The following is a 72,089-nucleotide window of genomic DNA, read 5'->3' on the forward strand; positions in this document are numbered from 1 at the left end:
TTTGTTTTGTTTTGTTTTGAGACAGAGTCTCACTGTGTCACCCAGGCTGGAGGGCAGTGGCACAATCTCGGCTCAGTGCAACCTTCGCATCCCAGGTTCAAGTGATTCTCGTGTCTCAGACTCCTGAGTAGCTGGGACTACAGGCATGCAACACAATGCCTGGCTAATTTTTGTATTTTTTAGTAGAGACGGGGTTTTCGCCATGTTGGCCAGGCTGGTTTTGAACTCCTGACCTCAAGTGATCTGCCTGCCTCAGCCTCCCAAAGTATTGAGATTACCGGTGTGAGCCACCATGCCTGCTTTGGATGGGTTTTTGTCGGTACTTTTTTGTTGTTGATGCTGTTGTTGTTGCTTTCTGTTTGTTTGATTTTCTTTCAGTGGTCAGGTCCGTCTTCTATAGGGCTGCTGCAGTTTGATGGGGGGGTCACTTTAGGCCCTATTCAGGACGACAGGCTCACTCCTGTTCCTGGAGATGTCAATCAAGGAGGTTGAAGAATAGCAAAGAAGAGTGTCTGCTCCTTCCTCTGGAATCTCTGACCTCAAGAGGCGCCAACCTGATGCCAGTAGGATTGCTCCTGTATAGGGTGTCTGACAACCCCTGTTGAAGGGTTTCATCCAGTTGGGTGGCATGGGGAGGAGAACCCATTTAATGAAGCACTTTGTTTCTTGGTAGAGGGGGGTGTTTCACTGGAGGGAAACCCACTCATCTGGGCTGCCTGCATTTTTCAGAACTAGCAGGAGGAAAGGCTAAGTCTGTTGGTTCGCAGAGACTGCAGCCACCCCTCCCCTTAGGCGCTCGGGCCCAGGGACATCAGAGTTATGTCCCTGAGCCACTGGCTGGAGTTGTTGGAGTTCCTGCAGGGAGGCCCTGCCCAGTGAGGAGGGATGAATCAGGGTCAGGCCTAAAGAGACACTTTGGCGCAGTCTGCCACAGCCATTGTGTTGGGCTGTGGGGGACACCTCTTGAGACCAAGTTGTCTAGCCTCCCTGGCTCTAGCAGGGAAAAAAATGCAGCCAGGAGCTCTAGAAATTGCTGCTGCCCTTCCCGTGCCCAGGGAGCTTAGCCTTTTAGGCAATTGGGAGTCTCAGTGCTGGCTGCTGTCCCTCCTCCAAGGAGCCCAAAAGACTTAGACAGCAGGCCGCCACAGCCATGGTGCCGGTCGCCCCTCCCCGGGGAACTCAGCAGGCTTAAGCAGACTCTAGCTGAGAGGATGTTAAGAATCTGTTCAACTCCCGGGTTGGAATCTGAGGCTCCAGTAGCGTGGCTTCAGGAGTGGAATCTTCTGATCAGTGGATTGCACAGTTTCACGGAAAAAGCACAGTTTCCCAGGCTGGGTAGCCTGCTCAGTCACCGCCTCCCTTGGCTGGGAAATGGCTGTGGCGGGACTCAGGCCTCCCACAGTCAACTCCAAAATCTGCTCCCTGAGTTTTTCTTGCCCAGCTCGGCCTCTGTCCCCTTCAGCCATAACATGTTGGCTACGCTGACGGTCGGGCCTCGGCCGTCCTGTCTCTTCGCTGCGCGGTGACTGTGCCCTGGCCTGGAGCCCTCTCTGGGCAGCTCTGCACCCGCAGCGCCGCGTCTCTCCCAGATTGTGCAGGGACCAGGGGAGGGTCGACAGGGGGAGATTCTTGACTCGGGCTGCGGATTCATGAATGGAAAGAGCTTTGGTCCGTGGGGTTCACAGTTTTTCTTTTCTCCTATTAAAAATGTATGGGGCCGGGCGAGTTCGCTCATGCCTGTAATCCCAGCACTTTGGAAGGCGGAGGTGGGCGAATCACTTGAGGTCAGGAGTTGAAGACCAGCCTGGCCAAAATGAGGAAACCCCATCTCTACTAAAAATACAAAAATTAGCTGGGTGTGATGGCGAATGTCTGTAGTCGCGGCTACTCCGGGGACAGACGAGAGAGAATCTCTTGAACCTGGGAGGCGGAGGTGGCAGTGAGGTGAGATCGCGCCACGGCACTCCGGCCGGGGCGACAGAGCAAGACTCTGTCAAAAAAAAGAAAAGAAAAGAAAAAAAATCCCAGCACTTTGAGAGGCCGAGGCGGGCGGATCATGAGGTCAGGAGATCGAAACCATCCTGGCTAACACGGTGAAACCCCGCCTCTACAAAAATACAAAAAATTAGCCGAGCGTGGTGGCGGGCGCCTGTAGTCCAGCGACTGGGCAGGCTGAGACAGGAGAATGGCGTGAACCCGGGAGGCGGAGCTTGCAGTCAGCCGAGATCAGGCCACTGCACTCCAGCCTGGGCGACAGAGCAAGACTCCGCCTCAAAAAAAAAAAAAAAAAAAAACACCAAAACAAAACAAAACAAAAACCATATGGGAGTCACTGCAACAATATCAAGTAATTTAATGAAAGAATTATAGAAGAATTGTAGAGCACCCAGCTATAGTTTGTAGTTTGAGGTCCATGGGAGGGGCTTGAAGAAAACACATTTATAAGATGCATGATGAAGAAAACCATATTCAGTAATGGGTCAGATATAGTTAGGTAGTGTCTTAATTTCTACAATCAAGGTGGAAATTTCCTGATTATGTAATCAGAGTTTAATTGGCACTTTATAGTTGTTTAAGCTTGAATTGTGTTTCCCCTAATGTAGTGATTTACCAAAAAATGCACTTGAGTTTAGATTTTTTTTCTTAGAAGTAGGAATCCGGGGACGAGAGCCTCTTCAGTCTCTCAGACTCCTAAAGTCTAACTGCCTGCCACTTAATTATTTTCACACCCCACAAGGGACTGATTTTCTCTGGCATTTTTCACATGTGTCCCAAGCAGGGCCTCAAGTGTACCCCATGTTCCTCAATTAATCATTTTTTAAAAAGCCTTGCATAACACTATTAAATAAATTTGTTTTCTGTTTGTAAATATTTCCCCTGAGAAGAAAGCAAAGACTAATCCCCTGACACTGTATTGTAAAAATATCTGTGCCTGTTTTTCTTCTATTTTTCCAGAGAACTTACCAGAATGTTTTTAGGTTAAGATTACTGTTTGGAAATTTTATAGGGTGATGTGTCCTCAGCTATCCTTCAGTTTTTTTTTTTTTTTTTTTTTTTTTTTTTTTTTTCCTGGGCCTGGGTTTTAGTACTTTCTGGCGATAAACCAAGATACCCACCATGACTATCTCTGCTAGAGTGTCTAGTGACTATTAGCTCTTTGGTCATTTTCTCCAATAGGACCACTTGAAGTATGGAGTGTAGCCTCTCGAGGGAGCAGGTGGCAGCCTTGGGGCTGAAAGGCATCTCCCGGTGCACTATTTTATTTTTTCTTTTTGAAAAGCTAACCCTTTGAGACATGAAGATTGTCTTCACCCAACCTAGCTTCCATTTGTTGGATACGCATTGCTGGGCAGCCAATCAGATGGTGGTATTGAGGGGAAAACAGATAATTTCTGCCCCCTGGATTCTCTTGAGTGGGGCAGGAGAATAGTGAAGAAAAAATAGTGAAAATTTTGAAAAAAAAGAGAACACTCCAAGAGACAAAAAAACTGACCCCAGTGTGATGGCATAAAAACTTACGAAGTAAAATGCACCTGGGGCTCTCACTGGGGCATAGCGCACTATCTCCTGGGAGGGTGGTTACTGAGCATGTAAGTGAACAGGATGGGATAGGTAATTGGATGTGTACCTTGAAAAGATTTGTTCACTTATTTTGACCTTTGGTATTTATTTATTTATTAGACAGTCTCCCTCTGTTGCACAGGCTGTAATTCAATGGCTCGATCTCAGATCACTGCAGCCTCCGCCTCCTGGGTTCAAGTGATTCTCATGCCTCAGCCTCCCAAGTAGCTAGTTCTATAGGTGAGCACCATTGCACCTGGCTAGTTTTTGTATTTTTAGTAGAGATGGACCAGGCTGATCCCAAACTTAGGGTCTTAAGTGATCCACCTGACTTGGCCACCCAAAGTGCTGGGATTACAGGCATGAGCCACTGCACCCAGCTGCATCAATTGTTTTTTTTACTGTTATTTGCATTTTATTAGTAGGGCTTAAAAGGTAAGAAAATATTTACAAAGGACATAAAAGAGATGAGTTTCAAAAAATTGGTATTTAATAATATATTCCATTTGTTAATAATTCTCATTTGCCTTTTTCTTTCCCAGAGTACGCTTAAGAATTTTTTCAGGTGTGTTTTTTATGGTTGAGTTATTTCAAACAAAATTCCTTAAAGCCTTACCTTTAAGAATGTTAGCTACTGACTGAGCGTGGTGTCTCATGCCTGTAATCCCAGCACTTTGGGAGGATGAGGCGAGCAGATCACGAGGTCAGCAGTTCAAGACCAGCCTGTCCGAGATGGTGAAACCCTGTCTCTACTAAAAATACAAAAATTAGCCAGGCGTGGTGGCAGGCGCCTGTAATCCCATCTACTCTGGAGCCTGAGGCAGAGAATTGCTTGAACCTGGGAGGCAGAGGTTGCAGTGAGCCAAGATCATGCCACTGCACTCCAGCCTGGGTGACAGAGCAAGACTCCATCCTCCATCTCAAAAAAAAAAAAAAAGAATGCTAGCTACCAAAAAAAGAAAAAAGAAAAAAAATTTAGAGAAAATCTCTCTTTCATTTTGACCGTGGACAATAAACATATTTCCATAGGAAAATGTGGTAGATCATTTATGGGTTACATCAGAACATCAGTTCCTCTTTTTGCAGGGTAAATTTGTGGCAGTGAATATCTTGGTTCTATATCATGTTGTCTTGATTTCTTAGTTTAATGCTAAATTATATGTGATGAAACTTATGTACCTTCTACAAGTGTTCCCATATGACTAATTTTTTACTACATTATTTTTAATAGAAATAATAAAATAATACATATATTTTCTGAAAGAAGTAGACATATTTGCTTTTCTTATGGAGATACAAAATGCAAGCACCTTAGCCATTTTCAGTGGCTCATGCCTACAATCCCGGCACTTTGGGAGGCCAAGGCAGGTTGATCACTTGAGGTCAGGAGTTTGAGACCAGGCTGCCCAACATGGAGAAACCCCGTCTCTACTAGAAATGCAAAAATTAGCCGGGTGCTGTGGCACATGCCTGTAGTCCCAGCTATTTGGGAGGCTGAGGGAGGAGAATGGCTAGAACCTGGGTGGCAGAGGTTGCAGTGAGCTGAGATTGTGCCATTGCACTCCAGCCTGGGTGACAGACTCCATCTCAAAAAAATAAAATAAAATAAAATAAATGTAAGCACCTTAAAATTCCCTTCCCTTATGTAAACACTTTGAGTCATTTCACTGGATTTTTCAAGCAGTTAGTTTCAAAATCAAGTGAGGAACTCTGACATGGAAATTAAAGCTTTAACCTAGTGACTTGAACTTAAGGCTAATATTAAGCCTGCAACAGAAGGTTATTAAAGGCAGAGTTAGATTTTTTTTTTTTTTTTTTTTTTGAGACGGAGTCTCACACAGTTGCCTAGGCTGGAGTGCACTGCCAGGATCTTGGCTCACTGCAACCTCCGCCTCCTGGGTTCAAGAGATTATCCTGCCTCAGCCTTTCGAGTAGCTGGGATTACAGGTCCCCGCTACCATGCCTGGCTAATTTTTAGTAGAGACAGGGTTTCACTATGTTACAGGCCAGGCTGGTTGCAAATGCCTGACAACGTGATTCACCCGCCTCGACCTCCCAAAGTGTTGGGATTACAGTCGTGAGCCACTGCGCCAGGCCAAAGGCCCAGTTACTTTTTTCTGGAAAGAATCCCCTGAAGATGTTTCAGCCTGCTCACCCCAGCCATTGAAGGAGCCGTTATTCTGAGAGAAGCTACAGAGCCCTGGAAAGCTGGGGTCCCACAGGCAGATGTGGTTGAGGCTAAGATGAAGGGAAACTGGGAGAGTCTTACTGATCATGAAGTTGTTATTGTTTTGAGGCACTTTCTAGATTTTGTAAAATAAAAAAGGTTATATTTATGTAAGAAAAATAAATTCCAAAAAATTACTGCAACAGGAGAAAGCAACAACCAACTATAAGATGTTTATGGCTTGCAAAAATGTAGGCAGAAAAGGACTTTTTTCCCTATGGAGGAGCACACAAGATTAGAAAGGAGGTGGGAGGGGAATGGCAAATGGAGGGTGAAAAAGTCAGATTTTAGATCGGAGAATGTCTTACCCTGAAATCAGCATGTTCTTAGGAGGGATGTAAAATAAGTTTCTATGTTGACTCAGGCTGAGGGTAGCTCAAAGTTCAGGAGCCTGAGGGAGTGAGAATACCCTAAGTAAAGTTTGATTTAAAAATATTTTTTTTTAAGCCGGGTGTGGTGGTTCACACCTGTAATCCCACCACTTTGGGTGGCCGAGGCAGGCGGATCACCTGAGGTCAGGAGTTTGAGACCAGCCTGGCCAACATGGTGAAAACCTGTGTCTACTAAAAATACAAAAATTAGCCAGGCATCCTGGTGGGCACCCGTAATTCCAGCTACTTGGGAGGCTAAGGCAGGAAAATTGCTTCAACCTGGGAGAAGGATGTTGCAGTGAGCCGAGACTGTGCCACTGCACTCCAGCCTGGATGACAGAGCGAGACTCCATCTCAAAAAATATATATATTTTGACCAGTGAAGACAAATTCAACTGATTTTTCTTAATGAGAAAATGGAGAAACTGTGCAGACTGTGTGTCTGGCTGTGTGATATGTAAGAAAAAGTCATAACAGAAAGAGTGTTTCTTTCCATAAACTGTTCCTGGAGCACACAAAGGATGGAGAATTTTATTAATCACAAATACTTTCCAGGATTATCTATGTGTTTCATCTTTCCCCATCTCTTTTCTTTGTTTTACACATTTCTTCCATTTGGCTTTTCCTGGGCTGCCTCTTATATATGAAACTGGTAAACATAACTACAGTGTTTGCTCAGTTCTGTGAGTAGCTCTACGAAATTATTGAACTTCAGGGAGGTTATGAAAGTCCCCAATTTTTAAACAGTAGCTCAGAAGCATAGATGGGCCCATGGGGTTTGTGACTGGCATCTGCAGTGAGAACAATGTTGTGGGACTGAGTCATGAATCACGGTCTGTGCTGACTTTGGGTGCTGTCAGAATTCAAATGTTTCACACTGAGTTGGTGTTGGAGAATTGTTTGATGTTCAGAAAACTCTACAGATTTGGTGTCAGAAAAAAAAATATCATGAAGGCCTGGCCTGGAATAAAACTCTGGGTATTTGGGAATGGGAGGCTCTGCTCTCCTGTACACAGGCTGTCACACTGCCCATTGTCTTGTGATTCCAGGTCTTCTCCCAGGGTGACAGAAGACTGAAAACTTAGAGGAAAGAGCTCTGATGACAGACCCCCTTTTCTTGCAGCTGCCACCACAGGATTCCCACCTGCTCCCAAACACACACACTAGACATTGACGTGTCCACACTCCTCCCAGGACTAGGCACCATTCTCAGAAACTTCACCACGGCATTTTTGATCCAAGTGTTTCTTGCCAAAAAGCCACAAGTGTCTACAGGTCTCCTTGCATATCCCCATCCCTGGACACCGAATCTGCAGCAGCAACCTGTTTACTCCACCAGCCTAGGGTTCTGGCCCTCCTGTTCATAATCTCATCTGCCTGCATGCACACAGAAATGAATCAGAGTACAGCCCCATCTGGGCTACTATCTGTAGCAAAAAATTATTCCTTTCACCGACATTGCACTCTCTCCCATCCAGGGATTTTTTTTTTCTTTTAGCTTTTATTTTTTGTTCACGGTACACATGTGGGCTTGTTACACAGCTAAAATTATGTCCTGGGGGTTTGGTGAGCAGATTATTTTGTCACTGAGTTACTAAGCATAGCACCAAACAGGTATATTTTCTGATCCTCTGAGTCCTCCCACCCTATTGCAGGATCTGGCCAGCAGTCCACAATGCAACGGGGCTCTCTCTTTGCTCCCAGGTGGATCTGCAGGCCGAGAAATAATAGACACGCACAAGATAGTGAAAACGGCATCCAGGGGGGTCACCGCCTTCTGATCCCGCGGTGCCAGCAATGCACTGGATATGCCAGCATTTATTATTAAGTTTAGTGAGGGCGGGGGCAGGTTAGTGAGGGATTTAGGGCCATTTGATTATGAGGTGAGATGGTCACATGGGAATGAAGTAATTCTTTAACATAACTTCTGTATGCAGAAGTACAGTATACAGAGATAAGAAATGACAATATAGTGTGCGCATCAGTAATTGCTAACAGAGCTTTAAAAGAGGAACACAGTCTTTCCATAACCTATGATTAGCAAGATATTAATCAGCAGTAACAGTTGCAGCAAAAGCTGGTTACAAACAATTCATAGAAACAGGACGTGAAGTTAGACAACTGGTTAGACCAGAAATTCTCAGAAGGGAGTATGCCTTAACCCTAAAGAGGCCTAGAAGAGCCGCGGCAAGATGAGGGTGTTTATAGCCCTATCTTGTCCATATGGACAGGCGCCCCCCATGCATCCGTTTATAGGTTTTCCACAAGGGTCGTGTTCCATTCCCAGAGCTATGAACATCTGCTCTTCTGGGATAGGAATCTTGGTGATGTGAAACCTCCCTGACTGCACGTCCATTCATAGGCTCTCTGCAGGGGGAAGCACATCACACGCTGTTGGCTCATTCTGGCAGTCCAACCTGGCATTGTCTTTACACAGTCCTGCATGCAATTTTGTATTTACAATAATCAGGAGCATTTCATCTTTTATTCCATAGCCATAGTTTCAGGAGGTCTCCCTACGCCACCCTCCACCCTCAACTAGGCACCTGTCGTTCTCCTCTTTGTGTTCACGTGTTCTTATAACTTAGCTCTTACTTAAAAATAATAACATGCATTTGGTTTTGTTTCTGCAGTAGTTTTCTTTTTTTGTTGTTTTTTTGTTTTGCTTTGTTTTGTTTTTGAGTAGGAGTTTTGCTCTCGTTGCCCAGGCTGGAGTGCAATGGTATGATCTCGGTTCACTGCTACCTTAGTGTTCTGCGTTCAGGCTAGTCCACTGCCTCAACCTCCCAAGTAGCTGGGATTACAGGTGGGCGACACCGTGTGTGGCTAATTTTGTATCTTTAGTAGAGACGGGGTTTCTCCATGTTGATCAGGCTGGTCTCAAACTCCCAACCTCAGGTGATCCACCAACCTCGGCCTCCCAAATTGCTGGGATTACAGGCATTGAGCCACAGCGCCCGGCCTCTGCATTAGTTTTCTAAGCATAATGGTCTCCAGCTTCATCCATATTATTGCAAAGGACATGATCATTTTTTTTTTAATGGCCACAGAGTATTCCATGATGTTTATGTACCACATTTTGTTTTTATTAAATCTTTTATTCTACTTTATTTTTGGAGACAGGCTTATTGCCCAGGCTAGAGTGCTATGGCATGACATTCGCTTACTTTAGTCTCAACTTCCCAGGCTCAAGCAATTCCGTCGTCCTCATCCTTCCAAGTAACTGGGACTACATGTGTGCATTACCATGCCTGGCCAATTTTTCTTTATGTATTTTTCATGGAGACAGAGTTTGCCATGTTGCCCAGGCTGGTCTCAAACTTCTAAGCTCAGGCAATCCACCTGCCTCGGCCTCCCAAAGTGCTGAGATTACAAGCATGAGCCACCGCATCTGACCATACCATATTTTCTTTATCCAGTCTACCATTGATAGGCATTTAGGGCCTGTCCATGTCTTTGCTATTGTGAATAGTGCTGCAATGAACATGCATGTGGATGTGTCTCTATAATATAATAATTTATATTTCTTTGGCTATATACCCAATTATGAGGTTCCGGGTCAAATGATAATTCTGTTTTTAGTTCTTTGAGGAATCACCACACTGCTTTTTATAGTTGTTGAACTAATTTACACTCCCACCAGCAGACTATAAGCATTCCCTTATCTCTGCAAATTTGCCAGGATCTGTTATTTTTTGACTTTTAAAAAATAGCCATCCTGATGGGTATGTAGTGTTCTCACAAGTGTGATGTGACATTTCATTGTGGTTTCCCTTTTAATTTCTCTAATGATTAGCGATGAGCATTTTTTTTAATATGCTTATTAGGCACATGTATGTCTTCTTTTGAAGAGCATCTGTTCATATTTTTTCCCTCTTTTTAATGAGATTTTTTTTTCTTGTAAACTTGTTTAAGTTCTTAATAAATTTTGATTATTAGACCTTTGTCAGAGCCAAAGTTTGCAAACATTTTCTTTTATTCTGTAGGATGTTTACTCTGTTGATAGTTTCCTTTGCTGTAAAGAAGCTCTTTAGTTTAAATAGGTCCCATTTGTCAATTTTTGCTTTTGTGGCAATTACTTTTGGTATCTTCATCATGAAGTCTTTGCCAGTTTCTATGTTTAGACTGGTATTTCCTAGGTTATCTTGTGGGGTTTCTTATAATTTTAAGTTTTTCATTTAAGTCTTTAATTTATCTTGAGTTGATTTGTGTATATGGTTTAATGAAGGGGTCCAGTTTCTGTCTTCTACATAATGCTAAGTAGTTCTTCCAGCCCCACTTATTGAAGAGAGAATTCTTCCCACATTCCTCTTGTCAGCTTTGTCAAAAATCTGATGGGTGTAGGAGGGCGGCATTATTTCTGGGCTCTCTATTCTGTTGCGTTGGTCTTGGGCACTTGTGGATTTTTTATAACATCTTTGTCTCTTCTTTAAACATTCTTTCAAGTGCATATAGTGTGCAAAATTCAGATGTTCAAGAGTTCAAAAACTCTTTAAAAAGTTCCAAAATTTTTTTTGCTATTCCCTCTTTTCTTAAGGGAATTAGATTATTTGTAGATGTTTTTCTCTGCTTTTTTGAAATACGTGTAAATCATATTAACAGCTGAATAAGCCTTTTGTCATTTTCTCTGACTCCAGATTATGTTTATCTAGTACTTCAGATTTATTGCTTTGTTTTTACTTCCCAAAAATTTATTTTTTTTCATTTTTAGTCCTCTAAAGTAGACACAGATTTGTTTAGATAAAAGCTAATTTTAAGAGCACGCAGAAGCTTAGCACAAAAATAGGAATAAATTTAGCAATATAGAATAATAAAGACTAAAAGACACTAAGTATCTTTGACAGAAACCTGATGATCCAAAGCAATTATGCAGTATTTGCAGGCTGAAGTACTTACACTGCAAAAGCAAGAACAGTTCAGTGTATAAACTGAACAGTGGAGTCTGTAGTTATACCTTGCTTTAATGTTTTTTATTAATAAATAAAAGACTTTATGTGTCTATGCAGAATATTCTCACTCTGAATGAAAATATTAGTAATTGGAAAATAAATTACCCTGTCTCCACCAAAAATACAAAAATTAGCTTGCTACAACCCAAGACCCAGTCTGCATTATTTTCCTTATTAGGGAATAGGTTACTTTCCTAGTTCCCCCATAATGGACCTCTGGTCTCTCTCTCTCTTACATCCCTTACGAGACTCCCTTTTCTAAAAAATTTGAAGTATTTAGCCAATCGGGACTAGTTTAGACTGTGTGGTCCAACCCTAACCAATAGGGGAAAGACACAGAAGTAGAAGCTGCATCAGAGAAAATAAAAACTCCAGCTTCCTTTGTTCTGTGTGCCCTTGCCATTGCTTAATATATGAGACGCAACCTTTTATAGAAGTAAATTTGCCTTGCTGAGTGCTATTTCTTGTGCAGTACCAAAAATCTGTTTGTAACATGTGTTTGAGACTCATAGTCTGGACCAGTGCCTCCAAGATTTTTATTCTGTACAAGTGGCCAATGAGCACATGAAAAGATGCACAACATCTTTACTCATCAGAAAGATGCAAGTCAAAACCACAATGATATATCACTTCATACCTACTGATGCAGGTATATTTCAGAAGACAGATCAGTGTGGGTGAAGATGTGGAAAAATTGAAACCCTCATAGAGTGCTGGTGGAATGGTAGAATTAGGCAGCAGTTTTGGAAAACATTTTGGCAGGTCCTCCTGAGGTTAATATAGAGTTACCACATGTCTTAGCAATTCCACTTCTGAGTATATATTCAACTGAAATCAAAATAGGTCCACACAAAAACATGTATATGCATATCCGTAGAAACATTATTCGTTATAGCCAAAAAGTGAAACCAGTGCAAATGCCTATCCATGGAGGACTAGATAGACAAATGGGATATAGTATACAAGGCAATAGTATACTTCAGCCAGAAAGAGGAATGATGTACTAATATGGGACACAATATGGATACGTATTAAAGACATTATGCTTGATGGAAAAAGCTATACAAAAAGGGTCATGTACTTTATGAATCCATTTGTATAAAATTCCCAAAATAGGCAAATCCTTTGAAACAGAAAGTGGATTAATGGTTGCCAGAGGCTGGTGGGGAAAATAGAAAGTGGCCGCTTGATGGGTGTGGAGTTTCTTTTTTGGGTAATTATACTGTTCTAAAATTACCTAGTGGTAATGATTGTAAAGCATTGAGAATACACAAAAAGATACTGAAGTGCAAACCTGAAGATAATTAATACGTTGCATTTGATGTTATGTGAATTTTACCTCGATAAACATAATTTTATAAGCAAACTTCAAGCCACTGTTGCCAATGATAAAGACTAGATAATATGCTATAAATGCAGCAGAAAAACATAGAAACACTAAGTTAGCTGAAAGGAAAATTGAAAATAAAATGAAAACAGAGTCAACAAAGTTCTGCTGAAGCTTTAGTCAACTAGATATTAAAAAAAAACACACTCAAGTTCAACTGTGTAATCCTCTGTCATAGAAGTTTGGATGCTTTTGATAGATAAATCCACTGGGCATATCAGTGTGACATAAAAAGTGCTTAAAACATAATTTTTAAAAAAATTATAAATTTGTGACACTTATAAAGACAGGAACACATATTAAAATATGTATTTAACATCTGAGGAATCCACCAATATGATAACCAGTACAAAAAAGAGTCAAATGGCCAGGCGCGGTGGCTCACGCCTGTAATCCCAAAACTTTGGGAGGCCAAGGTGGGCAGATCACGAGGTCAGGAGTTCGAGACCACCCTGACCAATGTGGTGAAACCCGGTCTCTACTAAAAATACAAAAATTAGCTGAGCGTGGTGGTGCACGCCTGTAATCCCAGCTACGCAGGAGACTGAGCCAGGAGAATCACTTGAAGTCAGGAGGCAAAAGTTGGAGTGAGCTGAGCTTGTGCCACATCACTCCAGTCTGGGTGACAGAGTGAGACTCTGTCTAAAAACACACAAACAAAGCAAAAAAAAAAAAAAAAAAAAAAAAGCCTGTAGCAGTGACTCACACCTGTAATCTCAACACTCTGGGAGGCCAAGGGAGGCCGAGGCTGGTGGATCACCTGAGGTTTGGAGTTCGAGACCAGCCTACCCAGTTACTTGGGCAGCTAAGGCAGGAGAATCGGTTGAACCTGGGAGGTGGATGTTGTGGTAAGGCGAGATCATGCCATTGCACTCCAGCCGGGGCAGCAAGAGTGAATTAAAAAAAAAAAAACAAAAAGAGGCCAGGGGGGTGGCTCATGTCTCTAATCCAAACACTTGGGAGGCTGAGGCGGATGGGTCACCAGGTCAGGATATTGAGACCAGCCTGGCCAACATGGTGAAACCCCGTCTATACTAAAAATACAAAAAAATTAGCTGGGCGTGGTGGTGCACGCTTGTAGTCCCAGCTGCTTGGGAGGCTTAGGCAGGAGAATCACTAGAACCCGAGAGATGGAGCCAAGATAGCGCCACTGCACTCCAGCCTGGGCAACAGAGCGAGACTGCTTCTAAAAAAAAAAGCAGATTTCACCTTCTTAGCAAGAGCAGAGCTGCAGTTCTGCATGATATGTTTGGACACCTCTTGTGGGGGATCTGCTGTGCCCAGTGTCTGGACTCTTCCATGGTTATGTTTCTTGCTGCCACTCTTGAGTACCTGATACCCCATATTCTGGAACTGGTGAGCAATGAAGCTCGTAATAGCCACAGAAGGTACCATCTATATATTATTACCATCTATATTACATATGATTACACATGTATGTATTTTATATATACATATATTCTATATATTATATAAAATGTATATATATGTTTTGGACAAAGATGTATTCAAACAACAGTTAATAGTTTTTAAATATTCAGAATCAAAATTCTTTATAAATATATTTTATTACAAACACAATATTCATCTTATTTATAGCCAAAACACCTGATCTGTCTAATAAGCACATATTTCACAGAGCTACATAGAGTTATCAATGGCTAAATACATTTTTTAGGGAAAAGTATACTCTATAGAAATTCTGCCTTAATTGATGAACTCAAAGCCCCAAATGTTATAAGCACTTTTTCTGGCTCCATTAAGTTAAAAGTAAGTGTTCCATCAAGTGTTGGGCCAATCTAACTCCTTCCTCCTGAGTATCAACATTTGAAGTTTTCACCTATTCGCCAAAGGCTCACATGGCACCCTCTGGTATCTCTGGACTTTTCATAGACAGATGGTAAGAAGCTGCCCAGCTCATTTGAAGTTCAGGGTCAGATGGTTTGTTCTAGAAGTTCCAGTTTACCATGTACCAACCATGTGATTCTGTATATTCATTTATTCTCTCTAAGCAGTAGTCTCCACCTGTGCGAAATCAGGATGATGAGTTTCTCTATCTTTGGGTTATCCCAAAGAATAAGCCAATTTGAGCTTAAGTTCAAGCTTAATGCAATGTTTGGCACCACAGGGCATGGCACAGGATGCTAAATTGGGCACGTGTATTTTAGAAAACTATAAAACTTTGAGTTTCTTCCCTCTCCTGCATTTTCACATGTATTTACTTTAATCTCTAAAACTGTTCAAGTTGAATAGATGTGTAGACAGGGATTGAGATTAATAATCTCATTTACAAAAGCATCAAAGAGAAGAAAATACATAGAAATAAATTTATTCAAAGAGGTAAAATATCTATACACTAAAAACTCTAAAACATTAATTAAATAAATTGAAGGCACTAAAAAATTGAAAGATACACCATGCTTATGAATTGAAAGAATTAACATTGTGAAAATGTCCATACTACCCAAAGTGATCTACAGATTTAATGCAATCCTTATAAAAATTCCAAATATATTTTTCTCAGAACTTAAAAAGTAATTATCAAATCTTTATCAATTCATGAAAGACCCAGAATAGCCTAAGCAATATTGAGGAAAAACAACAAAGCTGGAGGCATCATACTACCTGGTTTCTGAATATATTACAAAGCTACAACAAGGCCAGGTGCAGCGGCTCACACCTGTGATCCCAGCACTTTGAGAGGCCAGGGTGGGTTGCTTGAGCCCAGGAGTTCTAGATCAGCCTGGGCAAGATAGCAAAACACCATCTCTACAAAAAATACAAAAATTAGCACGGTGTAATAGCACAAACCCATAGTCTCAGCTACTTGAGATGCGGAGGTAGAAGGATTCCTAGATCCTGTGAAGTTGAGGCTACAGTGTGAGTCACGATGAAGCCGCTGCACTCCACCCTGGGCAACAGACTGAAACCTGTCTCAAAAAAAAAAAAAGCTACAGTAAGCAAATAGCATGGTACTGGATAAAAATGAACACACACTAATGAAGCATAATAGCAAGTCAAGAAATAAATGTATCTACTTCATTTCTGTTAATGAATGAACAACGTTTTCACCAGTAGGCTGCACCTTTCAGTGTTCTATCAATGAATATTTATTGGTAGATTATTTTTAATCTAACTTCAAGCATTCTGTAGAAGGCCAAGTGACGGCAGGTCAGATGAATATTAACATGAAATTTTTGTGGATTTATAGTTAATCAGTAACCATTTATGAAAGACTTACCTTATATTTCTGCAGTTGATTTTTTCCAATTGGTCTGGTGGTGAGCACAGGCAATAAGAAACAGATAAATAAATAAATGTATAATGAGAAATTAAATCAGTTGCCTGAAGAAAAAGTAGAGTTCCATTTAAAACAATAAAGAAAGAGTGAGAATGCTTACTGATCTTTTTTTAAAATCTGTGATGAAGAATCAATCAATATTTCTCTCAGAAGGAAAAAAAAAAAAAAAACGGTGGCTAGGAGACAGGATTAACTTGTATCTCCCACTTGGATGGATAGAACAGCATGTGGAGACTCTCATCTCGAACTTTTGCTCATCTCATCTCGAACTACCATAGGAACATACCAGGAAAACCAAAAGAATACACAGACTCTTTGAAAGAAGTGACTTGCCACTGCAACCTCTGCGAGACTATGGAAAAATAGCAAGTGTCAAAAGTGTAAGAGAAGGAACATTCACCTCTAAACACACATACTCAAAGCCTGAAAATCCAGATCACCAGGGAAGGATTTAGCCTTACCTAGGGCTGAAATGAACTTAGAGAGCCAAGCAAAATATAAAAGCAGAAGAGGCCGGGCGCGGTGGCTCAAGCCTGTAATCCCAGAACTTTGGGAGGCCGAGGCAGGTGGATCACGAGGTCAGGAGATCGAGACTATCCTGGCTAACATGGTGAAACCCCGTCTCTACTAAAAATACAAAAAACTAGCCGGGCGTGGTGGCGGGCGCCTGTAGTCTCAGCTACTTGGGAGGCTGAGGCGGGAGAATGGCGTGAACCCGGGAGGCGGAGCTTGCAGTGAGCCGAGATCGCGCCACTGCACTCCAGCCTGGGAGACACAGCGAGACTCCGTCTCAAAAAAAAAAAAAAAAAAAAAAAAAGCAGAAGAAGCAGTGGGAAGAGCCCCACAGGCATTCTTGGTTCTCAGGGAAGCCATTTCTGACTTTATCTCACAGGCGTCCTTGGGAAGGTCTGTCAGTGGAACTGGGGAAGGGCCACAGGGAGAAGGAAACTTCCGGCTAAACTCTGTAATAATTTTGACCTAGTACGAATGTTCCTTGGCAGAATCGGTGAGGGGACAGTGAATGAGAAGCACAGATATGGGCACAGAAGCCATGGCGGGTGGTGAGGGGTGGGGCCTGAAAGCCCAGGTTGCTTTCTCAATGGGGAGGTTTATAGCCTGGGGCAAGATCTCAGTACTGCTCACTGATTGGATATAAACTTGGTGCCGTTGGTGGGGTACGAGTGAGTGAAACTGGCCTTGCTGGCTTCATGGGAGCTGAGTGAGGCCTGTCACTGCTGGCTTTCCTTCACTTCCTTCCTGACCTGTATGATATGAGCCATAATCTCCCTGGGAACATAACTCCATCAACCTGAGAACCATACTCCCAACCCCACAGCAGCTGCAGCAAGCCCCACCCAAGGAGGGTCTGAGCTCAGACATGTCTAACCCTGCACTCACCTGATGGCCTTACTCTACCCATGCTGGTAGCTGAAGACAAAAGACATACTCTCTTGGGAGCTCTATGTTCCCACCCATTGCCTGAGAAACCTGAATACTTATCCACGTGACCCGATGGCAAGCTTGCATACCCCCTGTACTACCACAGCTGATGCTCTATTGAAAATCCTACCTTCAGGTTGGAGGTCAACCAACTCAAGCCATTACATCAACTCATCAAAGAACAACCCCAGCCAGGTGGTGTGGCTAACACCTGTAATCCCAGCATTTTGGGAGGCTGAGGCAGGTGGATCACCTGGAGTCAGGAGTTCCAGACCCCCCTAACCAACACAGAGAAACCACATCCAGTTTCTACTAAAAATACAAAATTAGCCAGGCGTGGTGGTGCACGCCTGAAATCCCAGCTACTTGGGAGGTTGAGGCAGGAGAATCCCTTGAACCTGGGAGGCAGAGGTTGCGGTGAGCCGAGATCACACCATTGCACTCCAGCCTGGACAACAAGAGCAAAACTCTGTCTCAAAAACAAACAAACAAACAAACAAATTAAAAAAAAAAAAACCCACTCCAATAAAGGAGAAAACAACAGCTAATTCCATCACCTGTAACATCCTGGCTAACCAGAAATCCTGTCTTTCATGTGACAACTTCACTGCTAGAACAACCAGCATTCAAAACAAAAACAAAAACAAAAACAAAAAAAAAGTGCACTAAACAGAACTACAACCAACCACCTTCACAGAGTCTACTTTACTCCCCTGCTACCTCTACCAGAGCAGGTGGTAGTATCCATGGCTGAGAAACCTGAAGACAGATCACGTCACAGGACTCTTTGCAGACACTCCCCAGTACCAGCCCAGAGCCAAGTAGCTCCACTGGGTGGTTAAACCCAGAAAAGCAATAACAATCCCTGCAGTCTGGCTCTCAGAAAGCCCCATCCCAAGGGAAAAGGGGAGACCATCACGTCAAGGGATCACCCCATGAAACAAAATAATCTGAACAGCAGCCTAGAGCCTCAGCTCTTTCCTCTGACATAGAAAACCCAAATGAGAAGGAACCAAAAAAACAATTCTGGTAACATAACAAAGGAAAAATTGTTTAACACCTTTGAAAGACTACACTAGCTCCCTAGCAATCCCTAGCAATGGATGCAAACCAAGAAGAAGTCTCTGAAATGCCAGAAAAAGAATTCATAAGGTCCAACATCAAGCCACTTACAGAGGCACCAGACAAAGATAAATACTCACTAAAAGAATTTTTTTTTTTTTTTTTTTTTTTTTTGAGACGGAGTCTCACGATGTTGCCCAGGCTGGAGTGCAGTGGCGCGATCTCGGCTCACTGCAAGCTCCGCCTCCCGGGTTCCCGCCATTCTCCTGCCTCAGCCTCCTGAGTAGCTGGGACTACAGGCGCCCGCCACCGCGCCCGGCTAATTTTTTGTATTTTTAGTAGAGACGGGGTTTCACTGTGGTCTCGATCTCCTGACCTTGTGATCCGCCCGCCTCGGCCTCCCAAAGTGCTGGGATTACAGGCTTGAGCCACCGCGCCCGGCCTAAAAGAATTTTTTAAAAAAATACAGGATATGGATGAAAAAAATTACCAGAGAAATAGATAGCATAAATAAAAAAAAAAATCACAACTTCTGCAAATGAAAGGCACACTTAGAGAATGCAAAATACAGTGGAAAATTACAACCATAGATCCAAACAAGTAAAAGAAAGAACTCCAGAGCTGAAAGACAGGCTTTTGAATTAACCCAATCTAACAAAGACAAATAAAAAAGAATTTTAAAAATGAACCAAACCTCCAAGAAGCTTGGAATTACATAAACAACCAAACTTAAGAATAACTGGTGTCCTCAGGGAAGAAGTGAAATCTAAAAGTTTGGAAAACTTATTTGAGGAAATAATTGAGAAAACCTTTCCTGGCCTTGCTAGAGATCTAGACATCCAAATACAAAAACCTCCAAGAACACCAAGGAAATTCATCACAAGAAGATCATCACCCAGGCACATAGTCATCAGATTATCTGAAGTCAATATAAAGGAAAGATTTTTAAGAACTGTGAGACAAAAGCATCAAGTAACCTATAAAGAAAAACGTATCCGATTACCAGCAGATTTCTCAACAGAAACTCTACAAGCTAGAAGGGATTGGGGTCCTATGTTTAGCCTCCTTAAACAAAACAAGTGTCAGCCCAAATTTTGTATCCAGTGAAACTAAGCTTCATAAATGAAGGAAAGATACAGTCTTTTCCAGACCAACAAATGCTTAGAGAATTCACCACTACCAAGCCACCACTACAAGAACGGCTAAAAAGTGTTCCAAATCTTGAAACAAAACCTCAAAATACACTGAAATAGAACCTCCTTAAGGCATAAACCTCACAAGGCCTATAAAACAATAACACAGTATAAAAGGTATTCAGGAAACTACTGGCACAATGAATAAAATAGTCCTTCACACTTCAATACTAACGTTGAATGTAAATGGCCTAAATGCTCCACTTAAAACATATACAATAGCAGAATGGGTAAGAGTTTACCAATAAAATATCTGCTGTCTTCAAGAGACTTACCCAACACTTAAGGACTAACATAAACTTAAGGTAAAGGGTTGGAAAAATATATTCCATGCAAGTGTACCCCAAAAGCAAGCAGTAGTAGCCATTCTTACCTCAGAAAAAACAGGCTTTAAAGCAAAAACAGGTAAAACATAAAAAACACAAAGAGGGACATTATATAATGATAAAAGGACTAGTCCAACAGGAAAATATCATAATCCTAAATATGTATGCACCTAACATTGGCACTCCCAAATTCATAAAACAATCACTACTAGACCTAAGAAACGAGATAAATGGCAACACAATAATAATGGGGAATTTCAATACTACTGACAGCACTAGACAAGTCATCAAGATAGAAAGTCAACAATAACAACAAAAAACACAATGGATTTAAACTATATCCTAGAACAAATGGACTTGACAAATACTTACAGAACATTCTACCCAACAACTGCAGAATATACATTTTATTCATCAGCACATGGAACAGTCTCCAAGATAGACATATGATAGGCCACAAAACAAGTTGCAATAAATTTAAGACAGTCAAAATTATATCAACTACTCTCTCAGACTGCAGTGGAATAAAATTGAAAATTAACTCTAAATGAACCACGAAAACCATGCAAATACATGGAAATTAAATAAATTTTAGAAATTAAATAAATACATGGAAATTAAATAAATTTAAGATCAACCTGGTTCTGAATGCTAGTTGGATGAAATAAGATTGAAATTTAAAAATTCTTTGAACTGAACAATAATAATGGCACAACCTATCAAAACGTCTGGGATACAGCAGATGTGATGCTAAAAGGAAAGTTCATAGCATCAAGTTCCTCTATCAAAATGTCTGAAAGAGCATAAGTTGACAGTGTAAGATAACAACTCAAGGAACTAGAGAAACAAGAACAAGCCAAACCCAAACCCAGCAGAGGAAAAGAAATAACAAAGATCAGAGCAGAATTAAATGAAACAAACAACAACAACCAAAAAATCCAAACGATAAATGAAATGAAAACCTGGCTCTTAGAAAAGATAAACAAAATTGATAGACCATTAACAGCATTAACCAAGAAGAGAGAAGATCCAAATAAGCTCAATTAGAAATGAAACGGAAGATATTGTAACCCATGCCACAGAAATACAAAAGATCATTCAGGGTGACTGTGAACACCTCCATGTGCACAAATTAGAAAACCTAAAGGAGATGAATAAATTCCTGAAAATGTACAACCCTCCTAGATTAAAAAACAATAACTCTTAACAGACTAATAACAAGAAGTGAGATTGAAATAATAATTTTTAAAAATTGCCGGCCGGGCGCGGTGGCTCAAGCCTGTAATCCCAGCACTTTGGGAGGCCGAGACGGGCGGATCACGAGGTCAGGAGATCGAGACCATCCTGGCTAACACGGTGAAACCCCGTCTCTACTAAAAAATACAAAAAACTAGCCGGGCGAGGTGGCGGGCGCCTGTAGTCCCAGCTACTCGGGAGGCTGAGGCAGGAGAATGGTCTAAACCTGGGAGGCGGAGCTTGCAGTGAGCTGAGATCCGGCCACTGCACCCCAGCCTGGGCGACAGAGCAAGACTCTGTCTCAAAAAAAAAAAAAAAAATTGCCAACCAAAACAAAAATGTTCAGAACCATGTGGATTCACAGCTGAATTCTGTTAGACTTTCAAATAAAAATTGGTGGGGGCAAGGACAAGATTGCTGATGAGAAGCAGCGTCCCATAAAAAAGAACAATAATAGTGTGTGTATCCTGCACCACAACCTGAGGTATCCAGGTTCTCTCATCAGAACTGACTAGGTGGCTGGTGTGACCCATGAAGAGGAAGGAAGAGCAGTGTGGTGCCACAGCCCACCTGACACCCACATGGGCCTGGGGAGCCCCCACCCCCACCCAGCTATCAATTATACCACCATACATTGTAATGCCTCTCATTGCAAGGCTTAAACATACTGTAATCCATTTACCCGCATTCAAGATCGCAGTTATGTTGGAAATTTCTGCCTGTTGATCTTCCTGCTGATTAAATAGTCTGTTAAGAGAAAGCAGAAATGTGTGAGCATCAGCATGGAAAACAGGGTCAGGCACAGTGGCTCATGCCTGTAATCCCAGCACTTTGGGAGGCTGAGGTGGGCAGATCACGAAGTCAAGAGAATGGGACCATCCTGGCCAACATGGTGAAACCCGGTCTCTAAAATTAAAAAATTAACTGAGCGCGGTGGCTCACGCCTCCAATCCCAGCACTTTGGGAGGCTGTGGCGTGCTGATCACGAGGTCAAGAGATGGAGATCATCCTGTCCAACATGGTGAAACCTCATCTCTACAAAAAGTACAAAAATTAGCTGGGCATCGTGGTGTGTGCCTTACATAGTTCCAGCTACTCGGAAGGCTAAGGCAGGAGAATTGCTTGAACCTGGGGCATGGAGGTTGTGGTGAGCCTAGATTGTGCCACTGCACTCCAGCCTAATGGAAGAGTGAAACTATACCTAAAATAAATACATAAAAATAAAAAATATATATAAAATGAGCTGGGTGTGGCTGACCGTGCCTGTAATCCCAGCTACTTGGGAGGCAGAGGCAGGAGAATCACTTGAACCCTGGAAGCGGAGGTTGCAGTGAGCAGAGATTGTACCGCTACACTTCAGTTTGGTGACAGGGCTAGATTCCATCTCAAAAACAAACAACAACAACAAAAAATACATGGAACACAGTGATGATGGTAGTGTGCACCAGGATTCAGATACCTTACCAGTACAGTTTTCCCCAAACCTCTTTATTCCCCTTTAACCATTTGTTTCATTGCCATTGGGGCACCCAGGTGGTAAGACCATTTGCTACTGACAAAGAGTTCGTATAAAAGTGACAAATTCCTCTGGCCTCCTCCTGAACATCGCAGAGGAACGACTACTAGTTCAGCTAACTGGCTGCCCCCACCCCTTCCTTCATCAGAAATGTTTATGTTTTTAACAGGATTATAAGCCACGGCCTTCCAGCATTGGGTCCCACCAATGTATTTCATGGATCCACCAGTAAACCAAGCATGTTTCTGATCCTCTGGGCTTAGTTATTTAAAGGATTTGTCCCATTTGGTGTGTGGGGGAGGTTTCCTTCCCTATCTGCAGGACTCACTTGGTGGTTTCCTGAGCTAGCAAGTTTTGCACATCCTCATGTAAAAGTGGTACCCCCTTTGGTTTTGGCTTAGCCTGGTTTTGTATGTACCATTTCCATTTTATGATGCTACTTTCTGGGGCGTGCCCTACCTGGTGGGTTTTGGGGGAACTCATGACCCAAGTCATAATAGAAATTTCAGGCCTCGGCCGGGCGCGGTGGCTCAAGCCTGTAATCCCAGCACTTTGGGAGGCCGAGACGGGCGGATCACGAGGTCAGGAGATCGAGACCATCCTGGCTAACACGGTGAAACCCCGTCTCTACTAAAAAATACAAAAAACTAGCCGGGCGAGGTGGCGGACGCCTGTAGTCCCAGCTACTCGGGAGGCTGAGGCAGGAGAATGGCGTAAACCCGGGAGGCGGAGCTTGCAGTGAGCTGAGATCCGGCCACTGCACTCCAGCCTGGGCGATAGAGCCAGACTCTGTCTCAAAAAAAAAAAAAAAAAAAAAAGAAATTTCAGGCCTCATAAAGACATCATGGTTGAAGCAGAAGTATTCCATTTCCAGCAAAGCCCAATAGCAAGCTAACAATTGCTTCTTGAAAGGGGTATAAGCTTTTCCAGCCTCTGGCAGCTTCTGGGTCCAAAACATAAAAAGTACCCTCTTCCCATCTTGTTTCTGCCTCAGGCTCCAATTAGCATGTTGATCTAGGACTGTTACTCACAGTTTGTCTGGCCTATCCCATATGGACCATAGATCCAGGGCCAGTTGCACTGCTTGTTTAGCTTGTTCAAAAGCCATGCTCTCTTTCTCTTCCCATTGAAAGTCATACCTATTTCTAGTGACTGCATGCAAAGGTTGTAAAATGTTACCCAAGTAAGGAATATGATGTATTCAGAATCTAAACAAGACAATACGTTTCTGGGCCTCCTTCTTAGTAATGGGGGTTGCAAATTATAGTATTTTAGCCTTAGCCTTTGGTAAAGTGGACTATTTCTTTGCATTCCATAGGATGCCAAATAATTTTACATTTTTGTGCAGGTCCTTGAATTTTACTAGGGTTAATTTCCCATTTTTGAGATAGGAGCTGGGTTTTTATCTGCTCCAAGCCCCGACTGACTAGTTCTTCAGTTTTACCCTGACCAGGTCACCTGGACAGCTGCTTTTTTCAGCAATAGGCTGATAGCTTTGAGCCTGATCAGTCAAGACATTGACTGGCATTGGGCCAGGGCCAGTCTGGAAGTCAGATGAGCATTTTCCTTTTCCAGCTTACATTTCTCTTGTAGCAACCAGCCCCTATCTTGATACATTAACTTATAAGCAGCAATTAAACACCATCCACTTTGAGAGATCCCTCAGCATCTCCTTTGGTGACCGGAATCCCCTGCAGCACTTCACACACAGTCAACGGTTTAAATTGTACTAATTTAGATTCCCAATTCCCTCAAAGGCCAGTTCCCCTGGACCATTCAATCACAAAGAGGGAGAACTGGGAGAGATCTCATCCCAGGATATGGGAAGTCTCGGAGCCTCCAGCCCTGTCCTTCTGGTCAAAAAGGGGCACAGTTTTGTTTTCGAATCCTGTTTGTGACGCCAAAAATGTTCTGTGTGGGAAATGTGAGAGGGGAGAAGAAAAGACAGACACACAAAACCTTTAAGGGTGAACAACCTTTAGCCCACATCAATAGCAATGCAGACATAATAAACTAATGATATAATAACCAAATGGTATAATAAGCAAATAAATATCATAAGCAGATTGATATAATAAGCAAACTGCAGTAAGAAGAGGAGACGGGAAAAGATATATATATACACATACATATATATATATATATATGTGTGTGTGTGTATATATATATTTACCCTCATCAGACTATGGAGGATTACCAACTGAGTGGGAAGCAACAGTCTGGGCTCCAGAGTTGGCCAGACAAGGTGAAGTCTCACGAAGCTTCAGGGTGGTCTGGGACCCTAGCTCTTTTGTAAGAGTTGTTTTGTGAGAGTTGTGTGGCATAAGGCCCAGTGAAGAGGGCCATTCGTGACTTGCCTCAAGGAACACAAAAAGGTGAACTTGTTTTTGTGATTGTCTATTGCTTTTCAACAAATAATGTATAGGAATAGATTGAAATAGATATTTCTTTGATACAGGGCTGGATGAACACCTCAGGGGCTCACGGGACCTGTTCTGGGACTTGGTGGCAATTGTTTGTGTCCACGTTCAATTGAGTTCAAGTTTAACATTTAACTTTTCCTCCACAAATTTCCCTGTCTTGCTGAATCGGCTCTGTCTAGGCAAAGGGCAAAATGAACCCCTTGGGCCATTACACAACCTCCGCCTCATGGGTTCAAGTGATTCTCCTGCCTCAGCCTTCAGAGTAGCTGGGACTACAGATGTGCACCACCACACCCAGCTAACTTTTTATATTATGAGTAGAGATGGGGTTTCACCATATTGGCCAGGCTGGTCTTGAACTCCTGACCTCAAGTGATCTTAGCCTCCCAAAGTGTTGAGATTACTGGCATGAGCTACCTGTGCCTGCCCCTAAATGATTTCTTTCTACCTCCTATAGCAGTTTGAAATTACTTAAAGGTTGTTTCAAATGGAAAAAATAAAAAGAATGTGGATAAAAATAAAATATAAATAGATTAAAAAATTACAAGGATTACAAAATATATATGTAAATCTGGAGTGGTCAAAAATGACATATTTGATTTATTTATAAGATTTTATTAAAATTAGCTTTAATAGTTAATACACTATTACCAAAGTAAAAGTTGATTTTTTCTTGAACAAAAATTTTATATATTATTAATATGATAGCAAAAATACTTCTGTTCATCTTTGAATACATTCAACGAGAGAGGGTAAAGAAGAGATAGGATTTTCCCATACTCTGGGGTGAGCCTGGCTCAGCTCAGGAGGGAAGCCCTGCCTGAAAAGGCTGCAGCTTAGACTGTCACTCTTTCTTCACTCCGCCCAGCATCTGATCACATCTTCTGTCACTCAGGGCCTGAGGGGGCGGGGCCTTAAGCATTATCCAATCAGGGACGCTGGGCTGGAAACCGACCAATAGGGCACGCAGCTGGAATAAACAGGACGGCTTCCGGATTTGGCGGGGTCCTTGTCTCTTGCTGCAGCTGGAGCTCCAGGTCTGGTCTTCACTGCTCTGTGTCCTCTGCTCCTAGAGGCCCAGCTTGTGTGGCCCTGTATCCTGCAGGTATTGGGAGATCCACAGCTAAGACGCCGGGACCCCCTGGAAGCCTAGAAATGGTGAGAGTGCCGGTCCAGCGTCCGGATAGAGGGGAAGAGGCTATTGGCGGTACTCAGGCCTCCCCGCAGTCAGCTCCACAATCTGCACCCCGAATTCTTCTTACCCAGCTCCACCTCAGTCCCGTTCAGCCATAAGATGGCGGTACGCTGACAACCTGGCCCCGGGCGTCATGTCGCTTCCCCGCGCAGTGATTGTGCCCCTGGCCTGGAGCGCTCTGTGGGCAGCTCTGCACCCGCAGTGCTGCGTCTCTCCCGGATTGTGCAAGGACCACCGGAGGGTGTCAGGGAAGAATCCTGACTCTCGGTGCGGGTTCGTGAATGGGAAGAACTTTGATCTGTGGGGTTCACAGTTTCTCTTTTCTGCTTACAATTGTATGGGGCCGGGCTTGGTCAAAGTGCGGCCGAGGCGGGCGGATCAGTTGAGGTCAGGAGTTGAAGACCAAGACTGACCCAAAATGGGGAAACCCCTTGTCCACTGAAAGTACAGAAATCAGTTGGGTGTGATGGCGAATGTCTGTAGTCCCAGCTTCTCGGGAGGCAGAAGTGAGAGAATCGCTTGAACCTGGGAGGCGGAGGTTGCAGTGAGCTGTGATTTCTTTCACTCCAGCCTGGGCGACGGAGCAAGACTCTGTCTAAAATAAAAAAAAAATTATGGGAGTCACTGCAAAAATATCAAACAATTTAATCAGAGTGAGTCAAGAATTGTAGAGCACCCAGCTACAGTTTGTAGTTTGTAGTCCATGGAGGGGCTTGAAGAAGAGACATTTGTGAAATGCATGAGGAAGAAAACCAAATTCAGTAATTTATTAGGTTTAGTAATGTAGTTTCTTAAGTTGTACAATCAAGGTGGAAATTTCCTGGTTATGTAATTGAGCTTAACTGGCAGTTTATAGTTGCTTAAGCTTGAATTTTGTTTCCCCTAATGTAGTAATTTACCAAAAAATGCACTTGAGCTTAGTTTTTTTTTTTTTTTTTTTAAGAAATAGAAATCCGAGGACTAGGGCCTCTTCAGTCTAATTGCCTGCCACTCAATTATTTTCACATCCCACAGGGGACTGATTTTCCCTGGCACTTTTCACATGTGTCCCAAGCAGGGCCTCAGGTGTACCCCATGTTCCTCAATTAATTATTATTATTATTTTTTTTTAAGACAGAGTCTTGCTCTGTCGCCAGGTTAGAGTGCAGTGTCAGATCTCGGCTCACTGCAACCTCCACCTCTTGGGTTCAAGCCATTCCCCTGCTTCAACCTCTGGAGTTGTTGGGACTACAGGCACGCGCCACCACTCCCAGCTAATTTTTGTATTTTTAGTAGAGATGAGGTTTCACCATGTTTCCCAGGAATCCTAGTTACCAAGGAAAAAAATAGGGAAAATCTCTCTTCCATTTTGGCTGTGGACAATGAATGTATTTCCACAGGAAAATGTGGTAGATAGTTGATGAGTTACATAGATTCATCAACACATTAGTTCCTCTTTTTGCAGGGTAAATTTGTGACAGTGAATATCTCAGTTCTATATCCTTTTTTCTTGAGTTCTGAGTTAAATGCTAAATTATAAGTGATGAAACATGGTACCTTCTAGAAGTGTTCCCATATGACTAATTTTTTACTACATTATTTTATTTATTTACTTATTTTTTTGAAACAGAATCTCACTCTGTCACCAGGTTGGAGTGCAGTGGCGTGATCTCGGCTCACACAATCTCTGCCTCCCAGGTTCAAGCAGTTCTCCTGCCTCAGCCTCCCAAGTAGCTGGGATTACAGGTGTGCACCACCACACCCATGCAATTTTTTTGTATTTTTAGTAAAGACAGGGTTTCACCATGTTGGCCAAAATGTTCTCAATCTTCTGACCTTGTGATCCACCCACCTTGGCCTTCCAAAGTGTTGGGATTACAGGCATGAGCCACCGTGCCCGGCCTACTTCATTATTTTTAAGATAAATAATAAAATAATACATATATTGTCTGAAAGAAGTAGATATATATGTTTTTCTTATGGAGGTATAAAATGCAAGCATCTTAGCCAAGTGCAGTGGCTCATGCCTGTAATCTCAGCACTTTGGGAGGCCTAGGCAGGTTCATTACTTGAGGTCAGGAGTTTGAGACCAGCCTGCCAACATGGTGAAACCCCATCTCTACTAAATACAAAAATTAGCCAGGTATGGTGGCGTATGCCTGTATTTCCAGCTACTTGGGAGGCTGAGGCACAAGAATGTCTTGAACCCAGGAGATGGAGGTTGCAGTGAGCTGAGATCTTTCTAGCCTGGGCCACGGAGCAAGACTGTATCTCAAAAAAAAAAAAAAAAAGAACGTAAGAACCTTAAAATTTCCTTCCCTTATGTAAACCCTGCGTTTGAGTAATTTCCCTGGATTTTTCAAACACTTAGTTTCAAAAACCAAGTGACTAATTCTGATATGGAAATTAAAGCTTGAACCTAGTGACTCCAAGCTAAGGCTAATACTAAGCCTGCAACTGGATGTTATTACATACTCAGTTTTTTTCTGGGGAGCCTCCCCTGCAGATGTCCCAGCCTAATCACTCCAGCCATAGAAGGAGCCTTTATCCTGAGAGAAGCTATAGAGCCCTGGAAAGCTGGGGATCCAAAGGCAGATGCATTTGAGGTTAAGATGAAAGGAAACTGAGAGGGTCTTAGTGATGATGAAGTCGTTACGTTTTGCGGCACTTTCTATACTTTGTAAAATAAAAACATTAGATTTATTTTAAAAAAATGAATTCCAAAAAATTATTGCAACAGGAGAAGGTACCAACTAAGTATAAGATCTTTATAGCTTGCAAAGATTTCGGCAGAAAAGGGCTTTCTTTTTTAGGGAGGAGTGAACATGGTTAGAAAGGTGGGAGGTGAATGGCAAATGGAGAGTGAAAAAGTCAGATTTTAGATGAGGATGTCTTACCCTGAAATCAGCATGTTCTTAGGAAGGATGCAAAATGGGGTTGTATGTTGACTCAGACTGAGGGTAGCTCAAAGTTCAGGGAGGGAAATAAACTTAAGTAAAGTTTGATTAAGAAATATTTTAGTCCAGGACGAGTGGCTCATGCCTGTGATCTCAACACTTTGGGAGGCTGAGGCAGGTGGATCACCTGAGGTCAGGTGTTTGAGACCAGCCTGGCCAACATGGTGAAATCTTGTCTCTACCACAAATACAAAAATTACTGGGAGGCTGAGGCGGGCGGATCACCTGAGGTTGGGAGTTTGAGACCAGCCTGACCAACATGGAGAAACCCCATCACTACTTAAAAAAAAAAAAAAAAAATTCATCAGATATGGTGGTGTATGCCTGTAATCCCAGCTACTCGGGAGGCTGAGGCAGGAGAATCACTTGAACTCGGGAGGTAAAGGTTGTGGTGAGCTGAGATTGTGCCAGCACTCCAGCCTGGGCAACAAGAGTGAAACTCCATCTCAAAAAAACCAAAAAAACAAAAATTCGCCAGGTGTGGTGATGGGCACCTGTAATCCCAGCTACTTCAGAGGCAGAGGCAGGAGAATTGCTTGAACTCAGGAGGTGGAGGTTGCTGTTCGCCAAGATCGCATCACTGCACTCCAACTTGGGTGACAATGTGAAGAAATGTTTTATTTTGACCACTGAAGACAAATTCAGCTGATTTTTTTTTAAATGAGAAAAAGGAGAAAATGTGCAGAGTGTGTGTCTTGCTGTGTGATACGTAAGAAAAGAGAGCACTATCTTAGTCATAACGGGAATAGTGTTTCTTTCCATAAATTGTTCCTGGAGCACACAAAGGATGGAGAATTTTATTAATCACAAATATTTCCCAGGATTATCTATGTGTTTCATCCATCTCCATTTCTTTTGTTTGTTCTATGCATTTCTTCCATTTGGCTTTTCCTGGGCTGCATCTCACATATTAAACTGGTAAACATAACTAGTGTTTTGCTGAGTTCTGTGAGTAGCTCTACCAAATTATTAAAATTCAGAGAGGTTATGGGAGTCTCAAGTTTTTAAACAGTAGCTCAGAAGCATAGATGGACCCATGGGTTTTTTGACTGGCATCTGCAGTGAGGACAGTGTGGTGGGACTGAGCCCTGAATCAGGGTCTGTGTTGACTCTGGGTGGCGTCAGAATTCAAATGTTAGACAATAAGGTCAGGAGTTCCAGACCAGCCTGGCCAATGTGGTGAAATGCCGTCTCTACTAGTAATACAAAAATTAGCCGGGCATGGTGGTGTGCACCTGTAGTTTCAGCTACTAGGGAGGCTGAGGCAGAAGAATCACCTGAACCCAGGAGGCAGAGGTTGTAGTGAGCTGAGATGGCACCACTGCACTCCAGCCTGTGCAACAGAGTGAGACTCCATCTCAAAAAAAAAAAAAAAAAAAAAAAAAAAAATTCCCTAGAAAACCTTAAATGATTTGTTTAAATTGCATATTAGTATGTAGCATAAAGTTGACAGGGCAGTGGCTAGAAAATATTAAAATTACAGAAACTCTGGGATTTAAGGTTTTTTTTTTAGGTAACCTTTGAAAAAACAAAACTGGTGGTACTACAGTGGCATAGAGAGCAGAATTCTACATAGTGACCCCACCCTGCCCCAGACCTGTTCAGATTCACCCTTTTTGGAGGCCTTATTTTGGTCTGACCGTACCTTGGAGTCTTGCCTCAGAGAACTGATTATAAGAGATCAGAGTTTTGGCTGTGAATCCTGCTGTCTTTCTAGAGCTGGTGCTCACAATTTCCTGAAACCCCAAAGCAGGTAAGTGGGATAAATAAAGTATGTACTTTAGGGTCTTAGATTTTAAATGTTCTATTAAAACCAGTGCTTGCAGAGACATTGTATTTAGAATCTTGTTTTCTATCCCTGCGGATCCAGTAGTTGCTCCATAAGTCACAGAAAAGTAAATATAAAGAGAATAAAATTTTGTCTAAACTACATTAACTTTTCTTCCTGTATCTCTTCCATCTGTCTATATTTAGCTTTTATTCTGTACAATTTTAAAAAAAATTGATGACAGAGGAACAGAAGAAGACATAAAGATGCTGGGCCCTTTTTCTAAATCCTGGAAATTATTAAACCCTTAGTACCAACTCCCAGGGTGTTATGAGAATTAATCACATAATGTATTATGTCCAGCACAGTGCTGTGTATCATACTCTTGAGCACATAGTACCTACTTAATAAACATTGCATTAGTACACGTGTACATGGTGTTTTTAAAATACAGACCTACTCAGACATTGCTGCCTTCTGTTTCCTCTGTAAACTTTAAAGAGCCAGCAAAGAATATAAAACTTCAGGATGGAGATGGGTTGTCCTTGTTTGTACCAGAAGTATTTGGTTGTGACAAGAGTGCTAAGCCTAAGGGATCCTGTGCTGTGCTGGGTTTAATAATTTCCAGGATTTAGAAAAAGGGCCCAGCATCCTTATGTCTTCTTCTGTTCCTCTGTCATCAATTTTTTTTTAAAATTGTACAGAATAAAAGCTAAATATAGACAGATGAAAAAGATACAGGAAGAAAGGTTAATGTGGTTTAGACAAAATTTGATTCTGTTTATATTTACTTTTTTGTGACTTATGGAGCAACTACTGGATCTGCAGGAATGGAAAACAAGATTCTAAATACAATGTCTCTGCAAGCACTGGGTTTAATAGAACATTTAAACTCTAATGTTAATAATGCACTAAGGGGAAGCAACATGAGCATTGACGGGGGCTTGTTTAAAACACCCATTCATGGACCCTTTTCAAACCTGCAGAATTATATTACATAAAGTGGAGCCAAAATTATCAAGTGATTTATAAGCTCATTAAAGCTTGAGAGGCAATACTTAGCTTATTGATTATCAGCCCAGGCCTCTTATTAGGATCACATGGTCAATTTGCAGAAATGTGTTGTGCCCTCCCCACAGGTTCTGTTTATTGTTCTGGGTGGAAGCATCCACGCTGTTTTAATGAAGGGCCTCCTGTGACTCTAAGATGAGGCCAGAATCAAGGATGAAGGCTTCAGAATACATTCATGAGAGTTAAGTTCCACCTTTGCACTAAAGGGTGGTCATAGGGCCTATTCTGTTTGGATTTGGAAGGGACTGGTAGTTCATGCATATTTCCATTACTGTAGCAGAAATTGCTAGTGTCTGTGGCAGGGGAGGGCACCTGAGGACAGGAAAGGAGAAACTTATATTTTCATCTTCATGGAGCAGCTCATTGTTCCTGAATCTCTTCTGTTTTAAAGGACAGAAATGGGTGGATATTTTTGTTATTCTGCCAGTTGATGTCATGCTAGCAGGTAAACACGTGGTACTGACACCTTTAAAGGCATATTCTCAAGACGCAGTTGTAATTTGTCCAGAGAATCTCGTCTGAGAAGGAATTCTATAGAAGGAGGAGATAGGAAAAAAAAAAAAAAAAGGATTTTCTTCAGGTAAACATGCCTCAGCTGAAAGCTGTGTCCACTCTGCCTCCTGGACTGCCATGCATTTAGTACTTGAAAACCTTTACTTCTCTACTTGTGTTTTTCCTCCCTAAGGAGTTTGGTTTAAGTACTTCTTAAAATTCTTATGATAGTCAAGGGTCTCTGAAAAGTATTTCTTTCCTGTATCCCAGAGCCTTCTCTACATTCTGTACAGAATAACTTCTTATATGCCATGCAGATTTATCAACAAGAATTTATGATCTGCCATATTAAAAATGTTCCCTTTGTGGCTATTGAACATGGAAAGAGGTGGATACTCAGCATTTCTATTGGGGAAAACTGTGGTCCTTAGTAAAAGGTGGAGAAAATATAATGTTGAGGCTGCATTCGTGTATTCTGTTAGCTGTATGCCGAACAGGATTAAGAAATTGCTTATTTAGGTCGGGTGCGGTGGCTCACGCCTGTAATCCCAGTCCAGGCGGGCAGATCACCTGAAGTCAGGAGTTCGATACCAACCTGGCCAACATGGTGGAACCCCATCTCTACTAAAAATACAAAAGTTAGCCTGGTGTGATGGCAGGTGCCTGTAATCCCAGCTACTTGGGAGGCTGAGGCAGGAGAACTACTTGAACCAAGGAGGTGAGGTTGCAGTGAACTGAGATCATGCCATTGCACTCCAGTCTAGGGGACAAGAGTGAGACTTCGTCTCAAAAAATAAAAAAAAAATTGCTCATTTAAATGTGATGGCATTTATTATGAGAAATTCTGAAAAAAATTGTTAGGAGATACCTTCTCTAGGGTGCTAAATGAAGCCTACTTAAAATTACTACTAGAAACTACAGAACATAGATGGTGTCTGCATTTTGAGGTTTGCATAAAACTTATGATGATTCTTTTTGATTAAATTCAGATTTTATTTGCTTTTTTAAAGAAGAAATATTTCAACAGTGATACTGTGTTCTTCTGTGTGCATTAGGACATCATGAAAATTTCTCCTAGTGCAGTTAATGGTTAATGATTCCCTTGCTTAAATAGCTCTCTGACGATTTTTTTTTTTTTTTTTTTTACTATATAGCTAATTATTTTTCTCTTCATTATTAAGTTTCATTATGCAGCTGATGTGCATAAACAATCATATTTAATCTGGCAGCTGTTCTTTTTTCTTTTTTTTTCTTCGTATTTTTCATTGGAAAATGAAGGCTCTTATCTTTGTTTACAGGCCAGAAAAACTGGAAAAAACCCAGACTCTTCCGCTTACTGGATATCTGACAAAATATCCTTCTTGGGCCAAAAACATTGACATTATTGGTGAGCTTGTTAGAAATTCAAAAAAAATCAGACTTTATTCCTTCTGGAAAAAAGGGTCTTCACCTTATTATCCATACTAAAATTTGAGAGGTGCCTTCTAACTCAACATGTATTTCTCATCTGAAAAATATTCACAACATGGCCGGGCGCGGTGGCTCACGCTTGTAATCCCAGCACTTTGGGAGGCCAAGGCGGGCGGATCACAAGGTCAGGAGATCGAGACCATCCTGGCTAACATGGTGAAACCCCGTCTCTACTAAAAACACAAAAAAATTAGCCGGGCGCGGTGGCGGGCGCCTGTAGTCCCAGCTACTCGGGAGGCTGAGGCAGGAGAATGGCATGATCCCGGGAGGCGGAGCTTGCAATGAGCCGAGATAGTGCCACTGCACTCAAGCCAGGGGGACAGAGCAAGACTCCGTCTCAAAAAAAAAAATAAAAAAAAAAAAAAAAAAGAAAAATATTCACAACTCATTCCATATGATATAAATATGCATTCAAAAATGTACATGTTTGTGTTCATGCCCTTAATTTTATACTTTATTATCTATAAAAATACATGAACTGATGTGGATCTTATGCTCCTCTTTGTTCTCAGAGTTGCAGAATACTTTAGAGAATATTTCTGTGTTGAAAATTATTTTATTGGATAATTGTAATCAATCCTGTAAGTCAGAACCAGTTGTATTCACTCTCTCATTTCACCTTAAGTCAAATTAAAAATTCTACCCATAATCACTCGGTGAAAATGTGTGCATGTGTGTGTTTCAGGGGCCATTGCAATTTAGAGATGTGGCCATAGAATTCTCTCTGGAGGAGTGGCATTGCCTGGACACTGCACAGCGGAATTTATATAGGGATGTGATGTTAGAGAACTACAGAAACCTGGTCTTTCTTGGTGAGAAAAACTTTAATACATAATTCATAATATACACAAAATGTTTTATTTCTCTTTTTTGTGGAATGTTTTTTAGTAATTTATTCTTTTTATAAAAGAGTTTCAGATCCAGTTTTTCAAGAAAATCTTCAGAATTTGTTCATTTAGAAAAGAATTACTTCAGTGCCTCATGCCTGTAATCCCAGCAATTTGGGAGGGTGAGGCTGGGGGATTACCTGAGGGCAGGAGTTCGAGACCAGCCTGGCCCACATGGTGAAACACCGTCTCTCTAATAAAAGTACAAAAAATTAGTTGTGGGCTGTGGCACGCACCTGTAATCCCAGCTACTCAGGAGGGTGAGGCAGGAGAATCGCTTGAACTTAGGAGATGAAGGTTGCAGTGAGTCGAGATCATGCCATTGCACTGCAGCCTGGTGACAGAGCAAGATTCTGTCTTGAGGAAGAAAAAGAAAAAGAAAGAAAGAAAATAAAAAAATTTCTTCAAGATATTTCATCTTAATACAAACTTTCCACATTTCTGAATTAAGTTTTTTTTTTTTTTTTGAGACAGAGTCTCGCTCTGTCACCCAAGCTGGAATGCAGTGGTGCAATCTGGGCTTACTGCAACATCCACCTCCCAGGTTCAAGCAATTCTTCAGCCTTAGCCCCCTGAGTACCTGGGACTACAGGCACACATCACCATGCTCGGCTAATTTTTGTTTTTTTAGTAGAGATGGGGTTTCACCATGCTGGCCAGGCTGATCTTGAACTCCTGACCTCATGATCCGCCCGCCTCGGCCTCCCAAGATGCTGGGATTACAGGCGTGAGCCACCGCACCAGGCGAATTGAAAGTATTTTCTAAATATTTAGAAATTTCTGTTACAAATTTGTATTTTGGTATTAATTTACTAAAATATTTTATCACATCATCTTTCCTGAGCACATTACTAGCTTGTAATTGGAGAATATGCGCAAGATTCATGTTATTTATTTTTAATAAAACAGGTATTATTGTCTCAAAGCCAGACCTCATCACCCGTCTGGAGCAAGGAAAAAAACCTTTGACTATGAAGAGACATGAGATGGTAGGCAAGCCCCCAGGTAGGTGCGAGTGAAAGTGAATACAACAGACAACACAGATAAGAGGCCCAAGGTCAAAGAGAAAGCCAGTTCTTAAGGTGTGATTCGGGAAGCTGTGTTCCAAAGGAACTTCCTGGACAGCTGTTTTTTTTTTTTGTTTTTTTTTGTTTTTTTTTCTTTTTTAAATTTTGCTCTCACAAAGGGGCATATTGTCTTATGCTTTTAAATTCTCTAAAAATTCTCCTTTCCTTTTGGTAAGCCTCCTTCTTGTTCACAGTGAGAGCCAAAGTCGTCTTCATGGCATATAAGAGACTGCACAATCTGGCTGATTTTTCATTGTTTTGGGGACACACAAATATCTGACTTATTTTGAGAAACTAAAACTATTTTTTAGTTCTATTTTTGCATCAGGTCTGAAATGCGTGAGAGTAGTAGTTTCTGTTGCATTTTTTTGTCCATTTTTGTGCATGGTCCATTCTATTTTTATTACTATACAGTCTTAAAATATAGTTTGAAATTATAAGTATGATATCCTGCTTTGTTCTTTTTCCTTAAAATTGCTTTGACTATTTGAAATTTATTTTAGTTTCATGTAAACTTTAGAATTGTATTTTCCATTACTTAAAAAAAAAAAAAAAACACTGCAATTTTGATAGGAAGACTATTGAATCTATAGATCACTTTGGATAATATGACACTTTAATAACATTTATTCTTTCAATCCATAGACATAAAATATTTTAAAATTAATTTTGATTTTCTAACTTTTTTATTGTAAACTTTTTTTACCTCCTTAGTTAATTTTTTCTCAGAAATTTATTTAATGCTACATTAAATAAGATTTTTTCTTCCTCATCAGATACTTTAAGTGTAAGAAACCATACATATACTTGTGTGCTTAATTTTATATTTTGCTAATTTACTGAGTGTATTTATTAGTTTAGACAGGTTTTAATGTACTGTTTATGGTTTTTTAAATATAAGATTGTGTGATCGACAAACAGCAACTTTTGACTTATTTTTCTTCAATTTCAATGGATTTTTTTATTTCTTTTTTTTTTCTTTTGAGAGGGGATTTCACTCTTTTTGCCCAGGCTAAAGTGCAGTGGTGTGACTTTGACTCACTGCAACCTTCGCCTCCTGGGTTCAAGCGGTTCTCCTGCCTTAGCCTCCTGAGTAGCTGGGATTACAGGTACTCACTATAACACCCAAGTAATTTTTTGTATTTTTTTGGTAGAGATGGGGTTTCACGCTGTTGGCAAGGCTGGTCTCCAACCCCTGACCTCAGATGATATGCCCGCCTCTGCCTCCCAAAATCTTGGGATTACAGCCATGAGCCACTGCACCTGGCTGGATTTTTTTATTTCTGTGAATAATTCTTCCGCCACATACTTCCAGTACTACATTCAAGGAGAAGCACTGACAGTGGGCACAATATAGTTTTGTATTGGTGTCTGAATTTGATGGAGCAAACACCTCTTCGAGTTTTCATAAACTGATTTTAGAAGCATTTCCTCAGGGAACGGTGTGGGTTTCTTTTTTGTTTTGTTTTGTTTTCTTTTCTTTTTGAGATGTAGTTTTGCTCCTGTTGCCCAAGATGGAGTGCAATGGTGCGATCTCGTCTCACCACAACCTCTGCCTCCTGGGTTCCAGTGATTCTCCTGCCTCAGCCTCCCAAGTAGCTACAAATACAGGAATGCACCACCACACCTGGTAATTTTGTATTTTTAGTAGAGAAGGGGTTTCTCCATTTTGGTCACGCTGGTCTTGAACTCCTGATCTCAGGCTATCCACCCACCTCAGTCCTCCAAAGTGCTGGAATTACAGGCACCACACCCTGCCCACCCAATTGCGTGGATTTCTATGTGGGCAGAACTGACCATAAACTGTGGCTCAGGTAACTGAAACTGTCATAGAACTGCTTCAGGGACCTCAGTAAAGGCCACGGTCTGCAGGCCTGCCTACATTGTTGTAAATGGGTGCCTTCCTCCAGGTCTCTGGAATGGCAGGACCTCTACCAGACCGTGGCTGGGAAGAGTTTGGGTTGGTTACAGAGTAAGTTCAGAATTCTCAGTGGGACCAAGTTGGGTGAACCCTATCCTGGTGCATAGCCATGAATGGGGGTCCTGTAGTTTTTCACCTGACTAAGGGCCTACCTTCTGAATAGAACACTTCTCAATCTTAAGCTTTAGCAAGATTTCACAACTCCCTCCCTGGATCTCAAATCTCCCTTAGAGGTGCTTATTTTGGAGATGGTGTCTTGCTACATAACCCAGGCTATTCTCAAAATCCTGGCCTGAAGCAGTTCTCCAACCTTAATGTACCATGTAGCTGTCATTACAGATGTGAGCTATAATGCCTGGTTCTCTCATAAAAGCATTTTTGTCAGAGAGGGCTGACTTTTTTTGCTGTAAGGGAATATGAAAATAGGGAATTTTAATCTTTTCCTCTTACTGATGTCACTTTCCCTATACATTTTTACTTTCTATTTTCTCTTTCAGATTTGTCTGTAAATTTTGATTCAGATATTTGGGACAATATGTTAGAATTTGCATGGTGTGCCTGAAGTAAATTAGATAATTCATAGGGACTCATATTTACTAAAATATTTACTTATAAATTTAAGTTTGCTGCAGGCAAAAAGGAATTAAAGGATTTTCGTCTACTTTTTTAGCCTATATATAAATAATAATGTAGTTTATTTCTCAATATTTGTTTTACGTATCAGAGGGCCTAACCCTATTCTGCAAATTATATATTTTTTTATTTAACAATGTAAGGCTACTCTTTGCTTCTAAAGTTGGATTACAGCAGTTTCATTTTATGTAAGAGTACCATATATTTAAAACATTAAAAATAACTCTAGTTTCTTTTAAATGCTAATTTTTAAAGTTTCTCATTAGAATCTTCTATTTATACCGCATATTCTCCAAAATTTTACTGCCACACAGTGCATGCCAATGATTCAAAATACCTGCAGTTCGTGAGTACACACTAGCAATTAAATATTTCAGTTATCTAGAAACTATTTTTTTTTGAGATGGAGTCATGCTCTGTCACCCAGCCTGTGGGGTGCAGTGGTGTGATCGTGGCACACTGTAACTTCCGCCTTCTGGGTTCAAGCAATTCTCATGCCTCAGTCTCTCAGGTGCTGGAGTTACAGGCATGTGTCACCACTCCTGGCTAATTTTTAGTAGAGATGGGGCTTTTCCAAGTTGGCCAAACTGGTCTAGTTGTGAGCCACCGCACACAGCCTGATAATTTTTTTAATGATACATTAATGTTGCATACTAGGTTTTATGAGTAAACATTTCTTTTATTATTGTTTTGAAGTTTTATATTAGTGTGCTTTTTCAGTGTAGGGTTTTTTTCTTTTTCTTTTTTTTTTTTTTTTTTTTTTTGAGACAGAGTCTTGCTCTGTCACCCAGGCTGGAGTGCAGTGGTGTGATCTTGGCTCACTGCAACCTCTTCCTCGAGGGCTCAAGGTATTCTTCTGCCTTGACCTCCTGAGTAGCTGGGACTACTAGTGTGTGCCACCACGCCTGGCTAATTTTTGCATTTTTAGCAGAGACGGGGTTTCACGATATTGGCCAGTCTGGTCTGGAACTGCTGACCTCGTGATTTGCGTGTCTCAGCCTCCCAAAGTGCTGGGATTACAGTTGTGATCCACTGTGCCTGTCCTCAGTGTAGGTTTATTACATTAGTTTATTGGGTGTTTTGGTTTTACTTAATGTATTATAATTTTAGATAATTTGCAATTCTGCTTGTACATTTTAAGTCAATTTGAGGTTTAAGAGATAAATTATGCATGTCTATCACAATTAGATTACATATGTATGTCTGTTTATCTATAAATATGACCCAAATTTTAGTTATGGCTTATCTTATATTCTTTCTTAGCTTATTTTCCATGGTAGTTTTATCTTGTTGAAGTGACTACTCATGGAGATAGTCTTATTTTTACCATGTGTTTAATTATTAACATATATTTACTTTTGTGAGAGAAACACTTTTGTGATTTGAAGGTAATTTTCAAAACAATATGTAATTCTGGTTTTTTCTCAGTTTTTCTTTAAAAAAATTGTCTGAAAAACACATAACATAAAATTCACCATCTTAAATCTATTGAAGTTTACATTTCAGGGCCAGGCGTGGTGGTGGCTCGGATCTGTAATCCTAGGATTTTGGGAGGCTAAGACAGGAGGATCCCTGGAGCTCAAACAGCCTGGGGAGCATATGGAGACTCTCCACTATAAAAAAAATGTAATAATAGCCAGGCATGGTGGTTTGCAGCTGTGGTTCCAACTACTTGGGAGATTGAGGGGGAGTCAAAATTGTGCCACTGCACTTTAGCTTGGGTGACAGAGTGAGACCCTGTCTCAAAAAAAGCTGTTCATTTCAGGTATGTTAATTATATTCGCCTTGTTATGCAAAATACTTCTAGAAACTTTACATCTTGTAAAACTAAAACTCAATGCCCATTAAGTACCAACTGCTCATTTTAGCCTCTCTCCAGCCCTTGACAGACAAACCTTCCATTTTCTGATTTCATGATTTTGACTACTTAAGATATCTCACATAATTGGAATCATACAATATCCATAATTTTGTTACTGGATTAATTCAGGTGACATAATATTCTCAATGTTCATCTTAAAATGTGATAAGATTGTTCTTTTTAAAGTGGAATAATATTCCATTGTATGTATGTGTTACATTTTTTGATGTGTTTATAAATCACGAGATATCTGGGTGGTTCAGCCTTTTGGCTTTTTTGAATACTGGTACAAAATACATGGATTTTCAATTATCTTCCAGGTCCTGTGTTGCATATTTTTTGTGTGTGATTTGTTTCCTTCCTTCCTTCCTTCCTTCCTTCTTTCCTTCCTTCCTTCCTTCCTTCCTTCCTTCCTTCGGTGGGTAGATCACAAGTTCAGCAGATTGAGACCATCCTGGTTAACATGGTGAAACCCCATCTCTACTAAAAATCCAAAAAATTAGCCGGGCGTGGTGGCAGGCGCCTATAGTCCCAGCTACTCAGGAGGCTGAGGCAGGAGAATGGCGTGAACCCGGGAGGTGGAGCTTGCAGTGAGCAGAGATCACGCCACTGCACTCCAGCCTGGGCAACAGAGTGAACCTCCATCTCAAAATAATAATAATAAAAATAAAAATAATTTTTTTTGTCCCCTGAGCAAGAATATGTTGAAGAGTGTGATCCATATTCACATTATTTGTGAATTTGCCCATTTGACTTTTGCTTTTAATTCCTAGTTTCATTCAGTTTTTGTTAGAAAACACACAGTATATAATTTTAGTGTTTTTAAAGTGATTGGTTGTTGTTGTTATTGAGACAAGATCTTATCATCACCCAGGCTGCAGTGCAGTGGCATAATTGTGGCTCACTGTAGCCTCAGCCTCCTGGGCTCAAGTGATTATTATTTCACCTCAGTTTTTTGAGTAGCTAGGACTGTAGACATGTACTACCATGTCTGGCTAATTGGTTGCTTGTTTTTAGTGTTAGGACCTCACTGTTTTGCCCAGGCCGTTGTCAAACTTTTGGCCTCAGTGGATCTCCCAAAGTTTTAGAATTATAGGCAAGAGCCATGACACCCAGTAGGTATTTTTAAATTTAATAAAGCTTGGAATGTGTCCTGACAGAATATAACAGATGCAAATAAGAATATTGTGTATTATCTTGGTTTTGACGGGAGAGTTTTTTATGTGTCTGTGAAGCCTAGTTGGTCTATAATATGGTTTGGATATCCCTGTTGTCCAAACATCAAGCTGCAATATAAATCCTCAGTGTTGGATATGGGACCTGGTGGGACATGTTTGGGTCATGGGGGTGAATTTCTCATGAATGGCTTGGTACATACTCTTGGTAACCAAAAAGATTAGACTCTATCAATTCAAATAAGAGCTGGTTCATTAAAAGAACGTGGCTTCTTCACCTCACACTTGCTCTGTGTCTTATCATATAATATATCCAGTTACTCCTTACCTTCCGCCATGATTTTAAGCTTCTTGAAATCCTCATTAGAAGCAGATGCTGACACGTACTTCTTGCACAGTCTGATGAGCTGTGAGCCAAATAAACCTTTTTTCTTTATAAATTATGCACTCTCAAGTATTCCTCTATATGCAAAATAATTAATATGGTCTATAATATTGTCTCAGTTTTCTCTTATTTTTTGTCTGAATTTTCTGTTTATTATTGCAAATGGGTTTTTGATGTCTACAATTATTATGTTGCTATGTGTCCCCCTTCACTTTTGTCAATATTTGCTTATATATTTTGGAGCCTTGATGCTATATACCCGTATACATATAGATAGATAAATATTTTAGATTCCTGCAAAATCAATTTACTTTATCATAATATAATATCAATCATTGTCCCATGGTAGTGCTTGACTTAAAGTGTATTCTGTCTAATATAATTATGATTATCTTAATTGTTGTTACTGTTTTCATGGAATATAACTTTTTTTCATTCTGTTACTTTCAGCCTATTTGACTCAATGCTAAAATGAGTCTCTTGTAGGGAGCATAGTGTATGCTTTTTGAAAAAAACCACTCAGGCATTCTATATCTTTTTTTAATATAATTTTATTTACTTATTTACTTATTTATTTTATTTTATTTTTTGAGATAGCATTTCACTCTTGTTACCCAGGCTGGAGTACAATGGTGCAATCTCAACTCACTGCAACCTTCACCTCCTGGGTTCAAGTGATTCTTCTGCCTCAGCCTCCCAAGTAGCTGGGATTACAGGCGCATGCCACCACACCTGGATAATTTCTTGTATTTTTAGTAGAGATGGGGTTTTCCCATGATGGCCAGGCTCATCTTGAACTCCTGACCTCAGGTAATCTGCCTGCATTGGCCTCCCAAAGTGTTGGGATTAGAGGTGTCAGCCACTGTGCCTGGCCTCATGTATTTTTGAGATAGGGTCTCACTCTGTCAACCAGGAGTATTTGCATGGCTCACGGCTGCTCGAACCTCCCAAAATCAGATGATCCTCTCCATTCAGCCTCTTAAGTAGCTGGGTTACATGAATGTGCCCGCACACCCAGCTAGCTTTTTTTGTATTTTTTGTAGAGACAGAGTTTTGCCATGTTGCCCAGGCTGATCTTGAACTTGTGGGATCAAGTAATTGGCACCCCTTGGCCATCCAAAGTCCTAAGGTTACATTTTTTTTTTTTTTTGAGACGGAGTCTCGCTGTGTCACCCAGGCTGGAGTGCAGTGGCGCGATCTTGGCTCACTGCAAGCTCCGCCTCCCGGGTTTACGCCATTCTCCTGCCTCAGCCTCCGAGTAGCTGGGACTACAGGCGCCCGCCACCACGCCCGGCTAGTTTTTTTTTTTTTGTATTTTTAGTAGAGACGGGGTTTCACCATGTTAGCCAGGATGGTCTCGATCTCCTGACTTCGTGATCCACCCGCCTCGGCCTCCCAAAGTACTGGGATTACAGGCTTGAGCCACCGCGCCCGGCCTTCAAAGTCCTAAGGTTACATTTCATTTCATTAAATAGCTTAATGAGAGTTCTGTATTTTTGTATCTACTGAATGATTTGGTGACAGAAATTTGCATTGCTTTTACCTATTACCTTTCAGTAACAATGCTGCAATAATTATGCAAAAGTTAATGAATGTGCTGCCTTCTGTTTCATTAGTCTACTTTTTCAACTTTTTACTCATAACAAATTATTTTAATTCTGTAGCTTTTTGATGTGTTTTGAAATCAGAAATGGTAATGCCTCCAACATTGTTCCTTTTTTTGTAGATTGTTGGGTAGTTTATTGTCTCTTTAGATTCCATATACTTTTGGATTTGTTGTTTGTATTTCTTCAACAATGCAATGAGACATTTGAAAAACATTGCATTAAATCTGTAGATTAAATTGAGCAGTACAGACATCTTCACAATATTATTTCTTTTTCAATTGTTTGTTTTTGAGATGGAGTTAAATTCACCCACGTCGGCCTCCCAAAGTGCTGGGATTACAGGTGTGAGCCACTGCACACAGCTCAGTTTTTTGAACAAGTGCATGCTCAAGAGCGTGTTTTATCATTTCTATATATTTGTAAATTTATCAATTATTTATATTACTGTTTTACACTGTAATTCCATTTTTGTCATAGAAAGTAGTCTATAAAATTTCAGTTTTAAAAAATGTGTTAAGGCTTCATTTTTGGTCTAAGAGGTGGTCTATATAGGAGAATTCTCTATGAGCTATTGAGAAGGCTGTGTATCCTGATGTTGTTGAGGAGTGTTCTCTTTATCTTCATTAGAAATAATGGTTTTTTACTGCCTTCTAGTCCTCTGTTCCCTTATTAATATTCTGTCTTGTTTTATTATTACAGAAAATGAAGGATTGAAATATCCTACTATAGTTATATTGCTGTCTATGTGTATTCAATTTTGTATTTGGTTTATATATTTGAAACTCTAATATGAGATACATACATGCAAATACACACATGTATGAACAAATTTGTCATAGATTCCCAGTGAAAGAATGCATATGTTGTTTAATGCCTTCTTTGTCTTCTTGAAGTTTTGACTTAAAGTACATTTTATAAAATATAACAGTTTCTTAGTTAAGATGTAGCTTGTGTAATATTATTTTGAGCCCTTCTGCTCTCATTTGGTTAATATTTACATGAAATTTCTACTTCCGTCTTGCCACTTTCAGGCTTTTTTTAATCATTAGATCTCAACTGACTCTTGTAAAAAGGCAAGTTGAATCTCGATTTTTAAAAATTTTTAATAATCCTTTTTATTTAAAGTGTGTCTCTTAATTGGAGAGATAATTATATATATATATTTAAATAGTTTTCTGCAAAAGAAAAACTTAAGTTATTTTATTGTTTTATTTGATTCTTGTGTCTTTGTCTCATTTTCTTTTTCTTTTTTGTTTTTTTTTATTTTTGTATTGACATGCTTTCAGTTTCTTATTTTCTTTTGTGTATCTGTACAGACATTTTCTAAGTGATACCTTCTGAGTTTACATAAAACCTCTAAAAGATCCAACAATATATTTAAATGTGGTAAAAAATCAACTTAAGTTTCATACAAAATATTTTCATCATTACATCTGCCTTCACTTTGTTATTGATTTGGCTAATTATATTTTTTATGTTTGTATATTCGTTAACAGATGTTTGTAATAATTTCTATTTTTTAAATTAATAATTTAAAATGTTTTCTGCACCATTATGGTAATGTTAAGTAAGAAATTCCATTTTTGTGTATGTGCATATCTTTCCCAGAAAGTTACATGTTTTCATATGATTATGTGTTGTTTTCTTGCATTATATTGTTTTCAGTGGAAGAAACTCCTTTCAGTATCTTTGATATATAGGGCATATGCAGTGCCAATGTAGGTTCTCAGGATTTGGTTATTTTGGAAGTACTTATTCTTATTTGGTAGTACAATTGTGGTGATGGTATTATTCTGACTTGACAGCTTTTTATTATTATTATTATTATTTTAACTTTAACAATAGCAGTTTCCTTCTCACCTGCAAAAAATATTTTTCTAAATTGACTTGTTATCTCATGAGACTATGCTTATAAATGACACATCATTTTTATCTTACAGCTCCCAAAATTCTCTAATCCGTGATTTTTGAAATTTTGCTTATATGTATGTTTGTTATAAGTATCTTTGTGTGTATCCTAGTTTGTTTGTTCAGCTTCCTCATGTTTACCTCATTTTTACAGAAATTTTCCAGTTTTTAAATATTTTTTATATCTACAGTTTTTGTTTTTTGCTATTTAAATGTTTCTGGTTGTTATTCTCATTTTTCTGATCTTTGGTAGTTGTCTGTGTTCCTACTTAACTTGCTGAATATTCAACTTATTTTATTTACTTATTTATTTATTTTTCTGAGACAGAGTCTCTCTCTGTCGCCTCGGCTGGAGTGCAGTTGTGCAATCTTTGTTCACTGCAACCTCCATGTTCCAGGTTCAAGCAATTCTCTTGCTTCAGCCTCTCAAGTAGCTGAGATTATAGGTGCCTGCAAACACACTCGGCTAATTTTATGTATTTTTAGTACATACAAGGTTTCACCATGTTGGCCAGGCTAATCTTGAACTCCTGACCTCAAATGATCCACTCACCTCAGCCTCTCAAAGTGCTGGGATTACAGGCATGAGCCACCATGCTGGCCCTATTTTATTATATTTTTCAGACAGTCTTCCTCTGTTGCCCAGGCTGGAGTGCAGAGGTATAATCTTCACTCACTGATGGGGCCATGTTGCTCTAATATTTTGTATTCACTGTAATCTTTGATTGAGATTTGGACATTAACAAAAAGCTACCTGTTAGAATCTTTAAAATATAACTATCCTGACATAGTCTGAAATCAGTTGTCATGGCTAGAGATTTTGGGAATTTCTCAAACATGTTTTTAGGATGTGTCTTGTCTAAAATTTTGTGTTTATTGTTTAGTTAAATTGGCTTATTCATATTTCCTCTTAATAGTCAGTAATTACTTGCGATACCTATTCCCTGTTTGGGGTAGGGCCGTATCTCTGCTTCTGTAACATTTATCTTTAGACGCAGCAGACTCAAACTGTTAATCCAACTTATATCACCATTTCCTTCAGCATTTTATGTCATGGGAGACATTTACCAGTGTCTAGAAAAACCCCTAAAAGCCAAAAATAAAGATGTATGTGCCAATATTTTTCTTGTTTTTTAAAAAAGAAACCAGGATTTGGCAATTTACGTGTGTGTGTGTGTGTGTGTGTGTGTGTGTGTGTGTGAGAGAGAGAGAGAGAGAGAGAGAAAGAGAGAGAGAGAGAGGGAGACAGAGTCTCACCCTGTTACCTATGCTGGAATTCAGAGGCATGATCTTGGTCACTACAATATCTACCATTAGAGACTCTCACTCTGTCACCCAGGTTGGAGTGCAGTGGCATGATATCGGCTCACTGCAACCTCTGCCTCCTGAGTTCAAACAATATTCTGCCTCACTCTCCTGAGTAGCTGAGATTACAAGTGCCTGCCACCACACCTGTCTACTTTTTTGTAGTTTTAGTAGAGACAGGGTCTCACCATCTTGGCCAGGCTCCCTTTGAACTCCTGACCTCATGATCAACCCATGTCAACCTCCCAATGTGCTGAAATTACTGGCATGAGCCATCATTCCTGACCAACAATTTACTTTTAAAGGCACAATGTTATACTGGAGAGCAGGAAGAGCTCTGTTGGGTATAAGTAACAGGCTTTTCTTTTTATTCTATGTGGCTCTTTGCATTGTGCTCACCTGGGGCCCTTCACACACTTAATTATACATTTTTTACAAATGTATTTTGGGCAGTATGTTTGGTTAAATTTATATGTCCAGGAAAAAATTACAGCTTGTGATATTTTATTATGTCATCTTGCTTATGTAGTATGTATACTTGTATAGGTTTGATTTATTAAGTATATTTATCTGAGTCTAGCAATTGAAGCAATATGTTTTTATTGTTTCTTTCAGTTTTGTGTTCTCATTTTACCCAAGATCTTTGGCCAGAGCAGAGCATAAAAAATTCTTTCCAAAAACTGATACTGAGAAGATATGAAAAATATGGACATGACAATTTACAGTTTAAAAAAGGCTGTGAAGGTGTGGATGAGTGTAAGGTGCACCAAAGAGGTTATAGTGGACTTAACCAACGTTTGACAACTACCCAGAGCAAAATATTTCAATGTGATAAATATGGGAAAGTCTGTCATCAATTTTCAAATTCAAACAGACATAAGACAAGACATGCTGGAAAAAAAGCTTTCAAATGTATAGAATGTGGCAAAGCTTTTAAACAGTCCTCAACCCTTACTACACATAAGAAAATTCATACTGGAGAGAAACCCTACAAATGTGAAGAATGTGGCAAAGCCTTCAACTGGTCCTCACACCTTACTACACATAAGATAATTCATACTGGAGAGAAATGGTACAAATGTGAAGACTGTGGCAAAGCCTTTAACCGCTCCTCTAACCTTACTACACATAAGCAAATTCACACTGGAGAGAAACCCTACAAATGTGAAGAATGTGGCAAGGCCTTTCAGCGTACCTCTATCCTTACTACACATAAGAGAATTCATACTGGGGAGAAACCCTATGAATGTGAAGAATGTGGCAAAACCTTTAAGTACCTTTCTTCCCTTTCTACACATAAAATAATTCATACTGGAGAGAAACCCTACAAATGTGAAGAATGTGGCAAAGCCTTTAACAACTCATCTACCGTTACTAAACATAAGAAAATTCATAATGGAGAGAAACCCTACAAATGTGATGAATGTGGGGAAGCCTTTAAGTACTCCTGTTCCCTTACTGCACATAAGATAATTCATACTGGAAAGAAGCCTTACGAATGTGAAGAATGTGGCAAAGTGTTTAAGCGCTCCTCTCCCCTTTCTAAACATAAGAGAATTCATACTGGAGAGAAACCCTACAAATGTGAAGAATGCGGCAAAGCCTTCAGTCGGTCCTCTATTCTTACTACACATAAGATAATTCATACTGGAGAGAAGCCCTACAAATGTGAAGACTGTGGCAAAGCCTTTAACCGCTCCTCTAACCTTACTACACATAAGCAAATTCACACTGGAGAGAAACCCTACAAATGTGAAGAATGTGGCAAGGCCTTTAAGCGCTCCTCTATCCTTACTACACATAAGAGAATTCATACTGGGGAGAAACCCTATGAATGTGAAGAATGTGGCAAAACCTTTAAGTACCTTTCTTCCCTTTCTACACATAAAATAATTCATACTGGAGAGAAACCCTACAAATGTGAAGAATGTGGCAAAGCCTTCAACTGGTCCTCACACCTTACTACACATAAGAGAATTCATAGTGGAGAGAAACCCTACAAATGTGAAGAATGTGGCAAAGGCTTTAAGTACTCCTCTACCCTTACTAGACATAAGAGAATTCATACTGGGGAGAAACCTTACAAATGCGAAGAATGTGGCAAAGCTTTTAACCATCCCGCAACCCTTTTTTCACATAAGAAAATTCATATTGGAGGGAAACCATACAAGTGCAATAAATGTGGCAAAGCCTTTATTTCATCCTCAAACCTTAGAAGACATGAGATAATTCATATGGGAGAGAATCCCTACAAATGTGAAAATGTGGCAAAGCCTTAAACACTCCTCTACCCTTACTAGACATAAGATAATTCATACTGGAGAGAAACCCTATGAGTTTGATGAATGTGGGAAAGTTTTTAACCAGCTATCCACATTTACTAAATATGAGAATTTATATGGAACATAAACCCTACAAATATAAAGAATGTGACAAAGAGGGAGTTCTCAACCCTTATTACACATAATTCATATTGGACAGAAACCTTAAAGAATGTGGCCCCTGAAGAATGTGGCAAAGCCTATAACAAGTTTTCAATCAATTTTTTTTTTTTTTTTTTGAGATGAAGTTTCATGCTTGTCACCCAAGCTGGAATACAATGCCACGATCTTGGCTCACTGCAACCTCCGCCTCCTGAATTCAAGTCATTCTTCTGCCTCAGCTTTTCTAGTAGCTGAGATTACAAGTGCCTACCACCATGCCCAGCCAATTTTTATATTTTTAGTAGAGATGCAATATTACCATGTTTGCCTGGGTGGTATCGAACTCCTGACCTCAGGTGATCCACTCACTTTGGCCTCCTAAAGTGCTGGGATTACAGGCATGAACCATGATGCCTGGCCACCATTTCTGAATTCTTAAAAGAGACTTGGTAATAATTCATGCTGAAGAGGAACTCCACAAACCTAAAAAAAGTGACAGTGCTTTTACCAACCCCTCCAACTTCTCTATACGTAACAATAATTATTCTGGTGTGAAACCCCAGAAATATATAAAATGTGACAGAGCCTTTATATGGTGGCCACACTTGATTGTGGGTAAGATAACTCATACTGGCAAAACTCCTACAAGCGTGAAGAATGTGGCAAAACTTTTAATCAGTACTTACACCTTATTTCACAAGAAAGCTATTATCCTTGAGAAAAATTGTACAGATATAAGGAATATGGAAAACCCATTAACTCCTACTCATAACATAAAAAGGTTCCTTTTAATAAAAGCATTAAGACATTAAGAGTGTAATTACTGTCAAAAAATATTTCAGAAAGTATAAGCCTTTAAACTGAAGAAATAAGAAGATTCCTTTCTTTTTTTTTTTTTTTTTTTTTTTTGAGACCGAGTCTGGCTCTGTCGCCCAGGCTGGAGTGCAGTGGCCGGATCTCAGCTCACTGCAAGCTCTGCCTCCCAGGTTTACACCATTCTCCTGCCTCAGCCTCCGGAGTAGCTGGGACTACAGGCGCCTGCCACCACACCCGGCTAGTTTTTTGTATTTTTTTAGTAGAGATGGGGTTTCATCGTGTTAGCCAGTATGGTCTCAATCTCCTGACCTTGTGATCCACCTGTCTCGGCCTCCCAAAGTGCTGGGATTACAGGCTTGAGCCACCGTGCCCGGCCTGAAGACAACTATTACAACTATAAAGGGGGTTATAGCACATTTACTTATATCAGAGATCTTATTGCACACATTTTGTATTAGAGGAAAACCCTGAAGCAGTTGCTCAAGCTTTGTTCAACATCAGGAAATTTATATTGGAGATGAGTCCTGTAAATGTAATACGTTTAGAAACACTTTTTTTTTTTTTTCCAGAAACTACATCTTAGAAAACACCAGAGAGTTTATACTAAAATATAGTTTTGCAGATGCAGTAAATATAAAAACATTTAATTCAAAATAGAATGTATATAAATATCAGAGAATCTACAGTAGAATAACTAAGGCACTGACACTTGAGTATAAAAACTAATCCACAACTACAGTTTTTAGATAAATGATTTGTATGTAACTTTAAAAAGAGATTTTTGGAAGCATTGTAATTACATTGAAAGTATACTTGTTTAAAATTTTTTGAAAACTGAATAGTGATGTAATACAGCTTTCAAATTATGCTGTTATTCCTATTTTGTTCACATGTGAAAGCAAGTGATCAATTATACATCAGAAATATTAGAGATATTTAAAAATTACTTGGACAGTATGACCTTTTCTATAAAAGAGTAAGGACATTAAAATGTAAGATGCATAATGAAAATATAAGTGGAGAGGTTCTTTGTAGTAAACCTCTATTAAGTAATGTATAAAGTAGATGTTCAGAGCAATACTTTTCTACATTATCGTGTCACAAAGAAATAGTTAAAAGTATGTTAAAATAGTATATTGTTTTACTAATTGTACTTTTATGTAATAAAATACAGTACATTTAAAAATTGTTAGGGCTGGGCTCGATACCTGAAATCCCAGCACATTGGGAGGTCGAGGTGGGTGGATCACCTGAGGTGGTGAATTCGAGACCAGCCTGACCAACATGGAGAAACCCCGTCTCTATTAAAATTACAAAAAATTAGCCAGCCATGGTGGTGCATGCCTGTAATCCCAGCTACTCAGGAGGCTGAGGCAGGAGAATTGCTTTAACCAGGGAGATGGAGGTTGTGGTGAGCCGAGATCATGCCATTGCACTCCAGACTGGGCAACAAGAACAAAACTCTGTGCTCCCACCCCCGCAAAAAAAAAAAAAAAAAATTGTGTGTGAAGTTAATTTTATTATTTTTTAACCATGTTAAGACTATTGTGCATTTAATGAAGCATTATCATGCCACTAACTTTAAACTATCCCACCTTACTCAAGGGTGCGGCTACAAGATGGTAGCAATATATGATTTGTTGTATAGTGGAATAACATCTCTAGTAATCACTTTGCCAGTGGCTTTAAACTGCAAATGAGTTAAAGAATATTGTTTCCAGGCCGGGCGCAGTGGCTCACGCCTGTAATCCCAGCACTTTGGGAGGCCGAGGCGGGTGGATCATCTGAGGTCGGGAGTTCGAGACCAGCCTGACCAACATGGAGAAACCCCGTCTCTACTAAAAATACAAAATTAGCTGAGCCTGGTGGCACATGCCTATAATCCCAGCTACTAGGGAGGCTGAGGCAGGAGAATTGCTTGAACCTGGGAGGCGGAGGTTGCGGTGAGCCGAGATCGTGCCATCGCACTCCAGCCTGGGCAACAAGAGTAAAACTCTGCCTCAAAAAAAAAAAAAAAAAAGAATATTGTTTCCACAGATTAAATTTTTACTCTTTTTTCTTACTGAAATTTGTTATTTATATTTGTGGTTATATAGTATGTGTACATATTTATGCCTTATATGGCATCTTTTGACTCAGGCCTACAAGATGTAGTAATTACATTAGGGTAAATATGGTATCCATAACCTCTAGCATTTATCTTTTGTATTACCAACAGTGTAATTACATGCTTTTATTTATTTTAAAATGTAAAATTAAATTGTTACTACAGGTTTTTTTATGGTCACAATAATTATACAAAAATATAAATAAAATACGTCCACGTGCAATGGCTCACTCCTGTAATTCCACCACTTTGGGAGGCCAAGGCAGGTGGAATGCTTGAGGCTAGGAGTTCAAGACCAGCCTGGCCAACATGGTGAAACCCCGTCTCTACTAAAAATACAAAAATTAGCCAGGCATGGTGGTGCAGGCCTGGAAGCTGAGGCAGGAGAACTGTTCAAACCTGGGAGGTGGAGGTTGCAGTGAGTCGAGGTCGCACCACTGCACTCCAGCATGGGTGACAGAGTGAGACTCCATCTCAAAAAAAAAAAACAAAAACAAAACAAAAAAAAACAGAAGAAGAAATAGAAACAAAGTCCATATATTTCTGAGTCCTGAAAATTTATTAATAAATTTGTTATATAGCTTTCTTTGAATGTGTGGTCTCTCTGCCTGCAAGCATATAGACTTTTAGTTTTAATTTACATAGAGTTAAATATACTCATATTACTCTGAAGATAAACCATAGGTGTATGAAAATTATGAAGTGAGTGTTTTTGTGTGAGTACAAGTTTGCACATATTTTCAGAAGATCAATTATTGCCACAAAACTAATTAGGTGACTAACAAAACTAAACACTTTGAAAATCCTGAAAGCAAATTTATACTTACTGCTTTGTATTCAATTTATTAATGTAAAATATTACACCTTATGATTTGGATTCTCCCTGGAATCTCCCTATTAAAGCACAGGCAACTTTGTCTCCAGAAACAACACTCTTGAGTACAACCCCTCTTCAAACAGAAAAAAAAAAAAAGATTTTTAACACTTATTTTCATGAATATTCAACCAAAATTGAATAATTGGATATGTTTTTATTGTTCTATGTGTATGTGAATGTATAAAATGGTGCATACAGGAAAAATGAGCGAGAAAAACAGATGTTAGTTAAGATTTGTAGTGAATAAAACTGGAAAGTACTTAATTATTATATCCAGTTGATATCTTTGTTTATGTAGATAACAAAAGCAGCAGAAAGACTTCTTATTTTTTCAAGATGGAATCTTGCTCTGTCACCCAGGCTGAGTGCAGTGGTGTGATCTAGGTTTACTGCAACCTCCACCTCCTGGGTTCAAGCAATTCTCATGCCTCAGCCATTTTAGTAGCTGAGATTACAGGTGTGTGTCACCACGCCTGACTAATTTTTGTATTTTTAGTAGAGACAGGATTTCATCATGTTGGCCAGACTGATCTCAAACTCCTGACCTCATGATCTACCTGCCTCAGCCTCCCACAGTGCTGGTATTACAGGCATGAGCCACTGTGACTGGCGAAAGACTATTTTAAAAGTTTATTTAGGTGGGTAGACAACGTTCTAAGATAATACCCTGGATTCCCAGTCTCTTGCACACCTGCTGTGTAATACTTTCCTCTTGAGTGTAGAAACGTGTGACTGTGCTGGGAAATCACTCATGAAATTAGGTTACTCATGTGTTGACTTTGTCTTTATCAAAATGGAGATTATCCTGATTGTGCTAAACTTAATCAGATGTGCTTTTAAGAGAAAGAGACACACCATAGAAAAACACCCCTGCTGGCCTAAAAGTAAGTGACTTCTTGGTGGAACATGTAAGCTGCTTATGGTGGCCACGTAACAGGAAACATGTTCGTATATTGTCTTCATCCTGCCTCCTACATGTTGGTTTCAGTAAGGAGCATAAGAGGATCTTATGGCAGAGGGTAAAAAAGGGACTGTCATTCATGTAAGAAATAATCACCTCTCATCTGGGATAGCTTAAGAGAAACAGGAGACCACAACAGGACCACATTAATGGGAGGAAAAGGGTAACCTGGGTAAAAGTGCTCACTGGCATTATGGAACAATATTTAGCAAGCTGTAGTGAATGATCAGCCTCTGGGATACTGCTAGTCTACCAACAATGCTGAACTTAATTCTATTTCTTTTTTTTTTTTTTTTTTTTTTTTGAGACGGAGTCTTGCTCTGTCGCCCAGGCTGGAGTGCAGTGGTGCGATCTCGGCTCACTGCAAGCTCCGCCTCCCGGGTTCACGCCATTCTCCTGCCTCAGCCTCCCGAGTAGCTGGGACTACAGGCGCCCACAACCGCGCCCGGCTAATTTTTTGTATTTTTAGTAGAGACGGGGTTTCACCGTGGTCTCGATCTCCTGACCTTGTGATCCGCCCGCCTCGGCCTCCCAAAGTGCTGGGATTACAGGCGTGAGCCACCGCGCCCGGCCTTAATTCTATTTCAATCAGCATGTCTGCACCATTCTGGTGACCCAGGTTTACACTATTCATTACAGAAATACCATGAAGACCAGTGGGTAATGTCCTGGAATTGAACTTACTTCAAAAAGCATACTTAATTGTTTTCACATTTGAAAAACCTTAAAAACGATGAATTTATAATTAACATAGAGTATTCTACTATACTGTAATACAAGATTAAACTGTAAACACCTTAATACGAATTTTTTTGAATGCATGATTAGTTATGTAGATAGTTTCTTTCAGAGTCACAGGACCAAAGTAACAACTAGAGAAAACATTTGAAATGGGATAAAATTAACCAAAACCACATCTTTTCAATGGCTTGGTGTAACTGCCATACTTATGGAAATGGCCAGATGACTAACAAGAAACAGAAAGATTTTGACTTTTCTCAGTGATTGTTTTTGACCTGTTGAAATAAGAAATCCTGGCAAAACAATTTTTTTTTTTTTTTTTTTTGAGACGGAGTCTCGCTCTGTCACCCAGGCTGGAGTGCAGTGGCCGGATCTCAGCTCACTGCAAGCTCCGCCTCCCGGGTTCACGCCATTCTCCGGCCTCAGCCTCCCGAGTAGCTGGGACTACAGGCGCCCGCCACCTCGCCCGGCTAGTTTTTTTTGTATTTCTTAATAGAGACGGGGTTTCACCGTGTTAACCAGGATGGTCTCGATCTCCTGACCTCGTGATCCGCCCGTCTCGGCCTCCCAAAGTGCTGGGATTACAGGCTTGAGCCACCGCGCCCGGCCGGCTAAACTATTTAAAGGGAATATTTTATAGGTGGCTTCCCAGGGTTTCCAAGTAAATGAAGGATGGATTCTCTCTCTGTAACCCAGGCTGCAGTGCAATGGTGTGTTCTCAGCTCACTGCTAACCCTGCCTCCCTGGTTCAAGCGATGAGTATCCGGGATAACAGGCACCCACCATTATGCCTGGATAATTTTTGTATCTTTGGTAGAGATGGGATTTTACCATGTTACCCAGGCTCATCTTGAACTGCTGACCTCAGAGTGTTTGGATTAAAGGCTTGAACCACTGTGCCCAGCTGGAAGAATTTTGATAGGCAGAAAATGCACCTCATATACACACACATTGCTCTACTCTGATTTACTTCAACACTGAAAAATTGAAGGTTGTAAATGTAGTCTCAATTTAGAGTGAATTAACAAAAGATTTGTTTTTCAAACAAGCATATCTATAAAATTAATGGGTAACAGATTCCATTAGCTGATAAAAAATAGTATGACTAAATTTAGTAAGTATCTAGCTATGCAAATAGCAGTCCAATTAAGTTAAGACCCTAATAGCTGCATGTGGAAAGCATTGATGTGCAGTGTGGTGCACCTCCACTCAGCATTTTCTTCTGCCTCTTTACAGAGATACCAATTCTTTCTGAGTTACTCAGGGTCCATACTGCTGTTAGAAATGCTTGTTCTCTGGAGCCATAAAGAAATGGCACTTGAACATAAATTTAATTTTCTTAGCAAGGCCATTTTTACTTTTTTCAGAAACGGTACACTCGCCAGCAGTTTTGCCAAAAGAATACACCGAAAAAAGGAGATAGGGTCATTTATAACCTGATGCATCCTTTCTACTGATGCGTCCGGTTTTCATTGGCTGAAACAGGACCTCACATTCTGTATTTCTCCCGATTGTTTAGCAACTTAGAACTCTTTTTAAAAAGCAAAGGCAGAGGAGAACAAAGGAAGGAGGAAGTAACTTGTGGAATGCTGAGAAAGGTAAAAGCACCTTCAAATAAGGAAGAGTAACATGCTATGACCTAATGCTTGCTTGGACCAGTATAAGCATGCCAGGGCAAATATTTAGGCTAAATTGTGGGGGCTAAGAACATAAAGTACATTGATTTATTTTTATTTTTATTTTTTAAGTCTTTTTAAAATTTCTTATTTATTTTTTATTTTACTTTAAGTTCTAGGGTACATGTGCACAACGTGCAGGTTTGTTACATATGTACACATGTGCCATGCTGGTGTGCTGCACCCACTAACTCGTCATTTACATTAGGTATATCTCCTAATGCTATCCCTCCCCCGTCCCCCAACCCATGACAGGCCCCGGTGTGTGATGTTACCCACCCTGTGTCCAAGTGTTCTCATTGTTCAATCCCCAACTATGAGTGAGAACATGCAGTGTTTGGTTTTCTGTTCTTGCAATAGTTTTGCTGAGAATGACGGTTTCCAGCTGCATCCTACAAAGGACATGAACTCGTCCTTTTTTATGGCTGCATAGTATTCCATGGTGTATATGTGCCACATTTTCTTAATCCAGTCTGTCATTGATGGACATTTGGGTTGGTTCCAAGTCTTTGCTGTTGTGAATAGTGCCACAATAAATATACGTGTGCATGTGTTTCTATAGCAGCATGATTTATAATTCTTTGGGTATATACCCAGTAATGGGATGGCTGGGTCAAATGGTATTTCTAGTTCTAGATCCTTGAGGAATTGCCACACTGTTTTCCACAATGGTTGAACTAGTTTACAGTCCCACCAACAGTGTAAAAGTGTTCCTATTTCTCCACATCCTCTCCAGCACCTGTTGTTTCCTGACTTTTTAATGATTGCCACTCTAACTGGTGTGAGATGGTATCTCGTTGTGGTTCTGATTTGCATTTCTCTGATGGTGAGTGATGATGAGCATTTTTTCATGTGTCTGTTGGCTGCATAAATGTCTTCTTTTAAGAAGTGTCTGTTCATATCCTTTGCCCACTTTTTGATGGGGTTGTTTGATTTTTTCTTGTAAATTTGTTTGAGTTCTTCATAGGTTCTGGATATTAGCCCTCTGTCAGATAAGTAGATTGCAAAAATTTTCTCCCATTCTATAGGTTGCCTGTTCACTCTGATGGTAGTTTCTTTTGCTGTTCAGAAGCTCTTTAGTTTAATTAGATCCCATTTGTCAATTTTGGCTTTTGTTGCCATTGCTTTTGGTGTTTTAGACATGAAGTCCTTGCCCATGCCTATGCCCTGAATGACATTTCCTAGGTTTTGTTCTAGGGTTTTTATGGTTTTAGGTCTAACATTTAAATCTCTAATCCATCTTGAATTAATTTGCATATAAGGTGTAAGGAAGGGATCCAGTTTCAGCTTTCTATGTATGGCTAGCCAGTTTTCCCAATACCATTTATTAAATAGGGAATCCTTTCCCCATTTCTTGTTTTTTTCAAGTTTGTCAAAGATCAGATGGTTGTAGATTTGTGGTATTATTTCTGAGGGCTCTGTTCTGTTCCATTGGTCTATATCTCTGTTTTGGTACCAGTACCATGCTGTTTTGGTTACTGTAGCCTTGTAGTATAGTTTGAAGTCAGGTAACGTGATACCTCCAGCTTTGTTCTTCTGGCTTGGGATTGTCTTGGCAGTGTGGGCTCTTTTTTGGTTCCATATGAACTTTAAAGTAGTTTTTTCCAATTCTGTGAAGAAAGTCATTGGTAACTTGATGGGGATGGCATTGAATCTGTAAATTACCTTGGGCAATATGGCCATTTTCATGATATTGAATCTTCTTATCCATGAGCATGGTATGTTCTTCCATTTGTTTGTGTCCTCTTGTATTTCAATGAGCAGTGGTTCGTAGTTCTCCTTGAAGAGGTCCTTCACATCCTTTGTAAGTTGGATTCCTAGGTATTTTATTCTCTTTGAAGCAATTGTGAATGGGAGTTCATTCATGATTTGGCTCTCTGTTTGTCTGTTATTGGTGTATAAGAATGCTCTGATTTTTGCACATTGATTTTATATCCTGAGACTTTGCTGAAGTTGCTTATCAGCTTAAGGAGATTTTGGGCTGAGACAAGAGGGTTTTCTAAATATACAATCATGTCATCTGCAAACAGGGACAATTTGACTTCCTCATTTCCTAATTGAGTACCTTTTATTTCTTTCTCCTGCCTTGTTGCCCTGGCCAGAACTTCCAACACTATGTTGAATAGGAGTGGTGAGAGAGGACATCCGTGTCTTGTGCCAGTTTTCAAAGGGAATGCTTCTGGTTTTTGCCCATTCAGTATGATATTGGCTGTGGGTTTGTCATAAGTAGCTCTTATTATTTTGAGATACTTTCCATCAATACGGAATTTATTGAGTTTTTAGCATGAAGGCTGTTAAATTTTGTCAAAGACATTTTCTGCATCTATTGAGATAATCATGTGGTTTTTGTCTTTGGTTCTGCTTATGTGCTGGATTACATTTATTGATTTGCGTATGTTGAACCAGGCTTGCATCCCAGGGATGAAGCCCACTTGATCATGGTGGATAAGCTTTTTGATGTGCTGCTGGATTTGGTTTGCCAGTATTTTATTGAGGATTTTTGCATCGATGTCCATCAGGGATATTGGTCTAAAATTCTCTTTTTTTGTTGTATCTCTGTCAGGCTTTGGTATCAGGATGATGTTGGCCTCATAAAATGAGTTAGGGAGGATTCCCTCTTTTTCTATTGATTGGAATAGTTTCAGAAGGAATAGTACCAACTCTGCCTTGTACCTCTGGTAGAATTCGGCTGTGAATCCGTCTGGACCTGGACTTTTTTTGGTTGGTAGACTATTAATTATTGCTTCAATTTCAGAGCCTGTTATTGGTCTGTTCAGGGATTCAACTTTTTCTTGGTTTAGTCTTGGGATAGTGTATGTGTCCAGGAATTTATCCATTTCTTCTAGGTTTTCTAGTTTATTTACATAGAGGTGTTTATAGTATTCTCTGATGGTAGTTTGTATTTCTGTGGGGTCCGTGATGATATCCCCTTTATCATTTTTTATTGCGTCTATCTGATTCTTCTCTCTTGTCTTCTTTATTTGTCTTGCTAGCGGTATATCAATTTTGTTGATCTTTTCGAAAAGAGCTCCTGGATTCATTTGATTTTTTGAAGGGTTTTTTGTATCTCTATCTCCTTCAGTTCTGCTCTCATCTTAGTTATTTCTTGCCTCTGCTAGTTTTTGAATGTGTTTGCTCTTGCTTCTCTAGTTCTTTTAATTGTGATGTTAAGGTGTCAATTTTAGATCTTTCCTGCTTTCTCTTGCGGGCATTTAGTGCTATAAATTTCCCTCTACATGCGGCTTTAAATGTGTCCCAGAGATTCTGGTATGTTGTGTCTTTGTTCTCATTGGTTTCAAAGAACATCTTTATTTCTGCCTTCATTTCATTATGTACCCAGCAGTCATTCAGGAGCAGGTTGTTCAGTTTCCATGTAGTTGAGTGGTTTTGATTGAGTTTCTTAATCCTGAGTTCTAATTTGATTGCACTGTGGTCTGAGAGACAGTTTGTTATAATTTCTGTTCTTTTACATTTGCTGAGGAATGCTTTACTTCCAACTGTGTGGTCAATTTTGGAATAAGTGTGATGTGGTGCTGAGAAGAATGTATATTCTGTTGATTTGGGGTGGAGAGTTCTGTAAATGTCTATTAGGTCTGCTTGGTGCAGAGCTGAGTTCAATTCCTGGATATCCTTGTTAACTTTCTGTCTCGTTGATCTGTCTAATGTTGACAGGGGGGTGTCAAAGTCTCCCATTATTAACAGTGGGGTGTTAAAGTCTCCCATTATTATTGTGTGGGAGTCTAAGTCTTTTTGTAGGTCCCTAGGGACTTGCTTTATGAATCTGGATGCTCCTGTATTCGGTGCATATCTATTTAAGTTAGTTAGCTCTTCTTATTGAATTAATCCCTTAACCATTATGTAATGGCCTTGTCTCTTTTGATCTTTGTTGGTTTAAAGTCTGTTTTATCAGAGACTAGGATTGCAACCCCTGCCTTTTTTTTGTTTTCCATTTGCTTGGTAGATCTTCCTCCATCCCTTGATTTTGAGCCTATGTGTGTCTCTGCACATGAGATGCGTCTCCTGAATACAGCACACTGATGGGTCTTGACTCTTTTTCCAGTTTGCCAGTCTGTGTCTTTCAATTGGAGCATTTAGCCCATTTATATTTAAGGTTAATATTGTTATGTGTGAGCTTGATCCTGTCATTATGATGTTAGCTGGTCATTTTGCTTGTTAGTTGATGCAGTTTCTTCCTAGCATCGATGGTCTTAACATTTTGGCGTGTTTTTGCAGTGGTTGGTACCGGTTGTTCCTTTCCATGTTTAGTGCTTCCTTCAGGAGCTCTTGTAGGGCAGGCCTGGTGGTGACAAAATCTCTCAGCATTTGCTTGTCTGTAAAGGATTTTATTTCTCCTTCATTTATGAAACTTAGTTTGGCTGGATATGAAATTCTGGATTGAAAATTCTTTTCTTTAAGAATGTTGAGTATTGGTCCCCACTCTCTTCTGGCTTGTAGTGTTTCTGCCGAGAGATCCGCTGGTAGCCTGATGGGCTTCCCTTTGTGGGTAACCCGACCTTTCTCTCTGGCTGCCCTTAACATTTTTTCCTTCATTTCAACTTTGGTGAATCTGATAATTACGTGTTTTGGAGTTGCTCTTCTCGAGGAGTATCTTTGTGGTGTTCTCTGTATTTCCTGAATTTGAATGTTGGCCTGCCTTGCTAGATTGGGGAATTCTCCTGGATAATATCCTGAAGAGTGTTTTCCAACTTGGTTCCATTCTCCCCATCACTTTCAGGTACACCAGTCAGATGTAGATTTGGTCTTTTCACATAATCCCATGTTTCTTGGAGGCTTTGTTCATTTCTGTTTACTCTTTTTTTCTCTGAACTTCTCACTTCATTTCATTCATTTGATCTTCAATCACTGATACCCTTTCTTCCAGTTGATCGAATCAGTTACTGAAGCTTGTGCATTTGTCACATAGTTCTTGTGCCATGGTTTTCAGCTCTATCAGGTCATTTAAGGACTTCTCTATATTGGTTATTCTAGTTAGCCATTCATCTAATCTTTTCTCAAGGTTTTTAGCTTCTTTGCAATGGGTTCGAACTTCCTCCTTTATCTCGGAGAAGTTTGGTCATCTGAAGCCTTCCTCCCTCAAGTCGTCAAAGTCATTCTCCATCCAGCTTTGTTCCAGTGCTGTTGAGGAGCTGCATTCTGTTGGAGGGGGAGAGGAGCTCTGATTTTTAGAGTTTTTAGCTTTTCTGCTCTGTTTTTTCTCATCTTTGTGGTTTTATCTACCTTTGGTCTTTAATGATGGTGACGTACAGATGGGGTTTTAGTGTGGATGTCCTTTCTGCTCATTAGTTTTCCTTCTAGCAGTCAGGACCCTCAGCTGCAGGTCTATTGGAGTTTGCTGGAGGTCCACTCGAGACCTTGTGTGCCTGGGTATCAGCAGAGGAGGCTGCAGAAGTGTGAATATTGCTGAACAGTAAATGTTGTTGCCTGATCATTCCTCTGGAAGCTTCGTCTTAGAGGGGCACCTGGCTGTGTGAGGTGTCAGTCTGCCCCTACTGGGGTGTGCCTCCCAGTTAGGCTACTTGGGGTTCAGGGACCCACTTGAGGAGCCAGTCAGTCCATTCTCAGATCTCAAACTCCATGCTGGGAGAACCACTACTCTCTTCAAAGCTGTCAGACAGGGACATTTAAATCTGCAGAGGTTTCTACTGCCTTTTGTTTGGCTATGCCCTGTTCCCAGAGGTGGAGTCTACAGAAGCAGGTAGGCCTCCTTGAGCTGTGGTGGGCTCCACCCAGTTTGAGCTTCCCAGCACTTTGTTTACCTCCTCAAGCCTCAGCAATGGCGGGTGGCCCTCCCCCAGCCTCGCTGCCACTGTGCAGTTAAATCTCAGGCTGCTGTGCTAGCAATGAGGGAGGCCCCATGTGCGTGTGACCCTCCGAGCCAGGCGTGGGATATAATCTACTGGTGTGCCATTTGCTAAGACCCCTGGAAAAGTGTAGTATTAGGGTGGGAGTGACCCAATTTTCCAGATGCTGTGTGTCATGGTTTCCCTTGGCTAGGAAAGGGAATTCCCTTCCCCCTTGCACTTCCTGTGTGAAGTGATGCCTTGCCCTGCTTTGGCTCTCACTTGGTGGGCTGTACCCGCTGTCCCGCACCCACTGTCTGACATGCCCCAGTGAGATGAACCCAGTACCTCAGTTGAAAATGCAGAAATCACCTGTCTTCTGTGTTGCTCATGCTGGGAGCTGTAGCCTGGAGCTGTTCTTATTCGGCCATCTTGGAATGACCTCTGTTTTTTTTTTTCATTATGGCTAGCAGATATTTAGGAATGTTAGCACAGGACTTTGAATAAACTTTGCTTCTAAGAGAAGTTACTATTCCTAATTAGATGGGGAGGAAACTCTTTGAAGAGGAACCTCTGCTTTACTTTTTACCCTGGGAACTGAGAATGCTGTGTTCAGAGTGATTGCTGAAAACATGGCTAATACACATCTTCCATATGATAATAAAATGTCATAAATATTACTCTGCCTCAGAAAAGCTTTTACTAAAAGATTATCTATAGTAACCAATTTGAGTTCATGGAAAATTTCAATATTCCAGATAATTCAGACAGTTAAATGTCAATAAAATCTCAAAACATTTGAATAAGATAAAGTCTTCTTAGTGAAGAATTTTGTATTACTGGTAAATTTAGAAAAAAAAAATAGAAAACCAGGATGACTGCAGTGGCTCATGCCTGTAATCTCTGTACATTGGGAGGCTGAGGCAGGTGGATCACCTGTGGTCTGGAGTCCAAAACCAGCCTGGCTAACATGGTGAGACCCCATCTCTACTAAAAGTACAAAAAATTAGCCAGGCGTGGTGGCAGGCACCTGTGATCCCAGCTACTGGGGAGGCTGAGGTAGAAGAATTGCTGGAACCTTAGGGGCAGAGGTTACAGTGAGCCAAGATTGTGCCATTGCACTCCAGCCTGGGCAACAAGAGCAAAACTCTGTCTCAAAAAAATAAAAATAAAAAAAATAAATAAAAACCAGTACCTCAAGCCAAATAACATCGTTTCACACATGAGTAGCAACCAAACAAGTGCTATTCATGATTACATAATCAGTTTTTTGTTTGTTTGTTTGTTTGAGTCTCATGTCACCCAGGCTGGAGTGCAGTGACGTGATCTTGGCTTACTGCAACCTCTAACTTTCAGGTTCAAGCAATTCTCCTGACTCAGCCTCCCTAGTAGCTGGGAGTACAGGCACCCAACACCACACCCAGCTAATTTTTTTTTTTTTTTAGAGGAGTCTCAGTCTGTCACCTTGGCTGGAGTGCAGTGGCACAATCATGGCTCACTGCAACCTTGGCCTCTCAGGTTCCAGCAATTCTCCTGACAGCCTCTTGAGTAGCTGCGATTACAGGCACCTGCCACCACACCTGGCTAATTTTTTGTATTTTTGGTAGAGACCAGATTTCACTATGTTGCCCAGGCTGGTCTCAAACTGCTGACCTCAAGCAATCCACTGCCCTCTGCCTCCCAAAATTCTGGGATTATAGGCATGAACGATTGTGCTCCTCAATTTTTGTATTTCTAGTAGAGGTGGGGTTTCACTATATTGGTCAGGCTGGCCTCGAACTCCTGACCTTGTGATCCACCCACTTCAGCCTCTCACAGTCCTGGCAATACAGGAGTGAACCACCATGCTCGACCTGATCATTGTTAAAGTAGCAGTAGCACCATGTGCTTTCCTAGGACTTGCTGGCCTGTTTTTCACTGATACAAAGTGAAGAAGGCATTGAAATATTGCTGAGAAGTGGCTGTCCTGCCAGAAAATTGCTCTTCTCAGCTGTACCCACATTGACTAATAGTGAGTGGAAGTGAAGTGGATAAAAGGCAAATGTGTCTTCTCTGTATCTTTTTTCATCCATTGGCTGAAGAACAGGAGAATGCAGAAAATAAAAAATAATAATAATCCCTGAAAGGTCATGAAGAAACTCTCTTTACCAGACAAAAAACGTCATAGGGAATTTTTTGTTTGTTTGTTTCATTATTGTACTGTCTGCTTCTATGATTTTAAATTTTTTGTTTACACTTTACATAGAAATAGGATTATGTGGGTCGGACACAATGGCTCATGCCTGTAATCCCAACACTTTGAGAGGCCGAGGTGGGTGGATCACTTGAGGTCAGGAGTTTGAGACTAGCCTGGCCAACATGGGAAAACCCCATCTCTACTGAAAATATAAAACTTTGCTGGATGTGGTGGCATGTGCCTCTAGTCCCAGGTACTGAGGAAGCTGAGGCAAGAGGATCACTTGAACCTGGGAGGTGGAGGTTGCAGTGAGTGGAGATGGTGCCACTGCACTCCAACTTGGGTGACAAGAGCAAAACTCCATCTCAAAAAAAAAAAAAAAAAATTAGGATTATGTTTTCCGCTTTTTTCTGTGTTGACTTATTTTACTTAGCATAATATCTTTCAGGTTCATGAATGTTGTTGCAAATAACAAGACTATCTTATTTTTAAGGGCTGAATAGCATTTCATTGTGTACATATTTTATTTTTCCATTCACCTATTGATGGACATTTAGGTTGATTTCATACATTAGTTATTGTGATAATGCACTTCCTTCCTTCTATTTTGTTTTTGTTTTTGTTTTGTTTTGTTTTGTTTGAGACAGAGTCTCATTCTGTCGCCCATGCTGGAGTGCAGTGGCGTGATCTCTGCTCACTGAAAACTTTGCCTCCCTGGTTCAAGTAATTCTCATGCCTAAGCCTCCTGAGTAGCTGAGATTTCAGGTGTGCGTCACCACACCAGGCTAATTTTTGTAATTTTAGTAGAGGTAGGCTTTCACCATGTTCACCAGGCTGCCTTTTATTTGTTTGTATATTTCTTTCTCCCTTTCCTTTATTTCCAGAAGTATTTTAATTTTAATATATAAATTATGACTGTTAAAAACCTTCATTTCTCTGTCTTTGCATACTATTATGGCTGATTAAAAAATAAGTTTTTTGAAATTTCCTGTATAAAGTTTATTACTTCATTATTAACATAACTTGAGACAATATAGAAATGAAAATCAACATTTGTTAGTAAAATGGAAGTTATCTAGCTACTGGTAGTCATTTAGTCTCTCACCCAACATGAATGCTACATCTTGGTGTCCTCCCTCCCAGTTGTATGAAAGAGGCTACTGATCAAATTGGTCAGAATAAAGTTTTGCGAAGTTTAACATATTTGTTCTGAAAATTAAGCTGATCTATTACCAGAAAAGTAGATTTTTTGATGTGTATAATTTTACTCTATTTAAATTCTTCAGAAAAATAAAACAGACAACATTTATGTAAAAGATTTTTGGAAATTAAAAATGTTTAAGAAACATTTATAGAAACTAAAAGTAAAAATAGTTTTAGATTCTTAGAGAGCATCTTTAAAATACTTCAAGTTATCATCCTCTGATGGTATATATATATATATTTTTTTTCTTTTTTTTTTTTAGACAGAGTTTCACTCTTGCTCAGTTGGAGTGCAATGGCCCAATCTCGGCTCATTGCAACCTCCACCTTCCGGGTTCAAGTGATTCTCCTGCCTCAGCCTCCCCAGTACCTGGGATTACAGGTGCCCACCACCACACCTGGATAATTTTTGTATTTTTTTACTATAAATGGGATTTCACCATGTTGGCCACACTGGTCTCGAGCTCCTGACATCAAGTGATCCCCCTGCCTCAGCCTCCCAAAGTGCTGGGATTACAGGCATGAGCCACTGGCTCATGTTAAACTTTTCTGAATAAATTATCTCAGCTCGATAATTTAAATCAACCAATTAGCTTACCTCAGGGGATTCCAAGCAGCCTATTAGCACACTCCAGGAGAATCCAATCAGCAAATTAGCCTATCCCAGCTGATTAGCCCAGGTAATTTCTAACAGCCAGCTAGCTTATTCCAGGTGATACTAATCAGTCAGTTAGCTCAGCTGATGTGAATCTTATATGCCAATTACTTTAGCACAGGTGATTTTAAACCACCAAGCCTCTCAGCCCAGGTGATTTCAATCATTGAATTAGCTCAGCCCAGGTGATTTCAATCAGCCAATTAATCAATCCAGGTGAATTTGATTAGCCAGTTAGTTCAGTACAGGTGATTCCAATCAACCAGTTATCTAAATAGCAGCTACCGATTCATTAAGGTATGCCCAAAATGGTAAATGTAAATAGCCCATGCACAGCAAGAAGAAATGCAGGGCCCTCTATGCTAACCTGGACAGTATGTACCACGCAGCTTTACTGTCAGCTTATTTACTAGGCCTGAAACCTGAAGCTGAAGCTTTATGTTTACATAAACAACATTGTATGGCTATGTTTTATTCTGATATGCTATTGAGCAAAACAGAAGTCAATTAATTCTACATCTGCATTCTTAGTATAGGCTCTATATTTTAAAAAGTGGGAAAATATTGTCTGTATACATTAATATTTACATATACACATTCATATGTTTGTGAGTGTTTATCTACCATATGTGTGCATATATTCATATATTTACCTGAGTATATATAAATATATATATCTCTCTGAAGCTGTAACAAACTTTGTATTTATATTCAAACAGAATAAAGATGTTGAAAGTGAAAGTATTGAGAGTTATTGCTACAAACAGTAACACAAAAGCTTCCATACATGTATAAAAATATTTTCCCTATAGAATACTATATCTAGAATAGTACAGAAATAGAGGAATGCTCTGATATACATTCTGCTGCACTTAGTATATTCAAAGGAAGCACTGGGCTTTGTTGTGCACTTCTGGAAGATGAAAATTTACTAAGGCCACTGGAGTTATTTACTCTATGTCAGGGTTGACTTTTCTTTTATTGTTGTACGTAGGGTCGAGATAATCCAGCCCCAGTCCAAAAGTTCTAACCTAAATATGAGAATACTTATTCTTTCTTTTTAGAACTTCCATCAAGACAAGAACTGTATGTATTTCCAAGAGTGTGTGATGTAAAATCACACTCCTGTCTTTTTGTCTTTGTGGCAGAAGTCGGGTACTTACGGTAACAAAAAAATTAGTCTAGGTCTCTTTTTAGAAGACAGATGTTGATGATGGAAGCAAATATGGTACATGGTAGTTGGCCACATTTCAAATGGGTGATAGTGAACAATCACTGAAGTGCCATAGGTGGCTCTTACTTACCGGTTAAAATCTTCTTTGTGAGGAAGGCTCAGCCCACTGATGTCAAGCATTTCTGGCAGTTCCTAGATAGATGAAAAGAACCTCAATGGGCTAGTTTAATGAGACCAGAATTAAAAACACCCAGATGCCAGGTTATTAAAGACACTTTTACATTTCTTTTAAAAAATATGATGTGGTGTGTGGCTTGGTTTGAATAAATCTTCAGAGCTCAGTAGCTGATTGAATTTACCTAACCTGTAGGGAAAGAAAATGGAAATAACCTCTGATCAAGTTTATTTTATAGGCTTCTTTCTGTACATACAGATATAAAATAGGTGGCTAGATAAATATATACACAGAAAATGAGTCACATGGGTATGTCTATGAAATGTTTATTTCTGCATACAACGTTCAAAAAAAAAAAAAAAGCCACAGAAATAAAGTAGGTGAGAGGACATCTCTGTATGCTACCCCTGAAGCCGAGATCAATTAAATAAGCAAATTAGCAGAAACCAGGTGATTGCAATCAGCCAATTTGCACAGCCCAGGTGATCCCAACCAGACAGGTAGCTTAGCCCAGGTGGATCCAATCATCCAATTATCTAAATGGTGACTGTGGCTTTGTCAAGACAGGCACCAAATGGTGCATGAGAACAGAACATGTACAGACATGCAGGGCGCTGAGATACTGTCCTGGACAGATGTGTTACATGACTTTCCTTTCAGCTTATTTCTGTGGCTTTGCCCTTGAAGATAGAGCTTTGTTGATATTTACATAAACAACATTGTATAACTATGTTCCATTCTGACATGCTATTTAGCAAAAGAAGAAAAAAGTAATTCTACATCAGCATCTTTAGAGCATGCTAAAAGATTAAAAATGTCTCTTGGGGAACATGTTTTGTATATACAAATATTTAGATAGAAATATTTATATAATTCTCCATGTGAGCGTTGGTCTTGCTATGTATATTTATATCTAGATGTGTCAATCTTTGTATTGATATGAAAGGCTGTGAATAGTAAGTTAAAAAGTAACTTCTGGCCGGACACTGTGGCTCACACCTGAAAGCCAGCACTTTGAAAGGCTGAGGTGGGTGGATCACCTGAATTCAGGAGTTCAAGAACAGCCTGGCCAACATAGTGAAACCTTATCTCTACTAAAAAATACAAAAAAATTATCCAGACTTGGTGGGAGGCATCTGTAATCCCAGCTACTTGGGATACTGAGGCAGGAGAATTGTTGAACCTGGGATGCAGAGGTTGCAGTGAGCCAAGATTTCACCACTATCCTCTATCCTAATCAATAGAGCAAGATTCAATCTCAAAAAAAAAAAAAAATGGTACATAAAACCGTTAAAGTACTTTTATAGAATATGTAACTCTGCATAAATCTGTTAATAGATACACCATATAAAATAATTTTAATATCAATAACAAAAATATAGAAGCATAGTTTTGTATTCAGTTGAAGTTATGAGAATTATATTGCTTTAACTTTAAGATGGTTGTAATCTCCAGCTATCAAGATGATTACAAAGATAATATTTATAGAAAGTATGCAAAAGGAAATCAAAAACAATCAAAGCATGCCAGTACAAAATTAAATTAAATTTAAGAAAGTAAAAAAGGAATTGAGAAAAATATACTACTAAAAACACATAAAACAAGAACAGTATAACTGGCAATAACAACTTCATTTCTTTCAGCAATCATTTTGAATATAACTTAATTAAACTACTTAATAAAATGAAATGTAATCTTAGGACTTTGTAAGGCCAAGGTAGGCTGATCAGTTGACCCCAGGAATTCAAGAACAGAATGGGCAATATGGCAAAACTCTGTCTCAACAAAGAATACAAAGAAGGTAGCTGGGTGTGATGGCACATACTTGTAATCCAGCTACTTGAGAGGCTGAAATGAGAGGATCATCTGAGTTTGGGAGGTTCGGGCAGCAAATCATCCTGGTTGACAGACTAAGACCCTATCTCCAAAATACACAAGGCTGGGTGTGGTGGCTCATGCCTGTAATCCCAGCACTTTAAGATGCTGAGGCAGGCCAACCACCTGAGGTCAGGAGTTCAAGAGCAGCCTGGCCATTATGATGAAACCCAGCCTCTACTAAAAATAGAAAAAAATTAGCCAGGCATGGTGGCAGGTGCCTGTAATCCCAGGTACCAGGGAGGCTGAGGCAGGAAAATTGCTTGAACCTGGGAGGCAGAGGTTGCAGTGAGCTGAGATTGCACCATTGCACTCCAGTCTGGGCAGCAAAAGCAAAACTCCATCTGGAAAAAGAAAAGAATATATAAATAAATACAGTTATATGAAGAAAAAAATAGAATGCCTGATTGGTTTTTTATAAAGCAAACAATATGCTCCCTACAAGAGACTCATTTCAGCAATGAGGTTAAAAGTAATATAACAAAAAAAGTATATTCCATGAAAATACTGCCACAATTGAGAAAGGTGGTCATAATTATATTAGATATAATATGCTTTAAGTATGGCCATGAGACAATGACTGATATTATATTATGATAAAGTGAGTTGATTTAGCAGGAATCTATAACAATAATATTTATCTATCTGCATATGTGTATATAACATCAGGACTTTAAAATATATGAAGCAAATATTGCCAAAAGTGAAGCAAGACATACATAGCAACATAATAATTGCAGACATCAAGACCCCATTTGCAGTAATAAAGAGAAAATTCAGATAAAAAATAAGAAACAGAAAACTAAGACATTATAGACCATATTAATTATTTTGCATATAGAGGAATACTTGAGAGTGCATAATTTATAAAGAAAAAAGGTTTATTTGGCTCACAGTTTGTCAGACTGTATAAGTGCGTGCCAGCATCTGCTTCTGGTGAGGATTTCAGGAAACTTAAAATCATGGTGGAAGGTAAAGAGTAACCACACATACTATATGAGAAGAGACAGAGCAGGTGTAAGGTGAAGGACCTGAGTTCTTTTAATGAACCAGTTATCATTTGAATTAATAGAGTGTAAACTTTTTGGTTACCAAGGGGTTGTACCAAGCCATTCATGAGAAATTTGCCCCCATGACACGAACATGTCCCACCAGGTCCCATATCCAACACTGAGGATTTATATTGCAGCTCGATGTTTGGACAACAGGGACATCCAAACCATATTATAGACCAACTAGGCTTCACAGACACAAAAAAAACTCTCCAGTGAAAACCAAGAGAATACACAATATTCCTATTTGCATCTGGTGTATTCTGTTAGGACACATAGCAAGTTTTATTAAATTTAAAAATACTGACTGTGTGCAGTGGCTCTTGCCTATAATCCTAACACTTTGGGAGACCAAGGTAAGAGGATCCATTGGTGCAAAATGTTTGAGACCAGCCTGGACAACATTGTGAGATCCTAACACTACAAACAAGCAAACAATTAGCCAGACATGGTAGTGCATATCTGTAGTCTTAGCTACTGAGAAAACTGAGTTGAAAGGATCACTTGAGCCCATGAGGCTGAAGCTACAGTGAGCCAAAATTATGCCACTGCACTGCAGCCTGGGATGCAAGATCTTGTCTCAAAACAACAACAAATACGTTAAGAAGATTAAAATTATATACTGTGTGTTTTCTAACAAAAATTCAATGAAGCTAGAAATTAAAAGCAAAAGTCAAACTGGCAACTTCAAAACTATGTGAATATGAAGCACATTCTTCAACACATTCTTGCTGTGGTGTCAAAAAAATGTCATTTTTCAAAGATGTCAATACAACCTACCATTAAAAGCTACAGAACATAAACAGTGTGATACTGACACAAAGATTAACAGATGAAAGAACAAAATAGAGAGCTCAGAAATGAGCCCTTCTGTATATGATCAAACGATCTTCCACAAGGTTGCCATGAGCACAAAATAGAGAAAAATAATCTTTTCAAAAAATGATGTTGAAAACCGAATATCAAAACTGATAAAATAAAGTTGGATTATTTCCTTGAATAAAAATATATTTTAAATAAAATACTTAGACATAAAAGACTAGAAAATCTTTTAGAAAAACTACAGGAAAAAGACATGACATTGGTCTTGGCATCATTTTCTTAGATACAAAATGAAATGCATGAGCAGCACATGAAATAACAGAAAACTTTAACTACACTAGACTTCAAAATTTCTGCATATCAAAAAAAAAAATTCAAGAGTAACAACATCCCTTAGAAAATGGATGAAAACATTTGCAAATTACATGTGAAATAAGTTAATATTCAAAATATACAAACAACTCTAAAAACTAAACAATAAAGTTGAATAACTTGATTTAGATATGGACAAACAAAATTTTCATTTAAAAAGTACACAATTGTGAAAAAGCATTTGAAAAGACACAAAAAATTACTAACTTGTAAAGAAATGAAAAATAATAATTAAAAAAAACACTGACAAACAACTGACAAACACTGACAAACACTGACAAAATCACCTCGCACCCATCAGAATGGCCACTATATATTTTTTAAAAACAGCAAATCTGTTGATGATGCAATAAAAATGAAACCAATGTTAAATGTTGGTGGAAAACAAGGATGCAACCATTATTTTAAAAAGTTATACATGTTCCTCATTTATAAATCTATATCCAAAATATGTAACAAAGGCCAGGCACAGTGGCTCAAACCCATAATCCTAGCAATTTGGGAGGCCAA

General features: G+C 39.9%; 1 protein-coding gene across 4 annotated transcripts; it reads left to right on the forward strand.

Moving 5' to 3' along the window:
- The first annotated feature begins 25,976 nt into the window (after positions 1 to 25,976).
- LOC105489726 (putative zinc finger protein 66) lies at positions 25,977 to 49,081 on the forward strand. 4 transcript variants are annotated; one of them, XM_071086653.1, is made up of 6 exons: positions 25,977 to 26,150; positions 30,637 to 30,876; positions 33,753 to 33,841; positions 34,610 to 34,736; positions 35,721 to 35,816; positions 47,289 to 49,081. In XM_071086653.1, exons 4-6 carry the CDS (start codon positions 34,703 to 34,705, stop codon positions 48,950 to 48,952), a joined length of 1,794 nt encoding a protein of 597 aa, XP_070942754.1. In that variant the 5' UTR covers positions 25,977 to 26,150; positions 30,637 to 30,876; positions 33,753 to 33,841; positions 34,610 to 34,702; the 3' UTR covers positions 48,953 to 49,081. The 4 variants fall into 4 exon arrangements, with proteins under 4 accessions (XP_070942754.1, XP_070942753.1, XP_011753027.3 ...); XM_071086652.1 differs by lacking the exon at positions 30,637 to 30,876; XM_011754725.3 differs by lacking the exons at positions 30,637 to 30,876; positions 33,753 to 33,841.
- Positions 49,082 to 72,089: the final 23,008 nt, after the last annotated feature.

This window comes from Macaca nemestrina, chromosome 20 (assembly GCF_043159975.1).
Source record: "Macaca nemestrina isolate mMacNem1 chromosome 20, mMacNem.hap1, whole genome shotgun sequence".
In the NCBI taxonomy this organism is placed as follows: Eukaryota; Metazoa; Chordata; class Mammalia; order Primates; family Cercopithecidae; genus Macaca; species Macaca nemestrina.

What these genes read in the sequence shown, in the direction of transcription:
- LOC105489726 (XM_071086651.1), top strand. Translation starts at nt 34,595, where the DNA reads ATGTGTGTGTTTCAGGGGCCATTGCAATTTAGAGATGTGGCCATAGAA. An exon ending in CAGAAACCTGGTCTTTCTTG is followed by an intron (nt 34,737 to 35,720) that starts GTGAGAAAAACT and finishes TTAATAAAACAG; the next exon opens with GTATTATTGTCTCAAAGCCA. An exon ending in GATGGTAGGCAAGCCCCCAG is followed by an intron (nt 35,817 to 47,288) that starts GTAGGTGCGAGT and finishes TGTTTCTTTCAG; the next exon opens with TTTTGTGTTCTCATTTTACC.